Raw genomic sequence first — 72089 nt, forward strand, 5'->3', positions numbered from 1 at the left:
GTCACTCAAAAATTGCACCGTGTCACGGGAACGTTTCCCGTCTGACGGTGGGACTTCCCGTGTCACGGTACAGTTTGCCGTGTTGCGGGATACTTTTTTAGGATTTTTATCATTTTAGGGTTCTGTGTGTTCCCTCAGCACATTTTCTCTATAAATACCCCCTCATTTCTGATGTACGGGGCATCAATTAATTCTCTATTTTTCTCTCTTCTATGCTTTAGCCTAAACACTAGCCTACCCTTCTTATTTCAAAATTCCTTCTTCAAGTACTCCAAGGAGTCCATACTTTACTCGTGGTTCTATCCTTAAGCCAAGGCGTGAAAGGTAGAACTGTTTGAGGGTTTGGCCCCAAATCAACTCTAGTTCATTTAATTTAATTTAATTGTTGTTTTATTATTATTTCCTTGAAGTTACTAACTCGTTTATTATTTTGTAGTTGCAAACAAACAGAATCAAAGTAAGAATTATGTTCCTTTTATTCCTATTATTTTTCTAATGATTTTATATTGTTGGAATTATTGTTAAATTGTTTCCAATATTAATGTTTATTATTTTATTGATCACCATATTGCATGTTTAAAGGGAATATGTAATTGAAAATCACGCCTAATAAGATAATTTGGACAACCGGTTTAGGTTCCTTTTTAACCTTATTGTTTAATCAAGCGGTCACAAATATTTTAGAATAATATGTTGCATTAATATTCAACCAATTTAGCCTAATAATAGTTTGGAGCGAATTGAATATTTTGTTTGTATGCCTTTGAGATCGCAGGAATGTTTTTCACTATAAGAATCGAGTAGAGGCCAATACGGGCGAATGTGACTCCATGACTCATTTCGTACCATCATCCCCGATCCTCCTTTCGTGGTTCCGAACCATATGGAGTTAGTAATCTCATGGATTATGAATGGGGTGTAACCTTCACGGGTCAATCGTTGTTGCCTATCGTTGTCCCTTATCATGGTTGCCTTTTTATGATCCGTGAACGGTTTACAAGTTCCTTAAAAACTTGTTGGCGGCTCCCTACTTTCCTTGTCCCTAATCGTATATGTCAATTCTCACTTCCTATGAGTGCCAAGCATATTCACACATGCTTTTAACGTAGGCGCACTTCAAAGGACGCCTACAGTTTGGTGACTCCACTGGGGAGGATTCTTGGTTATTTATCGATTTGAGTGATCGGTATTTAATTAAGATGAGTGGATGAGACTTGAAAGATTCTTGAAAAAATATTCCTGTGATTAATTTGGCGATTTTGCATATGCATAGACGTTTTAACGTCGCATTTAGGTCTGTCCCGTAGGAAAAATTGAATAACTTGATTGCGTACGAAGGAAAACAAGGCACCAGTCAGATTTTCTGACTGCCGTGTCACGGTACAGTGCACCGTCTGACGGTGCGCAGTACCGTGGCACGGGAATTTTTGTCGTGTCACGGCAATCCTAAAATCAGTCTGGTGGCTTATTTTCTCTTCTCACAGTCAACTTCCTTCGATTTTTCTGAAAAAAAAACGTATGTGTTCTACATGCGTCTTAGCCCCGGGGGATTTAGGCTCTATCAACCCAAAAACGCTCATGGCAATAAGGGTTCATCCGAGTTATTAAATCCACCCAAACCATGGAGTCGAGTTCGATTTCATCACGAACTCGCGGAGCCGCCCGTTGTCATACATCCTCAAGGGAGGCTGCCTTGCTAACGCGTCCAAACTCTCAACCATGGTACCTTTTTTACACCCAAAGCCTGACCAATAGTTGAACATAGATCTTGACTCTAGGTTGCGAACTGTTTTTTTTTTTTACATCATCGTGCTTAAATGCTACATGGTTGTTTGGTGCTAACCTTCATGTGTTTATTCTTTTGTTTAACCCATGACCGAGGGTTTTTATTTTCACATAGTAATTAGTACGGACCTAAAATCGATTAAAATCTGGAAAAATCACAAAACAGACCTGGAACTGTGCACCGTGTCACGGCATGTTCTGCCGCGCCACGGTGAACAATGCCGTGACACGGGGCTTTCTACCGTCTGACAGTAGACTGCACCGTGTCACGACAGTCAGCACCGTGACACGGTGCCCAGGAAAAGTGTCCCGTCAGTCTTTTTTCGATTTTTGTGCGTATGTATGTGGTTTATGTGTCCAGTTTGGTGTCATAACCTCACTTAATCACATATCGTGTTCACACACTTTTTTCCTTAGTCGTGCACCACTTTTTGACCGTATTTTAGGGTAGTCTTGTTTTTGTGTCGTTTTTTTTTTCGGAGTAAGTCGGATAGTATCCTCCCATTTTTTTTAAAAAAAAATAAATAAAAATAAATAAATAAATAGGATTTCAAAATTATAGATTTTTAAAAAATTCAATTATATTTTTAAAAGTTTCTGCCTCTGAGTACCTTTGAAGCTGTATACGATATTGGGATCAATATCGAGGATGAACAGATGAAGACTACTGGTAGCAACAATAATAACAACACTTGGAAAAACAAGAAGAGCGACACTCCTTCTTCTTCGTCTTCCAAGCCCAATAACGCTACCAACAATATCAATATCAACGATGTGATGACCCTTAATGCTCCTCCTCAAAGATTCCAAAGGAAAAGGAGGGTTTACACGCCTTTGGGAATTACTTATGATGCTGCTTTTGACCGTTTGCATGGTCAAGGATTGATTATGCCAATTGGACAATTTCCAGAACCTCGATCAGAGAGTAGGATCGCTAGCTATGATCCCAATGCTTATTGCAAGTTTCATCAAGGCAAGGGTCATAACACTGAGAAGTGTTGGAGGTTGAAGGATGCGATCCAAGACCTAATTGATGCTAATCAACTTCCTGTCCCTCCAGGGGGCAAGAAGCCTAACATTCAAACAGATCCTCTTTCCGATGCCTTGGCTATCATGGGAGATGAAGTCTCATTTGATCCGTCAATACTCATTCAACCTGTGAATGAACCTCTGCCAGAAGTTGTATTTGTCTCGAGTTATGAAGAAGTGAATGGAATTTGGGATAGCGACGATGAAGACGTCTATCTCTAGGATATATCCTGTTCATCCCTTAGCACAAGTGAAGATGTTTGGGGAGACCTTGAGGTCAAGGTTCTCACCAGAAGTGGACGGTTGCAACAACCTAGTCCACCTCCACCACAATCACATCCGATAGTTGATCCCATCGACCCTGTGAACAACGATGTGGTCAAACAATTGCAAAAGACCAAGGTGGAAATGAATGTATGGAAGCTTTTGGCCACCTCCCACGAGCATCGAAAGGCTGTGATGAATGCTCTGGTGAAAATAGGAGTTGATGATGACATGACTCCTCAAGGACTGGTCAACTTTCTCACTACTGAATTGCCAAGTACTAGCAATCTGATTTCGTTTTCAGACAAGGATCTGCCCCCGGAAGGGGACCAACATAATAAGGCCTTACACCTTACTATGGTGTGTAGGCAGATGAATGTTCCTATGAGCCTGGTTGATAACGACTCTGCAATCAATGTATGCCCACTCCGCACTGCAAAGAAGTTGGGCATAAAGAATGAAGAATTGACTCCCTCGAACCAGGGGATTCGTGCTTATGATAATACTCGCCGTCAAGCCGTGGGTACTATCACACTAAACATAACTACTGGGGCCATTGAACGTCGCACCAAGTTTCAGGTGGTAGATATTAAGGCCTCTTTTAATCTGTTGTTAGGACGCCCTTGGCTTCATGAGCTAAAGGCGATTCCATCATCGCTGCACCAGAAAGTGAAAGCCATAGTTGGAGGGGTTCCAACTACCATTGATGCCTCTCCTATGCGCATTCAAGTTATCGACACTCCTATCGTCCATGTCGAACATGACGAAGAAGACGAAGATCTTTGGGGGTTTTCACTCGATGATGTTGTTGTGATTGAAGAGGAGGAAAAGTGCCATCTCGACTTCGATCCCTATTCAAACACCAATATTAATGCCATTCTAAAGAAGCAAGGGCATTTCCCTGGAATGACCCTCGGACTCAAAAAGAAAATGGCTAAACTTTGGGGCCATCCTGGTGCACTCAAGAAGGATACTTTTGGCTTAGGATTCAAGCCGACAAAAGAAGATGTGAGACAAGCCCTCTTGAAGATGAAGGCTCGCAATAATGCTCGAATCACGAAGACGAAAATGGCCATGGATCCATATCCATTCACCCTCAATGGCCAGTACATCAAAGAGGGGGAAGACTTCCCATGTTATGAATTCCCTGAGCCATTCGTCCACTATGGAAAGCGTGAACCAAGATTCGAGATGTTCCTCGATTGTGACTTTGTTGATGAAGACGAAGAGCTCTTCGCAACTGAGAAACCAGCTAGCCCAAATTCTGATGATCTAGGCATCAACCTGCTTTTTGGAATGGAGAAGAATGAGTCTAAGCCCGTCTGCAATGATAACTCCGAGCTCGTTCAAGCTGTTATAGCAAACAAGGATTTTGACCCTTCCGAGTTAATCGTCCGAGCTGATAATATTTCAAAGGGGTAGCGCAAGACATTGAGGATTACTACACCAAGCGGAGAGAAGTTGGAAATAACCGCTGGCGAGGGTCCTATGTTTGATGAATCTGAGTCGTCTGGGTCCGAGTCCGAGTCTGAGTCTAAGTCTGTAGACGAGTCCTTAGAGTCTGAGGCCGACCCTCTTTCTGCTATAGAGTCCAATCCTGAGTCTCTTGTTGAATTTTCTCCTTCCGGTAAGGTCGCAGTTGACCTTGCCCCTCTTGATGTATTAGTCGATGAATTCAATAAAATGAGTGCCTTTGCTTACGATGCGTGTCATTCCCCTTGCCCTGATCAATATAGCTTTGCTAATGATAAAAATGACAAAGAAATAATAAAAGCAATGGAAGAACACGAAAATAAAACAGCAGTTATCGAAGATACAGAAACAGTTAACATTTCCAATGATACAACTGTTAAAGAAGTAAAAATTGGATTAACACTAAGTCAAGATGAACGCAAAGAGCTAATTAACTTGCTTAGTGAATTTGTTGATGTATTTGCTTGGTCATACCAAGATATGCAAGGAATTGACAGGGATATAGCTCAGCATACGATACCACTCATTCCAGGTATGAAGCCTGTCAAACAAAAGCTGCGTCGTATGAAACCGGATGTGGCTCTCAAAATCAAAGAAGAAATCAAAAAGCAGTTGGCCGCAGGTTTCATCAAAGTATCCAAGTATCCAGAATGGATAGCAAATGTGGTTCCAGTTCCAAAGAAGGATGGAAGGGTCAGAATGTGTGTTGATTACAGGGACCTCAATAAAGCAAGCCCGAAAGATGGGTTCCCTCTACCTCACATTGACATTCTGGTCGATAACACAGCAAACCATGCACTCCTATCATTCATGGACGGCTACACCGGATATAATCAAGTATTGATGGCTGAAGAAGATATGGAGAAAACCACATTCATCACAGAATGGGGTACATATTGCTATACGGTAATGCCATTCGGGTTAAAAAACGCGGGTGCCACCTACCAAAGAGCAGCTACAGCATTGTTACATGACATGATGCACAAAGAGATGGAGGTCTATGTCGATGATATGATCGTTAAGTCTAAAGATCGCCCAGGCCACATCGTTGCACTTCGCAAGTTCTTTGAAAGACTCCGCAAGTACAACATGAGATTCAATCCAGCAAAGTGTGCATTCGGAGTCACGTCAGGCAAATTACTCGGATATGTTATCAGTTCTCGAGGGATTGAAATAGATCCCACAAAAGTAAAAGCGATCATGGCCATGCCACCGCCCAAGAATGAGAAGGAGATTCGAGGTTTCATTGGAAGGTTGCAATATATGAGTAGGTTCATATCAAAACTCACAGCGATATGTGAACCTATATTCAAGAAGCTTAAGAAAAATGTCCCAGCCACATGGGATGACGATTGCCAAAAAGCTTTCGACAAAATCAAAGAGTACCTGGCAAACCCACCCGTGCTAGCGCCAGCAATACCTGACTTTCCTCTTCGACTCTACCTTACGGTCACAAGAGAAACGATGGGGGTAATGCTAGCACAAGAGATTGAAAGCAAGGAGAATGCAATCTACTACTTGAGTAAGAAGATTCAAGGATATGAGACACGATACACACCATTTGAAAAATTGTGTCTCGCACTTGTGTGGGCCGCACAGAAACTAAGACATTACATGCTCACTCATACAGTGCATGTCGTGTCCAAAATGGATCCTCTCAAATACTTGTTCGAAAAGGCAACACTCAATGGCAAATTATCAAGGTGGATAGTCAATCTTGCTCATTTTGACTTGAAATTTGTACCACAAAAAGCCATCAAAGGTTCTGCAGTTTCTGACTTCTTAGCAGACTTTCCACTAGAAGAAGTTGAGAAAGAAGAAGATGAGTACGATTTCCCTGACGAAGATTTACTCATGACCAAAGATGATAGTTGGATGCTCTATTTCGACGGAGCTTCAAACCAAAAAGGATGTGGTGTAGGAGTCTTGCTTGTATCACCCAATTAAGAGCACATCCCAATTTCCATGAAGCTCGATTTTGATGTCACCAACAATGCAGCAGAATATGAAGCATGTATTTTGGGGTTAGAAACAGCTATCGCCTTGGGAATTAAGAAGCTCATAATCTACGGTGATTCTTCACTAATAATTAACCAAATCTCCAAGAGATGGAAGGTGAGAAGTGAAAGTCTCGCTACGTATCAAGCTCATTTAGAAACTCTAAGGAGCAACTAGATGAAGTGGAATATACGTATTTGCTAAGAGAAGAAAACCAATTCGCTGACGCACTAGCTAAATTAGCATCAATGGTGCGAATTCCAACGGATACAATCAGAATGTCGTTGACCATAGAAAGAAGATATGAACAGGCTTATGTTCACGCACTCAACGATGAACAAGAATCACAAGAAGAAGATGAAGAGCCATGGTATACATATATCCTTAATTATGTGACAAGAGGAGAATACCCTCCTAATACTGATAAAAGGGCACGTCGTGCTTTGAGGCTCCTGGCCTCACAGTATGTGTTCATCATGGGAGAACTCCACAAGAGAACCGCAATGGGGAGAAATCTCTTATGCATAGCCAGGAAAGAAGCACACAAAACTATGGAAAATCTTCATGCCGGTATATGTGGAACACACATGAATGCAAAGATGTTAGTCAAAAAGATTCAACGACAAGGTTATTATTGGACTACTATGGAGAGAGATTGTCATGAATACGTCAAGAAATGTATGAAGTGTCAAGTCTACGCAAATTTAAAGCATGTTCCACCTTCGCTTCTCTACACATATACTTCTCCATGGCCTTTCTCGACTTGGGGCATCGACATCATTGGAAAAATAACGCCACCAGGACAAGAGGGGCATGAATTCATCCTCGTAGCGATCGACTATTTCACCAAATGGGTCGAAGCTGCCTCATATGCTAAGCTAACGGCGAAACACGTAGCTCAATTCATTGAGAAAAATATCATATGCCGCTATGGGGTACCACATGAGATGATCAGCGATAATGGAACGCATTTCCAAGCCGAATGCGCGGAATTATTATAGAAATATCATATCAAGCATCACAGATCATCACCTTACAAACCACAAACAAATGGTGCGGTCGAATCGGCCAACAAAAATGTGAAAACTATCATCGAAAAGATGACAGAAAATTACAAGGATTAGCCAAGTAAGCTACATTTCGCCCTTTGGGGTTATCGAACCTCTGTTCGTACATCAACGGGGGCTACCTCTTTCTCTTTGGTCTATGGAGTTGAAGCTGTACGACCAATAGAACTCGAAATCCCTTCTCTCCGAATCGCATTGGAAAGCCAACTAGATGAAGTCGACTGGATTAGAGCAAGATATGATGAACTAGTCTTACTTGATGAAAAACGCTTGGCAGCTTTGCATCATGTCCAAACCTACCAACAGCGTATGGCGCGACATTTTAATAAAAAAGTCAAGACTAGGAACATCAAAGAGGGTGACCGGATGCTTAAGGCACTTCGTAAAAATGTGTTAGATCCAAGAGGAAAATTCAGACCAAATTGGTCAGGCCCGTACATTGTTAAAGCCATCTTGTCTGGCGGAGCGGCACAATTGGTAGACATGGACGGTAACGATTTCCACAATTTAACCAACTTGGATCAACTCAAGAAATTATATGCCTAATCGCATGGGTTCATGACCCAATAGAGCTACGTTCGGCTTGATTCCTTTTTAAGGATACGTAGGTAACCCCTCAAGGGGGCCCGACTACTTTAAAAAATAAAAATCCTCCCTCCGTCGATCAAGTATACGCGTCAGTTCAGCATTGCGTCATGACAAAAAAAAGGGGGGGGGGTTTGCCGCGACACGGGACATTCCACCGTGTCACGGCACAGTCCACCGTGGCACGGTGGACCTGAGCAAAAAAAAAAAAAGGTGTTTTTTCTGCGACACGGGACATTCCACCGTGGCACGGTGGACCTGAGGCAAAAAAAAAAAAAAAAATTTGTCGTGACATGGGAATTTCCAACGTGTCACGGAATTCTTCACCGTGGCACGGTGTAATTTCAAATTTCCGATTTTTTTAGTGACGCAGTCTTTGCGAATTCATTATTTTTTCGATGTTTTTTTTATTTTCATTCTTCCATTGCGTCCGACTCCTTGACTCGGATATTATTAAAAAAAAAAAAGTCATTGTAATTTTTTATTTAAGGCTAAAATAAATATGCTATTATTATTAAAATAAATGTGACTACAATTATTGGCATCATACGCCTTATTTTTTTAAAAAAATTATAGATCATAAAAGCAAAGCAATACTGATCTAATCCCTCTTCACTTTAGGAACCTCATTCTCTTTTTCAACTAGGTCGGCCTTCACCATTAATGTGTCTTTTGTAGCCCGAACCGTCACACCCCTAGTCGAACTTTCACCCCTTTCACCCTTCTTAAAATTCTTCGGTTGTTTCTCTCTATAGACCATCTTCTCTTTACCCTTCCCTTTCACATAATTCTTCCTTTTCGGCATTATAGGAGTCTTAAACTCAATTCCTTGTGTTCTTGGACCTAGACGATCTTTCGGAGGTGCTTTCTTATTTCCAAGACGACTCTTCACATCAGATTTGCGTGATCCGACTCGTTCCCTCCTACTTCTAGGATTCAACCATGCCTTGTATGCACTAGATAAAGGAGGAGGAGCTTGGTTACTTGCAGAAACGGTCCACAAAGGTCTTCCAATCCAATAAGCCTCGCATTTGTGAACGTTACTTTCATGCAACGATACTTCATGAGGACTATCGTTATAGCGTGTGTTTCGGGGGTTTTTGTCCCTTGGGAGAGTTACAACACTGAAACTGGATTCAATTGAGGATGCCTGTACCTGCAAAGCAAACGGACCGCCGGATGGTCGGTGGTCCACCTCCGAAGATTAAGTTAGTAAACGTTCGGTAATAAAATGTGCGGAAGTAAAGTTTATCTGCTCGGATTCCGAGCTCAGGTAAAGTGCTGTGTGTTCCTTGAAAACGACAACTCTATGGTAAGTGACGTGTTGTCTCGTATTGTGTGTATATTCTCTCTCTATCTTTGTCTCTTCATAAATGACAGAATGTCCCTATTTATAGGGTCTTTTTGAAAAGTGTGCCCTCCTAGGATCTGGTGACCTAGGAATTAGGTCACGCGATTTTGCGGTGCCTCGGGATTTGGGCCTTAGAAGGCCGCCATCCTAGGGCCAATACCTGAGTGACACGTGTTACTGTGCCCAAAAGGATTCTGAAGCACCTTTTGAGTGACACGTGTCGCCACCTGAGCTGGACCTTCAGTCCACATAGGACGGAGAAGAGTTCAGCCTCCATGTTTCATCATTCCATAGGTCCAATTGGCACCTATGTGGAGGACACGTGGCGCTATCTGATTGGGCCACCTGGCCGGGTAAAAAATACCCAAATCATTTGCCCCTCACAGGGGTCACGTGCATTGCACGTGACTCCTGTGACAGGTGTCAGTATCTGAGTGGTCAGATTCAAAAATTACTGGAGGGAAAAATTAGGGTTTTAACCCTATAAATAGTGAGGTTTGACCCCCCCTTAGATTCACACCTTTGCGAATCTCTGGAGAATCTTGGACATTTTTTAACTTAGAGAATCTCAAAATTCCCAAAGTGTTTTAACTTTTCAGGCATCCGACACTCGGCCAATTGTCCGACTGTTCTTCAGCACACCAAGCGTCTTTCACCCTTCTTCTAAAGGTAACGCCTGTTTTTTCATTTACTTTTCATTTTTTCTTGGTTTTCGAAAAATGGCTCCCCAATTGCATGCGGCACGGCGTAGGATAGTGATCAGCCGGTCACCGGGGACGGCTGAATCTAGAACTAGCAGTGCCGAATGCTTGGCCAACGACCCCGCTTTGCGAACTTCTCCAAATCCGACCGTTTCCGTGTCTGTGCAGGACACTATGGCCAAAACCAAAAGAACAGCAAGGCAGTGTAGCTCCGATAGAGTTTTCTACCATTCGGATGGGTCGACTGTTTATTCAGACGGCTCAATAAGAGTGCCTCGAAGTGAGCTGTCGGAAAATCCTGACAGCCCTCCTTATCTTCCTCCTACCCCCCCTATTACCATTCGCCCACATCTAGTAGAACTCCCAGTGATGGAATCCTGGGGGAGGCGGATGAAGAATATCAACCCGGGCCTTCTGGACAGGCGCCGGAAGAGAGTCTAGGGGAGGACCCCGCTGGCACCAGTCGGCGGTCCCCTAGCTCTTATGAGAGCTCTGGTGACGAGTCGGCCTCGTCATCTTCTTCAGAGAATGTCTCCGTAACTTTAGAGGAGGCTAGATCAAATATAGATTCTGCCAGAGAGTCTCTGGCAGTGGATAGGGGGGAAAACTGGGCCGAGCCGAGCGCTTCCAGGCGCTTGGAGAGAGCCCCCTACTATCAGCATGTTCCGCCAGGCAGGCGGAGCGCCATGGCATCCGGTCTTGCCAATTTTAGGCGCAAGGTCGTCCTAGGCTATGGCTACACTTTGTCGGTCCCTAACGAGGGCGACACCATAACCTGGCCGAGTCTGGCCAGCTATCAGGACAAAGCATTCGGCTGCTATGAAGCGGCCTTCCAGGCTGGCCTCCGCTTCCCTCTCCATCCGGCCGTGGAGAGGATCTTGGACGGATACCAACTGGGTATCTGGCAACTTGTACCCAACTCCTGGATCAATATTCTGGGGTACGTTGCCGCCTGTGAGATGCTGCAGGTGGAGGCGAGCTTTGAAGCGTTCGCCCACATGCACTATCTGAGCAGGGCGCCTGCTAGGGGCGGTGAGGGCTGATACACCTTGACCACTTGCAAGGGGTACATGATGGTTGTTGGCAAAGAGAACAAGTGGAAAGACTGGAGGACTAAGTTTTATATAGTCAAGTCTGCCGACAGCCGCCTGAACCAAAAGTATAACAGGTGGAATAAGGATCCACCTCTCCTAGCAGGCAGGAGCGCATTGCCGCCTATTCCCAGGCGAGCAAAGGAGGAGATCATGGACGCGGGGTTGTTTACCGTGTCCGTGTGGACGAATGATGAGGGGGACAAGGAGGTCACCCCTCAATGCTATCTCCCTTTGTACAAGTGGTTTGAAGAAGGAACATTCTTAGCCGCCTGTGGGCTAAGTTCTGAAATGCCGAGAGGTAGTCGGCCGTCTGTTTTATATGCAATTTACTTTTGCTTTTCAGTACTTGTTTAATGATGCTAATACTTGTTCATTTTTGCAGATAAAGCAATGGAGAAGCTCTCGGCCACAAGGAAGCCGGTTGTATCTGCTGCTCGATACAGGTCGAATGTCCTAAACAGGGCAGAAGCAACCACTCACACCAAAGTGGACGAGCAGAAAACTGGCGGCACCTCCAAGGTAGGAAATTGTTATACTTTCATTTCTGACCAATATTAAATTTGCCCGAATGATTTCTAACTTGCGTTTATCTTGCGTTGATGTAGGGTACGCCTTCCAAATCTCCTTCAAAACCATCTGACCCTAAGGTCCAAAAGACAAGGGCGGGTGATGTGAGCGCATCCGGCAAGGGCGGCCGGAAGCACATTGCTCATAAGCCCAAGAAGGGCCCAGACGCCTCTTCTCTCGAAGCTGAAAAGGAGATCAGCAAACCGGATGCCCAGAGGGCATCGAAGGGTGGCTTCAAGCAACCCACCGCTGCTGTCGGCTCAGCAGGAGAGAGGAGGAGTCTGGGGAGAGAGGAGGAACCGAAGGACGACGGTAAAAACCATTCGTCTTTATTGTTCTTCCAAATATACTTGTGTTATTTTTCTAACTTTCTTTCCTTCTCAGTTCCTATGCAGAGGCCGACTGTAATCCAGATGGCCAAGTCCATGCTTAGGGCGGTTGATCCTGACGACAAGGCATCTGTCAGAGGAGTCGGCACCCTGGACTTGGATGGCATCCTGGGGAACCTCTGCGAGGTATGAGTCTTAACTTAAGCAATTCTCTTTTTTTTTTTTTTTTTTTTTTTTTTTGCTCAAGTATTTATCCGCCTGGTTTTAACCATTCGGCTATTTTTGCAGGCCATGCTGCGCGTCCAAGGGCTCAGGCAACCCCTCAAGGAGAAATCCAAAGAGGTAACAGTCGCTAAAGCTCGGGCCGAGTCCGCCTTGGATCGAGCTCAATTTGATATTGCTCAGAATGAGTATCTGACGCTTGATATGATGTATTCGCAGGCGGAAGCCAACATGCAGGTGAAGAAGGACCTGGACTCGGCCCGCCTGCGCATCACTTCCCTTAAGAAAGAAATTTCAAATCTTAAGGAGAAGCTCGAGCCTCTTCAAGATGCCAAAGAAGAGGCCGAGAGAGCCAAGCACAAGGTGGGCCGCCTGGAGCAGCGCCTCAGCAACCAGGAGCACCAGCTGAAGTCCAAGTTTGAGTCCGTGGCTGAGCAAGAGAGAGAGGCTCTTGTTAAGCAAATGATGAGCGATTATGATGCCATCATGCGGGACACTTGGGCGGCTGTGCAGCCGGACTCAGACTATCAGACTTGGAAATCCAAGTTTGATGAAGCCAGCAAAGCATTCGACGCTCGTCTTATTGAAGAGGCTGAGAATGCTGCGACCGAGGAAAGCTCTGGGTCCGACTCTTCTGGGGAGTCGTCCTCTGGTGGTGAGGAGGAAGATCAGGCGGAGGAGCAAGAGAAAAATGATGAAGAGCAGCCGAAGGACAACAGGCCGGCTGCCAATGAAGAGGCTCTCCCCTGATCACTTAAGCTTTTTATTTTTTCTGTTTCTGCGGCCGAATGGCCAAGTACTTTGTTTTTCTAGCCTGCGTGCCGAGTATTTGTATCTTTACCGACCGAGGGGTCGGGTAATTTAACAATCTTTCTGGCTTTGCCAGATAACAATCTTAACCAATCGTCTGGTGACGATTGGTCTTTTTTAATTTGAATCATTCGGCCATTTGGCTGAAGTTATCCATATTCTGTCCTTTGAATTTTTCATTGCATGTTTTTTGGCTAAGTATTATAACCTGTATAGCATGCGAATGTTCTTGCCCCTGGACGGATGTCGAGTGGTTTCGGTTTATTGGATTGATTGACTTAGAAATTGTTGATACTTAGAAGAGTATTTATGGTTTCTAAGTCAATCAATCACTATGGTGATTGCCCCAAACCACGCGACAGACGTCCATCCAGAACTGGCAAACATAAGTGTTCACTCGGCCATTGGCTCGAACTAAACTCAAATTTCCAACTTAGCTAATTTGCTAAGGGAAAACCTCCGCCTGTTCTGCCCCATAAGCAAAAACAGGCGCCTCCGGCCATAGGCCTCTTTGAGATCAAATGCTAAGTTTGTAACTTAACCAATTTTCTTAAAAATAATTGTCCGCCTGATCCTTTCCCCATAGGCAAGGATCAGGCGTCATCCGGCCAATAGCCTCAATAAGTGCCAAGTAGTTAACTTAACTCGTATATTAATCAAATATTCCGCCTGTTTTGCCCCTGAGCAATAACAGGCGCATCCGGCTTCATGCCTCGCTTAGCCTCTACTTGTGAAACAGTGACCATTTCTGAACTGCGCTAGAACAGACAGAAAATTCGGGTCTTTTAGATTTCACTTTCGATTAAAACAAACGACTGCGAATGCTGCCTTAGCATTCGGTAGGGCCGCTTGATATATTCGTAGAGCAATGTGCCACCCAAATGGGAGATGCTTCTCCTCGACGAATTTGCCCGAATGGACGTCGCCGGTTATCTGACTCATGTTGGAGCAGACGGTCATACTCATGTTAGAGCAGACTGTGACCATTCGGTCTCTTTTTGTTTATTAACATCCGGCCATGGGCCTCATCATGATTTTATCTGGCCTTAGGCCTCTTAAATGATTAAGTAAATATTCGTCAAGTGTTGGTGTAAACTTGATGGATTTCGTAGGAACGACTGTTCTGAAACAATCGGCTCCTTCAGAGGGATTGGGGCGTCTGCTGTTGGGACAGACGCTTTCCAAACATATTGGCCGTCTGTTTTGTATACAGGCGACACTAAGAAACTTAAATAAAAAGACAAGTCGGGAAATGAAAGCATATTCTCATTAACAAAACTTGAGATTACCAAATTGAGGTCTTTACATTCGTACTTAAAAGTAGTACTTTTTCAAGTTGTCTACATTCCAAGTTCTGGGCAGCTGCCTGCCGTCTGGTTCTTCCAGGCGGTAGGTGCCGTCTCTTACTTCCTCATAGATTCGGTAGGGGCCTTCCCAATTTGGGGTTAGCTTCCCCTGTTCATTCGCCCTACCGACTGCCTCCATTTTCCGTAGCACAAAGTCCCCCACTTTGAGAGGACGCTTGTGTACTCTTTTGTTGTAAGCCCGAGTCATTCTCAGACGGTATATCTCATGGCGCAAGGCAGCATTGCCCCTGCGCTCTGGTAGTGAGTCCAATGCTAGGCGCATGGCCTCCCAGTTCGCCTCTTCATCATACAGCATGATTCGAAGAGTCGGCTCATAGTGCTCAATGGGCAGAACAGCTTCTGCTCCATACACCATAAGGAATGGGGTTTCTCCGGTTGCCCCTTTAGCAGTCGTTCTGATGGACCAGAGGATGTGTGGTAATTCATCCGCCCAAAGGCCACCAGCCCGCTCAATTTTCTTTTTAATCCCGTCTGAGATTAACTTGTTGAAGGCTTCGACCTGGCCGTTTGCTTGCGGTCGGCCGACTGATGCAAAGAAGCTTGAGACCCCCTGGTCTCCCAACCAAGTCTTGAGTTGAGGCGTCTCAAATTGAGGACCATTGTCAAAAACCATAGACATGGGCACCCCGAAACGAGTGATTATATTCCTCCAGATGAAGGAAATGACATCTTTAGTCTTGATATTTTTGACTGCCTCCGCCTCTACCCACTTGGTAAAGTAATCCACAGCCACCAATATATAGCGCTTGCCGCCTGGTGCAGTCGTATATGGCCCCAGAATGTCCATGCCCCATTTGGCAAAGGGTATTGGGCTATGGATGGCCGTCAGGTCTGTAGCCGGACGATGGATGAGCTTGCCAAACTTTTGGCACTTGTCAAATTTTTTCACCATTTCCATGGCATCCGACTCCAGGGTTGGCCAGAAGTAAAGCCGCCTGGCCTTGGCCGCGAGGGATCTGCCGCCTATATGGGAGGCGCAGAATCCCGAATGCAACTCTTCGAGGACTTCCTTCACAGTGCGGGGCGACTGCATGTCGATTACCGCCTGTATTTTTTCAGGGTTGGCCTCTATTCCCCTTTGGTCAATCAAAAATCCGAGAAACTTCCCAGACTCAACACCAAAGACACACTTTTTTGGGTTAAGCATGACCTTGTGCCGCCTGAGTGTGGCGAATGTTTCTCGGAGATCAGCAAGGTGATCCGCCTGTTGTTTGGATTTGACTATCATGTCATCGATGTACGCCTCTACATTCCTTCCGATTTGATTGATGAAGACCGTATTTATCATTCGTTGGAAGGTAGCAGGCGCATTCTTCAAACCAAACGGCATCACCGTATAACAGAACAACCCCTGATCAGTGACGAATGCCGTCTTTTCTTGATCTTTTTTCCACAGGGGGATCTGATGGAAACCTGAATAGGCGTCCATGAAACTCATCAGGGCATGTCCGGCTGTTGAGTCGACCAGACTGTCGATCTTAGGCAATGGATAGCTATCCTTTGGACATGCCTTGTTGAGGTCTGTGTAGTCAACACACATCCGCCAAGTTCCATTCGGCTTTTTTACTAACACAACGTTAGCTACCCACTCAGGGAAATTGCACGGCCGAATGAACTTGGCATCTAACAGCTTTTTTACCTCGGCAGCTGCCGCCTGACTTCTTTCTTCGCCGTGGTTTCTTTTCTTTTGCCAGATGGGCTTCTTTTTAGGATCCACGGCGAGCTTGTGGACAGCGAGATCCGGGCTGATGCCTGTCATCTCTTCCACTTCAAAGGCAAAGATGTCTTTGAATTCCCTCAGCAGCTGGTGAAGGCTTTCACCCAGCTTTGCAAAAGCAATCGTCCCCACCTTAACAGTCCGCTCTGGACGGCTGTCATCCAGAGGGATATCAATGTGTTCACCAGCAGGCTGGGGACGAAGATCATCCGACCGTTCCCCGGCCAGTGATTGCTATTGCTTTTCTTTTTTGACCACCACCAGCTGATCAGTCTTTCTTTTCTTTCCGGCTGGTGGGGCTGACTGTTCTTCCTCGACATCGTCGAGGTTGATTGTTTGCTTGCCCCGACCGGATGCTACGGCCGCAGGTTTGACGTCCGAGAGGTAACACTCTCGAGCCGTCTTTTGGTCCCCATTAAGGGAACCAACTGTTCCATCATCCTTCTCATACTTGAGTAGCACGAGAGCAGGGATGATGACGGCCTTACACTCATTAAGAGAAGGACGGCCAAAGATGAGGTTGTAAGCCGTGAGCTCCTCAACCACTAGGAAACGGATGGTCATGTGCCGACCGTCTCCCCTGCTTCCCAAGCGGACAGGTAGGTCAATTCGTCCGACTGGGTGCACTAGTCCTCCCCCAAACCCAACTAGGGTGTGGGTGCCCTCCATCATGCTATCCGGTTTGTACTTGAGATTGGATAAGCATTTGAGGCTGATGAGGTCAGAGGAGCTTCTTGTGTCAATCAGAATTCAGCCCACCAGCTGGTTGGCGACCTTGCACTCAATGACAACAGGGTCATCATGCGGCCGACGGACTTTGCCTCTGTCTTGCTCGGTGATGACAACTTTAGGGAAGGTGGATGCGCTTGATGCATCCGCCTCCTCAACAGAATTGACCATCTTTCTCAGATGGTCCTTGGTACCCCGAATGGTCGGGCCACCACCGGCAAATCCGCCTGCTATGGTGTACACCGGCTCTTCATCAGTTTCGGCACTCACAGCAGGCTGGGGAGTCTTCTTCGTGGACTGCCCCGGATTTGCTTTTGAAATCGCTTTGGACTTCACATAGGACTTCAGCTGTCCTTTGTCGGCCAGACGGTCGAGCTCTCGCTTGAGACTAAAGCAGTCGTTCGTGTCATGGCCAACATCCTCATGGAAATGGCAATGCTTGCTCTTGTTCCGATTTTCAGCGGAACCTTTCATAGGAGTCGGCTTTTCAAGAGTTAGCTGATCCTTAATTTCCAAGAGGATGGAGCAACAATCCTTGTGGAATTCGTACCTTGGGACGTATGGTTTCCACTCCTTTTTCTTCTTCTGGGCCGGTTGATCAGAGTTATCAATGGCCCAGACTTGCTTTTTCTTTTTGCTCTCTTCTGTCTTAGGGGCCGGCTGAGCAGGCCGACTCTCTTTCTGTCGGTCGGACTTCTTATGGTCCGACTGCTTATTGGAGGAGCAGAGTTCGGTCGCCTGTATATAGGCTTCCGCCTCTCGCAAGGCTCCTTGCAGAGTAAAGATTTGTTTGCGGACGAGTTCGTACTTAAAAGTAGACCCGTCCTTCAGACCCTTGAAGAAGTCTGTGAAGGCGACCTCATCAGACAGCCCATGAATCTGGATTCGGACCAGATTGAACCGCCTGACGTAGGAACGCAAACCTTCTCTATCTCCCTGCTGTACATTGCCCAAGTCAAGACTTGTCTTTTTGGCAGGGATGTTCATAGAGAAGTTTGATGCAAACAAGAACACAAGCGTCTTGAAGCTATTTATGCAACCAGCCGGCAGATTGCCAAACCACTGCTGGGCTATGCCCTTCAGGGTGGCTGGAAAGCAACGACACCATGCGGCATCATCCAATCCCTGTAAATACATGAGGTGGGTGTATGCTAGCAGGTGGTCTTCTGGGTTGGAGGTCCCGTCATAGGCTCCAACCAGAACGTTTTTAACTTTAGCCGGCTGTACGGCTTCAGTTATTTCCCTGGAGAAAGCAGAGGGTTGATCTCCAAGGTGTTGCAGCCTAAGCTGCCAGTCCATCGGCTGATAGCCGTATGCCGCCTGTCCTCCATAGAGGGTAGGTTGCATGTAAGGTAAAACTGGCGCCTGGTACAATGGATGTGCCATGTACTGGGCGGACTGAATCATATGAGGCCCAGACTGAACCCGTTGGCTTCTTGCTGGGGTCTCATGTACAGACTGGGAACACCGCACAGAGGTATTCCGAAAGCTATCATGATAAGTCGACGTTGAAGCCGACTCTGATTGCTGGGTTCTTATCTCCTCAATGTATTGCCGAGCGTTAGAGAACATTTTCTTGCTACCATCCGGCTGTATGTGCCGGATGGGTTTTCTTGCGCCCGTTTCTGGGAAACGGAGCCGATTAAGGTCAAATTGGGGCCTGGCCTTCTCCTTAGGAGCAGGATGAGGAGTCGGCTGACGGTCCCTGACCGACTTCTGTTTGCCAGCTTGGGCTGGCTTCTTGGCCGACTGCTCCTTTCTAGGAGCAGGCGACTTCTTCGAGGCGAGCTGCTTGATTTCACCCCTGAGGCTGCTCAGGAGTGACATTAGCTCATCTCGAGTGACGGGAGTTGATCCTGCCGCCTGGGAAGGATCAACCGGCCGCCCCGAGGGCTTCTTTGGCTGACCAGCATTTTTGCTTGGCCCTGCCTGGTCATGGTGGCTCTCCCGCCTCTCCTTACTGCGGATGCGCTTAGAGATGAGGGATCCATTTGGATCCACATAGGTTTCGACGTCAGCGTCGTCCCCTGAGTCATGGTCCGTTTGGACCAGTATATCATCTGGAGGCCGAATGGCCTCTAGGTTTGGTACAGGTTCTTGTGAAGCCATTTCAGAGGTACTCTCCCCACAGACGGCGCCAAATGTTTCGGGGGTTTTTGTCCCTTGGGAGAGTTACAACACTGAAACTGGATTCAACTGAGGATGCCTGTACCTGCAAAGCAAACGGACCGCCGGATGGTCGGTGGTCCACCTCCGAAGATTAAGTTAGTAAACGTTCGGTAATAAAACGTGCGGAAGTAAAGTTTATCTGCTCGGATTCCGAGCTCAGGTAAAGTGCTGTGTGTTCCTTGAAAACGACAGCTCTATGGTAAGTGACGTGTTGTCTCGTATTGTGTGTATATTGTCTCTCTGTCTCTGTCTCTTCATAAATGACAGAATGTCCCTATTTATAGGGTCTTTTTGAAAAGTGTGCCCTCCTAGGATCTGGTGACCTAGGAATTAGGTCACGCCGTTTTGCGGCGCCTTGGGATTTGGGCCTTAGAAGGCCACCATCCCAGGGCCAATACCTGAGTGACACGTGTTACTGTGCCCAAAAGGATTCTGAAGCACCTTTTGAGTGACACGTGTCGCCACCTGAATGGTCCCTGCTGGACCTTCAGTCCACATAGGACGGAGAAGAGTCCAGCCTCCATGTGTCATCATTCCATAGGTCCAATTGGCACCTATGTGGAGGACACGTGGCGCTATCTGATTGGGCCACCTGGCCGGGTAAAAAATACCCAAATCAGCGTGGAACCACTTGTTCAAGTCCATACTGCCGCATTAGTCGAAAAGGACAATAAAAAGTCAGTTTTGAGATACGAGGAACATGGCAATACGGAGTATCATTCGTACCAACCATCCTAGTAAGCCTCCACCAAGGCACCACCCAATGAATGGAAAATTCCCTCTTTGCAAAGAAATTTTTCCAGTCTTCATATGACATGTTCACAGAGTAATTCTTTTTCATGCGGACTAGATCGTTAGGGCCATATTTTTCAATATCGTCGGGGGCTTCAAATAGTTCTAAACGCTCCATCAACCAAATCTGCAGAAAAAAAAAAAGTCAGTCGAAAAAAAAATGCAAATTTCCCGTGACATGGCAGGCTTCACCGTGTCACGGCAGAGAGCCACCGTGACACGGTGCCTGTTTTGTGTCACGGGGGCTACTCGAAGCGTATTTTTACCTGCAACAGTACCAGAGAGCCCTTCCTTATGGCTTTCCGGTCAGCTTTTGCTTCGTCAAGGCCACGAAATGTTTCTCCAAGGCACGTAGGCATAGGAGACCTCTCAGATTCAACATGTTCAAGCACAGATACTAGACAAGCATGTCCTCGGAGGCTGCGAAACCCTACGACCGCCGAATAAAAGTCCACTAAACCAGCCGATTCCCATAAGGCATTCGTAGCAGGATCCCTTCGTGATAATCTGGTGAAGTCGAGGAATCAAATATCCGGCTCCAGAACCGTGGTGGCGAAGCGTGCCGTCAACTATGCCAGCAAGTGGGCGATGAGAAACGTGGTTCTCACGACAGAAAACCAACTGGTCTAGAGTCCACAGAGGTGGAACCCACCTACCTCTACCCGTAGAGGCTCAGACTCTAAGACATCGTCGTCCATACCCTCAGGAATCGTGGGAGTGTCCTCCCGAAAAGCCTGACGCCGGCCATGGGTAGAAAGATCGCGATCCCGTCGCCTAGGCATGCTATCATAAAAATAAAAATCTAAATGCTTAGCATCATTTCCTAAGACATTTAGTTCGAGTTGCATTTTAATAAAAAATCTAAATGCTTAGCATCACTTCCTAAGTTATTTATCGCATTATACGCTAAATTTTTACCTCAAGGCTAAAAATTGGCAAAATAATGGAATTTATATTATTTAGTTTCTCCATGACGAACTAATACTATGTTCTCCTAATTGCATGATACTATGTTCTCCATAACAATGTAGTACATACCCAATACAAAACATGTCTCAAAGTTGCACAAAAACAATAGATCGACGCATCATAGCATATTTTACAAGATCTACAACCAACATGTCATCATTCCAAGTGCAAAAGAACAACATGAACAACAAGGAACACCATTTACCACAAGTAGTATAAAAAATAGTGATTTTGCTCAATTCTTCACCAAATCATGCAATTTTTGTCTCAAATCGCTCACAAACACGCATACATACATGTGTAAGAAAATTCATAGCAAGAATTTCAACATAAACCTCAAAATCAAAAAATCCCCAAATTGATTTTTAAGGGTTTTTCATGAAATTACTCATTTGAAGCAAATTCGAGGCAAAATCAAGGAAAACTTACATAGATCCTTGTAGAGAATCGAAAATGAGGAAAGTAGCAAAAAATTAGAGTAGAATTGATGAAGATCTGAGCTCCAAAAGCTCGAAAAACCATGAAGATCAGAGCAGCCGTTGCGACACGGTCACACTACGCCGCAACTCGGTGAACAAATGACGTGTCACGGGGATAAAATCCCGCATCACGGTGAGTCCAAGGGTTGCCAAAGCTCCGGTACACAGCAACAGCAACGCGGCAGTAATAGCAGCGAGCAGCAACAAAATCTCAGCGAAAAAAAAAGAAATGAAAATACGAACCAGCAGCACCACTGCGCCACGGAGGAGAACTCCGTCTGACGGGAACAAACTCCGAGCGCCGGTGAGTCGCCGCCGAGACACGAGAATCCGAGCAGTTTAAAAAAAAATTTAAGTGAAAACAGGACAAGAAAGAGAAATGGTGAGTGAGCAAAATAGGAGAAATGGTTGATATTTAAAGCCAAAAGTAACCATTGCATGGCCCCGTTACCGTTCCACATTTTCCGTTATCAAGCAACGCTGTTCAGGCGCGTGGAACGAAACGCGTGGAATTTTTTTGTGCCAAAAAATTCCCGCAACACGGGAATTACTCCCGTCTGACGGCAAAACACCACCGTGTCGCGGGATGTGTCCACGTGGCACGGGGTTTAGGCTGTTGTCTTGCACATTTTTCGAAGCTGGCAGCGAATATTCCTGGTATTTTTGACCAAAGCTGCAAGATTTTCCGCGCAAATTGGACAGTTAATTTTTCGGTAAAATTACGTGGAAAATTCTAACTGGCGGTTGAAAGGTATCAAAATTACCTTTTTACCCCTAAGAAGCGTCAAAATCAATTTTGTCGATATTTCAGGCACCTAACATGGTCGGATAATCGACTTGAAGGTGTCAATCATCTGTGGCCCACGTTCGGGGATAATCGAACCATCATACACTTGCAAATTTCAGCAATTACAGTAGTCGTCGGCTTTCCTCAAGCTTGGAAAGCGTTATCGGTGGATTTTTCTTCACGTATAGAAAACCGCCAAGTCGGCTTTCCTCAAGCTTGGAAAGCGTAATCGGTGGATTTTTCTTCAAGTATAGAAAACCGCCAAGTCGGCTTTCCTCAAGCTTGGAAAGCGTTATCGGTAGATTTTTCTTCAAGTATAGAAAACCGCCAAGTCGGCTTTCCTCAAGCTTGGAAAGCGTTATCGGTGGATTTTTCTTCAAGTACAGAAAACCGCCAAGTCGGCTTTCCTCAAGCTTGGAAAGCGTTATCGGTGGATTTTTCTTCAAGTATAGAAAACCGCCAAGTCGGCTTTCCTCAAGCATGGAAAGCGTTATCGGTGGATTTTTCTTCAAGCATAGAAAACCGCCAAATTCCTTTGTCGGCTTTCCTTAAGCATGGAAAGCATCATCGATGGATTTCTTCAAGCATAGAATGACACCAAATTCATACGTCGACTTTCCTCAGGCATGGAAAGTATCATCCGGTAGGTTTCTTCAGGCTTAGAAAACTACCAAACTCCTCAGTCGGCTTTCCTCAGGCATGGAAAGCGTTTCAACGAACGTTATCCGGTGGATTCCTTCAAGCATAGGAAGCTGCCAAACTCATTTGTCACCGATACACTAGTGCTAGATACATATTCTATCCTTTTACTCTTTTATCTGTGGAATTAACATTTTTCTGCAGGTATCGGCGTATACAGAGTGATTTAGGATCGCAGAACGTCTTAAATCATTCTCCGTCCCTATCGACTACTTTGACTATCGTTTTCGAAACTGACGTTTCTACAAACCCAGTCAAAGTGGGGGCTTCTGTAGACACCTAAAAATGTCTCCCCAAAACCAAACCCGATGCTGAACAACCTTTCACCGCCACTATTGGTCGGGTTCAGTATTTAATCCCGAGAGTGCTTAAAAAATCGTATTTGATTAAATTTGTATTTTTGAACAGTCCATGGATTAGTCTTGATGTTTGGTAAAAGCATAGTTTTAATTTCAGCCCAAACTTATTATTTAATTTCAGCCCAAACCTTTTTTATTTTATTGTTTTATCATATATTTTTGGCCCAAACCTTTTATTTATTTTATATGCTTATTTTCTTATTTTAGCCCAAATAATAATAAATCAGAAAAGGCCCGAAATTATCAATCGACACTTAAAATGCTGAACGAAATTAGGTTTAAAAATGTATTTAGACGGAAAAGCGGACTGAAAATTCCCGCGTCACGGGAATCATTCCCGTCTGACGGTGGGATTTCCCTTGACACGGGAAACCTGCTGTGACACGGGAATTTCCGTGTCCTTTCCGCGTAAACCCTTAACGCGTTTTCTTCCCCGTTTACTAAAAATTTCCCGCGTCACTCAAAAATTGCACCGTGTCATGGGAACGTTTCCCGTCTGACGGTGGGACTTCCCGTGTCACGATACAGTTTGCCGTGTCGCGGGATACTTTTTTATGGTTTTTATCATTTTAGGGTTCCGTGTGTTCCCTCAGCACATTTTCTCTATAAATACCCCCTCATTTCTGATGTACGGGGCATCAATTAATTCTCTATTTTTCTCTCTTCTATGCTTTAGCCTAAACACTAGCCTACCCTTCATATTTCAAAATTCCTTCTTCAAGTACTCCAAGGAGTCCATACTTTACTCATGGTTCTGTCCTTAAGCCAAGGCGTGAAAGGTAGAACTGTTTGAGGGTTTGGCCCCAAATCAACTCTACTTCATTTAATTTAATTTAATTGTTGTTTTATTATTATTTCCTTGAAGTTACTAACTCGTTTATTATTTTGTAGTTGCAAACAAACATAATCAAAGTAAGAATTATGTTCCTTTTATTTCTATTATTTTTCTAACGATTTTATATTGTTGAAATTATTGTTAAATTGTTTCCAATATTAATGTTTATTATTTTTATTGATCACCATATTGCATGTTTAAAGGGAATATGTAATTGAAAATCACGCCTAATAAGATAATTTGGACAACCGGTTTAGGTTCCTTTTTAATCTTATTGTTTAATCAAGTGGTCACAAATATTTTAGAATAATATGTTGCATTAATATTCAACCAATTTAGCCTAATAATAGTTTGGAGCGAATTGAATATTTTGTTTGTATGCCTTTGAGATCGCAGGAATGTTTTTCACTATAAGAATCGAGTAGAGGCCAATACGGGCGAATGTGACTCCATGACTCACTTCGTACCATCATCCCCGATCCTCCTTCCGTGGTTCCGAACCATATGGAGTTAGTAATCTCATGGATTATGAATGGGGTGTAGCCTTCACGGGTCAATCGTTGTTGCCTATCGTTGTCCCTTATCATGGTTGCCTTTTTATGATCCGTGAATGGTTTACAAGTTCCTTAAAAACTTGTTGGCGGCTCCCTACTTTCCTTGTCCCTAATCGTATATGTCAATTCCCACTTTCTATGAGTGCCAAGCATATTCACACATGTTACCCTAAAACGACGCCTACAACAGGCAAAAAGTTACCCTAAAATTAGCTAAAAGTTACCCTTATACTGCTCGATATACACTAATATTAGTGTAAACCGGATGTATATAAAAGGTTTTGAATTTTTTGAACCCAACGTTCCACAAAAATCCACAAACACCACAATTCTTTGTCTAATCAAACAATAATAATATCATTGAGTACATCCCCGGTTGCATAAGCTTTGACTCTAACGATTCCTTGATCACCAATAATTACACCTAACTATTCACACAATCTTAAACCACCCACTTTCACAATCTAATCAAGCGGTCACAAAACGCCCGGAAAAGCACCATAAACTAACGACTAGTCTTTCCCCACAATCCAAAACTGTGCCGTTTTAGGTTCAAACTTTTTTCTCCCCTTTTTTTTTTTTTTTTTTTTTTCCTTTTTCCTTTTTTATTTTATTAAACATAATTTGAAAACCGTCAACGTTAACGCCCATTAAATTATAGGGTTTCCGAAAACTTAAATACAACTCACAAATCTCTTTCTAACGGCACCAAACGGCAACGTCGGTGATCTTATATTCGTTACATTTCTCTCATTTGCTTCTTTTCTATTTTTTTGATTTTGATTAAATTGTTTTTTTTTCGTCTTTCTGAAAAAGCCCTTCTCTTTCTCTCTCTACATTCAACGGGCAAACCGCTCTCTTTCTCTCTCTAGAATCTGCTGTTGTTTCCAACGGCAACCTAAAATTTCCTTTTTTGCAATGATTCCCGCCAGTTTTTAAGGTTTGTTTTTATTAATTTGATTTTGAATTATATGCTTTTTTGTATTACAATTTTGATGATTTTTTTTCCCCCTTGAATTTGATTTTTTGATTGGAATTTAACAAGTTGTGTAATTGATTTTTTTTTTTTTTTCGTTTTGTTTTGATGAATTTGTGAATTTCTTGTTAATTTTTGCTTGGTTTGTTGTATTGATCTGATAATTGAAGTTAAGATCCGTGTTTTGTTTATGCTGATTATGTATAGTTAGTTGAGATTCATAGGAATAATTTGATTTTAGGGTTTATGATTTTTATTTGGTGATTTATTTTTTGATGTTTGCCGATTTCATGTGTATTTAATGAGCGTATGTGATTTCATGGCAATTAGGTTGTGATAGTGATTAGGATGTGTGATATAGTGAATTGTATTACAAGTATTCGAGTTGGAGATGGCAGAAGGTGATTTGAAAGCGGAGGAGTGTTGTTTGGAGAACAAACAATCAGCTGCTGCTTCGAGTTCGTCAGTTTCCGAGGAAGAGGGTAGTGCCAGTGTTAGTCTCAAGTCTTCGGGCGTTAGTAGCCCGGTTGCCACTTCGCCTTCTCATAGGTATCGGAAGCTCAACTCTCTCCACTTTTGTGTTTCGTTGACATAACCTCTATGAATTAACTTATATTTGTGTGGTGCCCTATATGCCTAGAGCAATCTGATTCTTTTCAATTTTTTTAATTCTAAAATATTAATACCCAATGTATTAGAGTGAAATTGTGGTGCTTTTTGGTAATCTTGTTCCGAGACACAACTTTGCAGAAGGTGGAACTTAGTAAATTACAATGTACAATGTTAAGATGTATGCTATCGTGGAGTGGTGGGATGGATGATGCTGAGCTTTATGCTTACTAGTGTATGCAACGGATTGCGCTCTCACACAAGTGATTCAAGATAACAAGAAGAAGAAGATAATGGCAGAAGACGATTGATTGGATTGATATAGCCGAAAGGCTTGAGAGTACACTACAACTATGGCTACACTTAACTAACATAACTTTATGAATGAATCCTCTATTTTCCCCCCTCTAGCTATTTAACTATTTCCTTACATAACACATGTGACTAGCCTTAATTACTAACAACTACTACTTTGTCTTCTTGCCTTGGTGCCAAAATAAAGCTCCTGATCATTTGTGTCTCCTGCTGTCAATTGTTGTTGTTCTTGTCTGGTGGTTTGCTCGAGTCTTTTTGTTGTTGCTGCAAGTGTGCACAATAGGTGGCCTTGATTGGTTCATTACATTACTCCCCCCCCCCAAGAACCACCTTGTCCTCAAGGTGGAAGTCGGGAAAACGATCAAGGATCGAAGTAGCATCCTCCCATGTGGCCTCAAGTAAGCCCTGCCACTTCACTAGCACTTCTTGCACAATGAACTTTCCTTGCACCAGCCTGGGTTCGACCACCAATTCTAGCTCCGGGGTGATTTGGTCAGGGATGGTAGGGGAACTCGGGTTGCTGCCAATCGCTCTCTTGAGTTGAGATACGTGGAACACTGGATGGATGCGGCAATGGTCAGGTAAACTCAACTTATACGCCACTTTGCCCACACATTGAATAACCTCGAACGGCCCATAGAAACGAGCCGCAAGTTTCTCAAATGGTCTCTTGGCCAAAGAGCGCTGCCTATACGGTTGGAGCTTGAGATACACCAAATCTCCCACATCAAATTGCTCCTCCCGTTTTAAGTCTGCGTTCTTCTTCATGATGTGCTGGGCACGCACCAAGTTCAACTTCAATTCATCCAACATAATGTCTCTCTCGTGCAATAATTCATCCAATGACTCGACTTGAGTAAACCCCGTACCCACCTTAATTAATTTGGGAGGATCCCTGCCATATAAAACTCGAAAAGGTGACATTTAAGTGGAAGAGTGGACCGATGTGTTATATGAGAACTCAGCCCACGACAGCCATTTCGCCCATGCTTTAGGCTGCTCACCGGCGAAGCATCTAAGGTATGATTCCAATCCCTTGTTGACCACCTCCGCTTAATCGTCACTTTGAGGATGATCTGAGGTGCTCCTCCGCAAATCAGTCCCCTGTAATCGAAACAACTCCTTCCAAAAGCTACTAAAAAAGACTATCCGTATCCGAGACAATGCTTCCCGGAAAACCGTGTAAGCGCACCACCTCCTTAACAAAGGCTTCCGCCCCTGTTACAGCCGAGAACGGGTGCCTTAACCCCACAAGTGTGCGTATTTCGACAACCGATCAACCACCACCAATATGGTGTCGATTCCTTTAGACCGTGGGTGACACTCAATAAAGTCCATTGTGATATCGTCCCACACCTTCTCCGGGATGGGTAACGGTTGAAGCAACCCCGCCGGACTCCGCTGCGAGTGTTTGTTTCGCTGGCAAACATCACAGGCTCGAATGTACTCGGCAACATCTCTCCGCATCCCTTGCCAAAACCACTCCCCTGCTACCCGCAAATAAGTCCTCGTTTCTTCACCATGCCCCACGCTGAATCGTGGTAAGCCGCCAACAAGGTGGGCTTGACGCTCGAATTTCGAGGTATGACCACTCGCCCCTTATACATCAGGCGCTCCCCTTCCAAAGTGAAACCAAATGGCGCTCTCCCTTCTCGAACGACCTCCCTAATCAATTGCAAATCGGCATCCCCTTCACTCTCTTTTTTGAGAAATTCCCAATCAACTCCTTGGGTGGTGACTATGGCTGCCAACTCTGACTCATCTTCCCCTCTCCTTCATAGTGCATCCGCTACCCGGTTTGCCGATCCGGGTTTGTATTGTAATTCAAAATCGAAGCCGATCAATTTGCGAATCCATTTTTGATACTCCATGGCTACCTCATGCTGCTGTGTAATGTGTCTCAGTGGCGCCACTTTTGCACCGCCAAACAAACCGCCATCAATTCCTTCTCAGCCACTGATTTTGCTCAGCCACTCGAACCCAACACCTTGCTAAAAAACGCAATTGGCCGGTTGTCTTGCATTAACACTGCCCTAGTCCATATCCTGACGCGTCCGTTTCGACCACAAAGTCTTTGTGAAAATCGGGCATGGCCAAAACAGGAGCCACTGCCATTGCCGATTTGAGCTTCTCAAATGCCTCAAGACCACTTAAAGTTGTCTTTCTTCAACTGATGTGTTAAGGGGTGGGCTATGTGTGCATAATGGGCTATGAATTTCCTATATTACCCTGTTAGGCCCAAAAAAACCCCTAAGTTCTCTCAAAGTTTTTGGAATGGGCCAACTGATCATGGATCTCACTTTCTCTTGATCGACCGCCACTCCATTTTTTGAGATGATATGGCCTAAATTGGCCACTTCCTCCTTACCAAACTCACATTTTTTCTTGGTTGCAAATAAAACATGCTCTTTCAACTTAGCCAACACTAGGTGTAAATGCTTAACATGATCATCCTCACTAGAACTATAAACAAGAATATCATCAAAAAACACAAGGACAAATTTTCTCAAGAATGGACGGAATACCTCATTCATTAATGATTGGAAGGTCGCCGGCGCATTTGTGAGTCCGAATGGCATCACTAAAGATTCATAGTGACCCTCCCGGGTACGAAACACCGTCTTGTGTGTATCTTCGGGCTTCACCAAAATTTGGTGATAACCGGCTTTGAGGTTAAGCTTGGAAAACACACATGCCCCATGTAATTCATCAAGTAGCTCATCTATCACCGGAATGGGATATTTATCCGGTACGGTTTCTTTGTTGAGGGCCCTATAATCTACACAAAACCTCCAAGAGCCGTCTTTCTTCTTTACCGAGAGGACCGAGCTTGAAAAAGGGCTAGTTGAGGGTTTGATAATTCCGGCCATCAACATCTCACCGATTAGCTTCTCTATTTCATCTTTTTGAAATTGCGAGTATCGATACAGCCTCACACTAACCGGATCACTCCCCTCTTTAAGGACAATGGCATGCTCTCGGCCCCTACTTGGAGGTAGCCCCTTAGGACTCTCAAACACCCCCGCAAACTCTTCAATTTCACCCTTCAAGAATTCCGGAATGGCTTCTCCTTTCTCCTCCTCCATCCCCTCCATTCGGCCAAACTCAACTAGGATGCCCCTCTTTTCCTTACGCAAGCTTCTAATCATTGCCTTTAAGGTGATTCCGGTTCGAGCAAGTGACGGATCACCCTTGATGTGTGCCCTCTTTCCATTCACCGTGAAATTCATCTCTTGAGTTTTCCAATTAGTGAGCACCTCCCCTAGCTTCTCGAGCCATTGAACCCCAAGAATCAAATCGAAATTGCCTAGTTGTAGAGGAAGGAAGTCCTCAACAACTACTACTCCTTCTTCCAACTCAAGTCGCACTCCTACACAAGACCCTCGGCCCTTCACGGTTTCACCATTTCCAAGAGATACTCCAACAGTTCCACTTCCTACTACCGGTATGCCCAAGTGTTCGGCCATGTGCAAGGATATGAAGTTGTGAGTTGCCCCGGATCGATCATCACAACCACCTTTTCACCCTTAATCCTTCCGTTCAATTTCATGGTTCTAGGATTAGTTATCCCGGCTAACGAGTTCAAGGATACCGCTGCTGGAGTTTCCTCTGTTCCCATTGTTGGGGGAGCTTCTAAGGACGCGAACTCGCGATCATTCTCTTCCTCCTCACTCCCCTCCTCATCCACCAACAACACACTAAACTCTTTGGCCCGACACACATGGTTGAAATCCCACTTCCCATCACATTTGAAACATAAACCTCTTGCTTTCTTGTCTTGTATTCACGCTCCGTCAACCTTCGAACTCCTCCATTGAAGCGTGAATAGCTGGGTGTTACTCTGTTTTGGAAACAGAGTTAGTTTACTGATCCACTTGAACTTTGGGCCCCTTTGCTTGATTGTACACTAGGCTGCAAAACCGACGATTGGGCCGGCCCACTTCCCCTAAAAAGAGTGTTTGCAGGACTCTTGTTGAAGTAAGAATACGGGTTGGGTTTTGTGAAGGCCCCACCCGATTTCTTAAGCCCATGGACCCGGTTCCTTTCTTCAATTCGGGTTGCAAGATCCATGGCCTGTTCCAGCATGAACGGGTTCAACATTCTCAGCTCCGCCCTTATATCCTCCTTCAACCTATTAACAAACTGCCCTTTCATCAGACTTTCAGGTACATCGGAAAGCGGTGCGACCTTCTCGATAAACTCCCTCCGATATTCCGCCACCGTGGTGGTGAGTTCAACGGCCAACCATTACTCATGGAGCGACCCCGCGTTCGTTGGCCGAAACTGAGTGAGGAGGCGCTGCTTCAGATCCTCCCACCCTCGCAGCGGCCACCGGCGATTCTCCCACTAGTACCACCTCAAGCCGTCACCCTCCATAGACACCATCGCCGCTTGATGTTGTTCCTGCTTTGTTAACTGATAGAACTGGAAATACTGTTCTGCCCTCATTAACCAACCATCATGGTCGTCGCCGGAGAAGATAGGCATATCTAACTTTCGGAACTTCCAATTCCCCTGACCTCCGAAATTCTCACCACTCTCGAACCCCCTGGACGGCTGGAGTGGTGGCTCCCTGATATGACCTCCACCGTTCTCCACCTTAAACGGCCGCCGTGGAATGCCTCCTCCGCACCGGAAGCCTCCGCCTAATCCTCAAACGCCACCGGTGCCTTTTGCTTGTCACGGATGGTCTCCACCGCTCCGCGGATCTCCTAGAAAAACTTGTCCTGGTCGCGTCTCACCAAGGCTACTTGTTGGGTGTTGTCTTCCCTGAGTCGGTTGAACCGCCCTTCAAGCCGCTGTGCCTCAGCGTCCTGCTGTTTGGAAAACTGCTCTACTAGGGTCTTTTGGAGATTCTCCATGCTTTCCGTGATTTGGTCAGGATGGCTTGAATGGAGCCTTCTCCTCCACCCACCTTTGACACCACGTCCATCATGTGCCCCTCCAAGGCTTCAATACGCTTCATACGCTGGGTGTTGGTTACCGACGCCGGAGCCATACCTGCTCTGATACCAAATGCAACGGACTGTGCTCTCACACAAGTGATTCAAGATAACAAGAAGAAGAAGATAATGGCAGAAGACGATTGATTGGATTGATTTAGCCGAAAGGCTTGAGAGTACACTACAACTATGGCTACACTTAATTAATACAACTTTCTGAATGAATCCTCTATTTTCCCCCCTCTAGCTATTTAACTATCTCCTTACATAACACATGTGACTAACCTTAATTACTAACAACTACTACTTTGTCTTCTAGCGATTTCTCTTCTGATTATTTGTCTCCTGCTGTCAATTGTTGTTGTTGTTGTCTAGTGGTTTGCTCGAGTCTTTTTGTTGTTGCTGCTTCCTTCTGTAGTAAGTGTGCACAATAGTGTAGAACTTATAAAAGTTGATATTTTGAATATTCATATTTTGAGATGAGTTTAAAAAGTTTCTAAATGACTATAATTTTCCTCCGTATGAATTCAAGATAGTTAAAGTGAACTTGTTAATGGTGCCAAATTTCAAACTGTATCTATTTTATTGAAACACAGAGAGTATTTTCACAATAATTGTTTTTTGGAAAAATTGCAAAAAACCACCTTTTTTGCGAAAAAACACCTTATAAAAAATTTCTTGTAAAAACAAACCTAAAACCACTCTTTTTTTGCGAAGTGACACCTTAACCCGGTTTCCGGTATTTGACTTGGTTTTCCGACGTTAGACTTTTCACGTGTGGGTCACGTGATCTTCTTCCTTTATTTTTTTCTCTTTTCCCTCATCGCCACCACACTGTCACCCCCACCAACACCACCTCACCACCACCACTCTCACCAACACCATCTCACCCAACATGCTCCCATGAAAATTGCACCCCGTTTATTCAGCCCATCCACCCAAAAACCCCACTTCACCTCTTCATCCCCTTCCTTCATTAAAGCCCAATAGAGCAAGCACGATTGGTGTACATTGGCCTCTCGAAATTACTCCTAATTTCATCATTTGTGGGCAAAAACGAAGAACCCTAATTTTCAATTACAACTAATTTATGAAAATTCAAAAACCCAACATAATTTACAAGAAATTTCAGTCATTACAACAACTTACCCTACTTGACATTATGTTAATTGCAACAATTCATGCTTTAAAATGCAGATTTCTTCATCAATGGTGAATAATTGAGATTTTGTTGGAGAAGAAGGGAGGAGAGAAAAAGTTAAATTGGAGAAATAATGGAGGGTGAATTGGAAAAAAAAAAGGAAAAGGGAGAACTCACCGGAACACGTGCTTTTCACGTGCAAGTCAATGTCCGAAAACAAAGTCAAAAGATGGAAACCAGACTAAGGTGTGATATCGCAAAAAAAAAAAAAAAAAAAAAGCGGTTTTAGGTGTTCTTTTACAAAAAAATTTTTATATGGTGTTTTTTTACAAAAAAGTTGTTATAAAAGGTGGTTTTTTGCAATTTTTCCTTGTTTTTTCATTTTTGAAGGCTAAGGTCTTCTTGGTAACACTTTTTATAGTGGACAATATATAGAGAATATTGTTTGAGTGTAACATTCTCTTTTATCATTTCACATTTTAATGTTCAGTTAAAGAATTGTCTTCAAATCATACTTCTATGAATCAAGGGATTAAATTTCATAGTCTAGTGTGTGTAAGCAGTATGCTTTGTGTATGTTCCCTTTCTAATGCTTCTTATCATTTTTACCCTTGTGGCACTATCTCTATTTACATGTACAAGTGACTTTTGACTGATTGCATTTATTTATTTATTTAGTTTTATGTAGTCTGATTTGTCAGCAAATTTTTCTTTGTAGGAGGACTACAGGACCAATTAGGCGAGCAAAGGGTGGTTGGACACCAGAAGAGGTTAGTATTAAAGATAATTTCTCTACCGAAACTTGGATTGTTATTATTTTTTCTTTTTTGAAGGGAAAATTTGCTAATTGCACCCATTTATAGTTAATATTTTGCAAATTGTAGCCATTTAAAAAAATTACAAATTGCAGCCCAAAAGTTCTTTTAGATTGTAAATTGCAGTCCGATTCAACTTTTCTTTGATTTACAAGTCGAAAAATATTCGGTTAATGTTTTAGGGGTCATTTAAGCTCTTAAGGGTCCGAATTGAGTTCTGAATTAGCAAGAAAATAACTTAAGTGCCTTATTTTTACAGCAAAATATAGTTGCCCACATATCGATACATTTTTATTACGCCAAACGAGGTACTTATGTTATAATTTTGCTAATTCGGAGCTCAATTCGGATCCTTAAGGTCTAAAATAGCCCCTAAAACCTTAACTGAATATTTTTCGGCACGTAAACCAATGAAAAAGTTTAATCGGGCTACGGTTTACAATTACAAGAGCTTTTGGGTTGTAATTTGCATTTTTATTCATAAATGGCTACAATTTACAAAATAATAACTTTAAATGGCTACAATTTGCAATTTTTCCTTTTTTAAGCTTAAAAATGTGGGTATATTCACTTTGACTACTCTTCAATTCCCACCACCCTTTTTAAGGATTTCTGTATTGTCATTGTGTCTATTTCTTGCACTCTATTTGTTGGCTAATAAAGGAAAGTGCTATAATGTAGGACGAAACATTACGAAATGCAGTTTCAACTTTCAAAGGAAAGAGTTGGAAAAAAATAGGTTTGTTTTCTTACATGTTTTGTAGTTTGATAATTTACTCCATTTTGCATATGATTTCCTCCTTCACTACTTTACTGAAACTGGAGCTCTTTCTTTGGAAATATAAATGGTATGAGTTCAAATTATAGGAAATCTACATAATGTTTGGTTGGATCTTTGCAAAACTGACTTATGCAGTCCATGCCAAAAAAAAAAAAAAAAAACCTGAGTTGACATTGGGTTGCCATATTATAGTGCTCATTTCCTGTCATATGATATGAGGAATAAAAAAACTCAGTGGGAGAGAATCTATTGTATGCCTCGTGTGATACTAACTGAAGGGGTAGTATAGGTATTCTAGTAATATTAGTTCATTAGAGTTAATAATCCTTAGTATAAATAGGGAGGTAAGGGAAAGAAATGGGTAGGCAAATATTGGATGAAACCTCAAGTCACTTTCGAAGAGTTGTGAGCTAAACTCATTTTTGAAGATTGATAGCCTTAAGCTATTATCCTATCCTTTGTAACCTTTCAACCATTATCAATCAAAATCCAAGCTTTAATCTTTACTCCCTCTGTCCAGTTTACTTGCAACATTTTGACTGAACACGCTTGCCGATGCACATGTTTGACCGTTGATATCTTTTATTATATATTTATTTAAGTTATAAAAAGTTTATATTAAGTAACTATACATTAAAATAGACTCAACAATATCTTACATGATTACATTGACTTTCATATAACAGTTAAAAAAGATGGTCAAAGGGAGATGTGCGAATAGTGCAAAAAGTCAAACCGTTGCAAGTAATTTAGGACGGAGGGAGTATTTACTTACATTATTAAATCAGATTATAATCCTAGAAAGTCAATCCATTACATTCGCATACATTTCCAGCAAGAGAGAGCGTGGAATTTCAAATCTGGATGACGAACAAAGAGTCCGATGTGAGCTTGAACTTTCTAAGTTTAGTGGAAAGAATCTGGATACTTTCCAATTTTTCCAGTTAGATGAGGAGGTGAAATTGAAGGCTGCCATTATAAGGCTTAAAAGCGAAGCATTGGAGTGGTTTGAATGTGAGCACAGGTGGGTACCGATACGTGAGTGGCTGAAGGAAAAAAAAATGGTGCTTGTTATTGCTGGAAGAAGGACATCACAGCTTATGGAAAATTGGATTCCGGAGGGATTTGCATACATTTCCAGCAATAGAGAGCGTGGAATTTCAAATCTGGATGACGAAGGAAGAGTCCGATGTGAGCTTCAACTTTCTGAGTTTAGTGGAAAGAATTTGGATAATTGGGTACTTCAACTAGAGAATGCTTTCCAATTTTTCCAGTTAGATGAGAAGGTGAAATTGAAGGCTGCCATTATAGGGCTTAGTGGCGAAGCATTGGAGTGGTTTGAATTTGAGCACAGGTGGTTAACGATACGTGAGTGCAGGATCTGGAGAGAGTGTTGGCGAATCGTTTTGGCCCGTCATCTATAACGTCCTGTCATGAGCAACAAATTCCCATTTCGACACAATCGATCGAAGAAGGAACGAAGGTGCCATCTCAGATATTTTCAAAGGAAGTAGAGGAAATCACGAAGAGAATCAACATAAATGTTCAACGAGAATTGGACAAAATCACTACCAAAGTCCATTCTCCCATGAAGATGAAGAGAGAAGATTGTCAAGCATTGTCAAGCAAAATCATGCTATAGAGGAGGAGCAGGTACACACCAAGTTAGAAGATGAAAATGGGATTTTTGTTGGGGGCGTAACTCGTGGTGGCTCCAAAAACTTTAACGGCGAGTTGGGTTGTGAAGTTGGAGGTGTCTCTGGTGGAAGGTTGGGTGATTATGGAGCGGGATTTACCTGTTGAGGTAAAGGCGGCTTCCTCAGCGAATCGGGTGGTGGTGGAACTCATGAAATTGGGGGTGTTTTCGATAGTGCTAGACTGAGTGAGGCTAGTATTTTTTGTGGTGGTTGGTCTCAAGGATTATTTGGGAAGGGCAGTGGCGCTGCTAGTGGATTGCCAGAGAAGGATTTAGTGTAGCAAGCAAGGCCAATGACTGCATTAGCTGTTGTGGTGGGTTCACGAGTAAGTTGTCTAGTGTTGGTTTCGGTGGGGGGTAACAAAACATTTCGACCGGTAACTTCTAAACTGTTGGAGGAATTTTTTAGAGAGGTGGCGCCGGAGGAAGTGGATCAGGTGGTGATCTGGGTTGTTTGCGTTTGGTGAGTGAACAACCGGGAACTCTGACTTGCAAAGTAGAGTTAAAGTGAAGGTGGTTTTACAGGTGGTGGTAGCTTGTTCGAAAGTGGGCTGGCTCCCTGTGCGGAACAGAAGGTGGAGAATTCCAAGGGTGGTGGTTATTTGGTAAGTTCCAAAAATCTGACGAAGGAAAGGTGTTGGGTAATTTGGGTGAGTCATGCTTTGGCTTGGAGAGGAAGCCAATAGTGGAAGGTACTACTAGTAAGGGTAGACTTGTAAATGTGGGAGCTGATTACAAGTGTTGACCCCTTAGTTTTAAAAGGCGCAAGGCGCATGAAGGCGCAAATGGTCCTTGCATCCTAGGAGCGAGGCGCAAGGCGAAGGCGCACGCCTTTTGTATCCAAGACGCATGTATTTACATATTTATTTCAAATTATTTTTTACTTTGATTGTACTAAATACCAATTAAAAAGATTCATAATAAATTAAATAATAATATATGTAAAGCTAAGGTAGTGTAAATTTAAAAAAGTGTCCGTCATTCTTCAATTTATAACTTATATCTTAGTTATTTTTCTTGAGGCGCAAAGGCGCACATTACCAAAGGCGCTTTGAGGCGCACGAGGCGCGCGCCTTCCATAGGTGACCTCGCCTAGCTAAAGCCCATTTCTTCGCTTTTTAAAACCAAGGTTGACCCTATAGGAGTAGTTGGACCACATGATATCTTCTGGAAGATGAATTCAGATTATGTTGTTAAGGGTATTATTGTTATTTGTGTATTAGAAGACAAAACAAATACAAGTGTCAGAGATAAGCTCAAGGGCAACGTGTCTACAATCTTCTTCCTATACCCTTAATGAGTCTAGCAGCCATTTCTTTTATGAAGACAAACCCTTAATTGGGCTCATACAACAAGGCCCATTACCCTATTCCATGCTCCAAAGCCCAACATCTCTACCCCAAAATCATTTTTATTATCCAACACCCTTTATAAACTAAACCCATCTTTAAAGCCAATCATTTCTTATTTCCTAATCTTACTTCAGGCACAAAAGTTTGGGCCCAAGATTTATGACTATATTTCTAAGTCCAATCTTGCCATATACTTTAACCTAGATTATCCCACCCTCCAACTCCCAGCTTCTCCCATTCACACTTCCTGTTTCACCACTGACTTCATCCTAATTCCTATTACTTCCCTTGACAAGCTGCTGCGTTTTTCTGCCATGTTTAGGCTCCTAGAGGGAGTACTAACTCCCAACAAGGAACAACATTCCTCAATGCAGTCCACCCTTTATTTTCGCCTACTCAAGAGCTGGAACAGTGATAAAAGTTGCCGAGGCCAGAACTCGCATGCCGTCTATTATCCACCTTTGAGGACAAGGTGAAAGTTTAGGGGGCCGGTATTGTAATACATTAACCATAAAGAATGGTAATATTGGTAGTCTAGTATTATTAGGTTAGAGTCTTTAGCTTCAGTATAAATAGATAAGACGAGAGACACTAGAGGGTAGGCAGAAATTTGGTGTAGTCCTTAAGAGTTGTGACCTAAAGTCACTAATGGAGCTTCTACTACTATCGTTTGTACGAAACCGTTAAGTGTAATGAACTAATATTACTTGATATAATAACGGAGAAAACACAGTAATTTGATTAAACAAATTAATGGTTTCGTACTGTAAACACAAATTTTAAATCTGTAAAATATAGATTCAAAATAAATGAAACAAAACGTTGATTTTATTAATTTGATAATTTTGGGTACAATCTCTAATTTGCTCCTCTGATTCGATCTCCAGTTTGACTTAGACGTAATTCACAAATTGACTTGATTTTCGAACGAGGGCCGCGAGGCTGATCTCGATCGAAGATTTGATGCAGAACTTTGACTTATGTTGATGTATGTAGACCTTTGACTTGAACTCTTGATTGAGGGCCGACGAGGCTTGATCTCGATCAATGACTATTTGATGTAGAGGTTGAACTGGTGTTCTTGATGATTTGAATTCCTTCTTTCCTTCGTGTTAAGGGCCGTTGAGGCTTGATCTCTTCCACGGATGATCTTCTAGAGTAGAACGACACGTCGAATGCTTGTTGTTCTTCTAGGTTTGAGAGGTTTGTCCGGAGAGGTTTAGAGTATTTGATGAGAGGTTTTCTTTGGAGAAGTTTAGAGTATTTGAGAGGCTTTCTCTGTATTTTGATCTCCTTGTTTACTCTAGATTTTTTCCTCTCTAGGTTTCTCTCTAAGTTTTTCTCTTCCTCCCATGAAGTAGAGAAAAAAGCTCTATTTATAGAGTAAGACACCCCTAGGGTTAGGGTTTGATGATGTGCAATGAAGTTGGGCTTTTGACTTGGTAATCTTCACTCATTTATATAGCTTAACCCATTTAATTAATTGTCAAAATCCGAGTCAATATTTTGACTTTTGACCATTTCAATATCCCATGTGGCACTTATATACATTTTTCATGCCTACACGTACAAACGATAGTAGTAGGTTTAGCCTACAAAGCTCCATTAGTGACTTAAGGTCACAACCCTCCTAAGGACTACACCAAATTTCTGCGTTTCCTCTACTGTCTCTCCTCTTATCTATTTATATTAAAGCTAAAGATTCTAACCTTATAATACTAGACTACCAATATTACCCTTCCTTATGTTAGTAGTGTAATGGACTGACTTTCTAGGATTATAATCTGATTTAATAATGCATGTAAATAAAGATTAAAGCTTGGATTTTGATTGATAATGGTTGAAAGGTTACAAAGGATAGGATAATAGCTTAAGGCTATCAATCTTCAATTGTAAGTTTAGCTCAACTCTCCAAAAGTGACTTAAGGTCACAACTCTCAACAAGTTTCATTCAATATTTGCCTACCCATTTCTTTCCCTTACCTCCCTATTTTATACTAAGGACTACTAACCCTAATAAACTAATATTACTAGAATACCTATACTACCCCTCCAAGTTAGTTTATTACAATACCGGCCCCCTAAACTTCCACCTTGTCCTCAAGGTGGATAGTATTTTGCACTGAATTTCTGGCCTCGGCAACATTAATGCTTGTTCCAACTCTTGAAAAAGCCAACAGTGAGAATGAGTTGCTGTGAGAGTTGTTGTTCATTGTTGAAGGTTAGTACTCTTAACATGGCATAAGGAATTGAAAAATGCTGTAGCTTGTCAGGTAGGATAATTGAATTATGAGAAGAGCAAGTGGTGTCTACATAGAAGCAAGAAGTGTAGAAATAAGGATTACTGGCAATGCTGATTTTAGGAAATAGAAGGTAAAGGGGTTTTAACAAAGGATGGTGGTTGGAAGTAAGGATTGCTGGGTAATGTTGGGCTTGAGGCCATGAATCAGGAAATTGGGCCATGTTGCAATGGGCCAAATAAAAACCTGACTTAAAAAAATGATAGATTCATTTCCAACGCACAGTAAGCAATCTACCCTTACTAGTACCTTCTATGTTTGGCTTCCTCCACAAGCCAAAGAAAATTTCAGTCAAACTTCTCCAGAGAAGTCACCACCCCTTTTTGCAAGCCAATGGTGGCGGTGAATTTGTTCCGTGACAGACCCCAATTAGTATTATATACTCCTGGAGTACAATGGATCATGGTACTCCTTACAAATATGTTTGAGTTATTTTGCGTACACTTTTTGTTATTTTGCTTAAATGTTGTGTTGTTTACTTATTTTGTTACAACAATATGTTATTTACTTATTTACTTCAACCTCCATTCATGCTATTTTTAATTTACAAAATAACAAGTACTTATTTATAAATAACATGTATATAAATTGAAATAATAATAAGTTTTACATCAAAATAACATTAGCAGCTTTGAGTTTAAAGAGAATCGAACACTTCAAGAGGTACTAAATTTCTTGACATGAACACATTTGAACCCTTAAATGGCTTCAAATCAATTAATTTCTAAGAAACCCAGAAAATTGGAAGAAGAAAAGAGGAGAGAGAAAGTGTCTTTGATTTAGAATTGGAGTAGTGAGAGGAAGAGAGAGAGTGAGAGGTTGATTTTTGGGAAACCCAGAAAATTGGATGAAGAAGGGAAGAGAATGTGTGTGATTTTGAGTTGGAGTAGCTGAGAGAGGAAGAGAGAGTATGGGAGGAAGATGACTGAGAAAAAAGGTAAAATAACATACATTTATTTAAAAATAACATATATATAAGTTGAAATAATAAGAAGTTAATATCAAAATAACATGAATTTATAAAATCTGGAGTACCATGTGCACGGTACTCCAGGAGTAAGATAGAAATTGCGGACAGACCCACCTTGACTTGCGTCGCTTCTCCCACCACCTTGCCGGCACACTTCACCATCTTCTCCGGCGGACGGCGAACCTTCCTGGACCACTGCCGGATCCGCTTCTGTCGACACCGCCATTTTCCAAAACCTTCTGTCCTACCTCCGTCGAACACCCCAGCCTTTCCTCTCCGTTCGATAAAAGGAACACCTTCAAATTCACTTGTCCCACTTCCAAAATCGCAGGCAAAGTTGTCTTGACCTCCCTTCACGAAAATTCTCCCACCACTTTAGAGGTTGTCTGCTGGCTTTCCTGGCCCACCAAAACCCCCCTGTAAAACCACTTTCAAAAGTGGTCACTTTTCCACCCAAATTATTGGGGAAGCCACTTTAAGAAATTATTGCTCCACCAGCAACACAGTTAGCTTAGCACCGGCAGGGCATACCCACCAACACCTCCACCCGATACACTGGTGAAGCCACCTCGACCTCCACCGGTAAAACCCGCTCCGTAATCACCAAGCCTTCCATCAGGTTTAATTTTTCTTGCGACACCTCTAACTCCACAACCCAACTCGCCGTTTATGTTATCAAAGCCACCACGAGTTACACCCCCAACAAAAAACTCCATTTTCATCTTCTGACATGGAGTGTACCTTCTCCTCCTCTTCCTTATCTGCAATCTCCTCTTCTGATTTTGCTTGATAGTCTTCTTCCTTCATCTTCATTGGAGAAGAGGCTTTGTTAGTGATTTTGCCCAAATCCTTTAGAACATTTCCGATGATTCTCTTTTTGATTTCCTCTACCTCCTTTGAAAATATCTGAGATGGCACCTTTGTTTCCTCTTCGATTGATTGTTTCAAAATTGGAGTTGGTTGCTCCTGCCAGGACATTATAAATGATGAGCCGAAACGACTCACCAACACTCCCTTCAGAACCCGTCACTCAAGTATTGGTAGCCACCTGTGTTCACCTTCAAACCACTGCAACGTTTTGCCATTAAGACCTATTATGGCAGCCTTAAGTTTCACCTCTTCACTTAAGTGAAAAAAATGAAAGAAATCTTCCATTTAAAGGATCCAATCATCCAAGTTTCTTCCATTGAACTCATGAATCTGAAGCTCTAGACGAATGTTTTGCTCTTCCTCAGAATCTGAAATTCCATGTTTTCTCTTGCTGTAAATGTATGCATACTCTTCACAGATCCATCTATGCATCCGTTGTGCTATACTTTTTTCGGCAGACTCAAAGATCATTGCTGACTTTTTTTTTGTTTAATGAAACGAAAATCCGCAGACTTCCCAGCACTGCTCTGATACCAAGTGTAATGGATTGACTTTCTAGGATTATAATCTGATTTAATAATGCAAGTAAATAAAGATTAAAGCTTGGATTTTGATTGATAATGGTTGAAAGGTTACAAAGGATAGGATAATAGCTTAAGGCTATCAATCTTCAAAAGTGAGTTTAGCTCACAACTCTCCAAAAGTGACTTGAGGTTTCATCCAATATATTCCTACTCATTTCTTTCCCTTACCACCCTATTTAATACTAAGGACTATTAACCCTATTACTAGAATACCTATACTACCCCTCCAGGTTAGTCTATTACACAAACCACCACCTCCACCCTAATTTTTATGTCCACAACCCCACCTTAGACCGTAAAAAGAAGTTTCATAGTTTAATTGAACTACACAATATAGTGGAAATTTTCCAATTCATAGTTCACATCATGATGTTTGCAGAGTGCAATAGAAATAGAAAATCTGCCAAGGTGCCATAGTATGCGACATATTTACCGGTATGAGGTTTAGAATTTTTTTATATGCCAAGGTGCTTCTTTGAGGTGGATGAAGGGGGGGGGGGGTGTTCTTATTTACTTGTGTCACACATCATCATTTTCTTGTTTATACAAAAAATGAGCAAATGTATGTCATTGTGGAGAATTTACAAGGTTAAACAAAATATTGTTGTTCATTTTAATCAACTCCAAATTGCATTTGAACTGTAAAATTCAACTCTCATGGCCAATTAAGAGTCTTTTTAAGCATCAAGAAATTTGCAATGTTGATAATTTCTCTATTGTCAATTTTTAATTGCATAAAACTATAGAATTGCTTTATCCATTCTTAGTGTTAGTCTTCAGTTTTGACGTGTATAGGTTAATAGATGAAATTAGTCAGATAATGGAAGTTTATGTGGAATTAATGCATTTCATTGATATATGCTACAATGTTCAAATATGCAGCCGAGTTCTTCCCAGATAGATCAGAAGTACAATGTCTGCACAGATGGCAGAAAGTTCTTAATCCTGAGCTTGTTAAAGGACCATGGACTCAAGAGGTCAGATGTCACCTTATCATTTATAATGCTTGTTAGGGTTCTTATAAGTATTGTATTGCTCTTTTTAAATTGTACGAGGATAAAATAATTTTTTAATGTTTGTTGGGATTCTTATAAGTATTGCTGTACCCTTTTTTAATTGCAGGAGGATGAAATAATTATTAAGTTAGTGGCAAGATATGGCCCTACAAAGTGGTCTGTGATTGCCAAGTCTTTACCTGGGCGTATTGGAAAGCAATGCCGAGAACGGTAAGCTTACAAACAAACTATACAAAGTGATCCATTTATGAATTGTTGTGATGTTGGAGGCAGAAAAATGTATAACTGAATTCATATTCAGCAACACCTCCTTCATCCAACATAAACTTGGGTGATACTTGTGACCATTGGATCAACCGTTAATGCTCATTTGCTGGGCTTCCCAAAACTTTCGAAATGCTAAAAGAATAAACAAACATGGTGATTTACAAAGTTTGCTGTAGGACAAACTCTAGGTTTAGCATCTCAAGGATTATTTCACCGTTAGATACTCATTTCTTTTATCAATTACTAGAATGTATTCGTAAATGCAAGGGATATACTTTATGGAAAAATACAACATAGAAAGACGGTTACTTCTTTGTTAATTTGGAAAGTTTAGAATAGTTAGTTATTGGTAGAAAAAAAAACTAAATCATAAATTATATTGCATAGAAATTGAGGATTGCTTTTGAAGGTTGTGGTTGAAAGTTGACAAAAGACATATTTTTTTACATAATGTAAATTACCTATGTATTTCTCCCACTATCTAGCAAATAGGTTAGACGGTTAGTTATAATTCCTTTTATTTTATTAATTTATTAAGTAAGTTGCATTTGAAAAGTTATTTAGGCAGGAATGAATGGTCCTTCCCAGAGATTTTAATTAGAGCATAGAATAGATAGATGTGTAAACATTCCTCTTACTTTTTTTCTTCTTTTTTGAATAAAGGTCAACCTTAAAAATAGGCCAAAATAATGTAAAATTGTATTTATATCTCAAAAGCAATTCAAATTTTTTGTGGCCAAACTAAAATGTTTCTTTAAAACCGTATAAGCTAGCTTAAAGAGTAGAGGAGCCTATAAATATATATTGGTCCTACGCCCATAGCCTGAAATTTGAATCTCGTGTGAAGATTATAACAATTTACAACTTTCTAGATTTCATAGCTAATACCATAGGATGTTAGCTTTAGAAGTTTATTCCCTTTATTGTGCCCAATTAGTAGGACTTATAATTTTAGATGGATTGAAGTGTGGTTGTCAATTGCTATTTTAATATAAAAGTAGATGTGATGAGAGGTAGTAGTATTATTTTTAATTAAATGAAACTGTGACCTTAAGTTCTAGGGGTGGGAAGTGAGTTAGTGGCACCGAAATGTTCTCATGGGGCCTTAAATAGACAGATGTTTCTACAACGGTCGTTTAAAATATGACTACCTTATTATTTTTACGATAAACAATATGAGCGATCCATTTTTTCACGCTATAAATTGGACACAATTAGTTTTCTAATTTCCATAGTACAAATATAATTTTTGAAAATTTTAATCTAACATAAAATAAGTATTTATCGAGAAACTATAAAAATAAGAGTAAAAATTACATAAATAAAACTAAAAATTTGATAAATTAAAAAAATGTTGATAATAATATTTTATAGCAAAAATAGAGTAATATAATTAATTAGTTGGATAAAAATATGTTAATTATGAACTATATAATCATTAAAATATTATGATAGTCATATTTCAAACGACCACTATAGAATTTTCATAAATAGACGTATATTAAGTTATATTTGACTCGTTGGAATTAAAGTCTCTTGTGGTGGATGGTAATTTCGCAACATCAAACATAGATAGGAGCCTGGCCTTGGACTTAGGAAGTCAATATATGAGTCACATGTTAATTTGAGGTTGTTAGACCGATGTAATCTCTTTCATCCTTGAAGTTGGGTTTAGGGCATTGGTTTTCTCAAGAGTCATATATCACTTTTCTGTTGTTGTCCTTTCCCTTTTCGTGGTCGGTGAATTGGTGTTTTATTTATTCGTAGGTGGCACAATCATTTGAATCCAGATATAAAGAAGGATGCTTGGACATTGGATGAAGAACTAGCTCTTATGAATGCACATCGTATATATGGGAACAAATGGGCTGAAATAGCCAAGTATTTACCTGGAAGGTGAGTAAAGATTTTTGCTTGATTTAAAGGTGACTTTTATATACATAAACTTTGAGTGTTTATTGAGTAATTGGAATGGTTCTTTATCTGAACTTCTGAGGTACTTAATTTGCAATAAGTGTCATTTTCGTCTTTTGATGTCATTTTTTACTTTTATTCATTCTATTTCTGACAAAAATTGGAGGTCATATTCCAATTCCAAAAGCAGATACAACACTTAGGCCTGAAGCTAATTTTGATTTATTTTTGCTAAAATTATTATTATTATTATTATTATTGTTATTGTTATCATTATTAATTATTATCATTATTATTATTATTATTATTATTATTATTATCATTATCATTTTTTACTGGTTAAAACCGAGTTTTACAGAAATTAACTTATTATTGTTGAACTTTACTTATTTTACTGTACTTGGTCTTATTTTACTGAACTTATCTTATTTTTGGTTAACTTAACTTGTTTTTACTAAGTATTACTTCCTCCATTCCCCTACTATTGCAACAATTACCAATTTAAGATGTTTAACAAATATTGCAACATTACCATATTTGTACATGCTCTCTCTTCATCACATGAGTCCCTATCCAGAAATAGGTGGATTCCTTGAAAAAGATTGTACAATTTTGTTTGGTCGACTGAATTGGAATTTTATAAACTGTATTTTCATTTTGACATTTTGAGTTGCCTGTAACATCATATTTCTGCTGTTTCTTTGTATAGGACCGATAATGCAATAAAAAATCACTGGAACAGTTCCTTGAAGAAGAAGCTAGATTTTTATTTGGCCACTGGTAAACTCCCACCTGTTGCAAAGAATAATCTCCAAAATAATGCAAGGGATGTAGAAATACCCACTTCCAATGAGAAATTGATGGTTGGTTCAAATAAGGAATCCGATTCATCTGCTCAGACTTCTTCAGGTGCTACAGACCATGTACCAGAAGACACAAATATTAAGTTGAATATGGCTAGTAATCTTCAAGAAATGGGTCCATCCAGCTGTCCTGCTGATGAGACTGCTGACTCTGATGTTGTGGAGCGATCATCTTATATAGACTTCAGTTGTAAAAATATACACTCTTTACCATTACCATCACTTGATAAATGCAGGAGTGTTGATGTGCTTGGTCAAAACGAAGATGCTGCTACTCCTCTTCACCCAGTAAATCCAACTTATGGGTCACTGTACTATAAACCACCACAGTGTGAAACTTGTAGTCCATCAGAATCAAACTTGACCAACAGTTGCACACAATCTGATCGCAGCCCAGCACCACTCACATCTCGCACAGGCTTCTTCACTCCACCTAGTGTGAAGAGCAATGGTGTTTCTGCTCATAGCCCAGAATCTATATTGAAAATTGCAGCTATGACATTTCCTAATACTCCTTCCATAATGAGAAAGAGAAAGGTACAATATCAAACCCCTCAAACCCTAAAGAATGGAAAATGTGAAGAAGCTTCCTGCAAAGATAGGTGCTCATCTTCAATTGAGCAGCAAAGTGCAATACATCAATCTATGAATCAGGATGGAAGCTTGGTTCCCACTCCTCCATCTCATTCCTCTGTTGTGAATGAATTTTGCAATGGAAAGCCTTTTAATGCATCTCCGCCTTATCGGTTAAGAACAAAACGCACAGCTATAATCAAGTCTGTGGAGAAACAGCTGGAATTCACATTGGACAAAGAGAAAGAAGGTGACACGAAATCGTTAGAATTGCAGTTCAGGGGCAACTCTCCTCTCAGGGAAGGAATGTCGTATACAAAGATGGGGATAACCTAGTGTTTGGTAAGTGTTCTTTACCAAAGTTTAATTACCACACAAATTAATGTAAAAAGTCTTTAGCACATTCTTTTATTTCCATCCTTTGGGCTATATTTCATGCTTCGTACTCAATATATGGTGGAAAATCATGATTTTGTGGTCTTACCTGATCAAAGCTCAAATTTATGACAAGCTTGAAGTGTTAATATTCGACAGTGTTGGTTGTGCAGCTTTTTGAACCCTTAAATATTTTTCTTACATTTTCTTTTTATTTTTTAATTTTTTATTTAATTTTTTTTTATTGATTAAATATTTTTTATTTCTTGAATTGAACTAAGCTATTTCAAAGGAAGTTAGCTTTTAGTGGTTTTTCGATAGAAATAGCAGAAAAGGCAAGATGCAACAGGGGGATGGAGGGGAAGATTATAATAGTGGCCATGTGGCATCACTTGAGAAGATATAATGGTTATAATTTTCACCTCTTGATAAACCAAATAGAAAATAATTGGGAGATTTATAGATGGTGTGGGTGGTTATCATACATTAAGCATTGTTCAATACTGTATATGATTTGATTGTCCCCAAGTCTTTTGGTGTGGGATAAGTGTGATCAAAATGCAAATTATTGCATTGATCTTCTGGTGGTCAATTTTTCTGTTATTTGTCTGTTACTGGCTACTGTATATATTGTGGTGTAATGGACGTATAACTTCCCTGAAAATACTGTTTGCCTACATTTCAGGTATAGAAATCGAAGAGAGCATCATAGCTGGATGAGCCTTCTCTTAGAAATTTAGGAGATGGTATTTTGTTAATCAAGGGTCGAAGAACAGAGAGGATCAGGCATATTTGAGGGAACCACGCTTTGTAAACAAGATGATTTGCACAGGAGTTGTGTACATTAAAGCCGATATATCAGCTAACAACAATGGCTCAATTTTTTTTATACCAATAGGCGTTTCCAAAGCTAAAAGTGACTGTCCATGGAATTTGTTGTTGGTTTGTACCTCATTATTTTGTTGGTGATTATCGTCGAAAACATTGATCCAAGATGATAAATGCTTTCAACAACTTAGGCTGTATTCGTACTCACTAATAGGCACTTAATACTAACATTTAGGTCAAAAATTTAGATTGGATACCAAAGTACTATAGAAATAATTGAAAAGCCTAACTTATCATTTTTCTTTTAGAACATTTAATAAATTGAACGTCAATGTAATTGGTCCATAACTACGCTTATTTGCTCTTTTTATAAATAAAATTAAATAGAAAAAAATTGTCATTTATTAACCTTTTTTACATTGCACTTGCACTTTTTTTTTTTATTTTTTTTATTTTTTATTTCCTTTTGGTGATGATGTGGGGCTAGGTCCCTTTTGCACTTCCTAACCTTAAATTAAAATTTGGTAATGCTAATTTAGGTCTACCTTGTAATAGTTTTTAGGCATGATGGCCCGAGATACTACATTATTTTCATGATCGAAATTCTTATTAATCTAATTTGGATATAATGTCAAGTAATAAGCTAATAGCTAAGTGATTAATATGTTAGAGTTTAAGGTCATGATTATGAGTTCAAAAAGATTTACTTCCTCCATTTTTATTTTATTGCACCATTATGACTTTTACACTATTCACTTAATGTTCTTTGACCATTATTTGTGATTTATCCATTAGAAAAAATATAGTCATGAGAGATCTAGTTAGATTCGTCTTGAAATCTTCTATTTAAATATCAAATTTTTATAATTTTTACAAAAGTATAATTGAAGATATTAACGGCTAAAGTAATACATTGACAAGCGTGAAATCCCTTATGGTGCAATAAATAAAGAACGGAGGAAGTATATTTTTGAACATATAGAATGAAAAACTTAATTAAATGAGGTGAGAGCCACGTGACACCTAAACTTGTTTAGTAACACCTTTTAATAAAATTTAATGTTTACTTGAAGGGGTGTAAATAAATTCTAATAAACGTTGATGTTATGTTAGTGATTATGTAAAAAAAATTCTTTTCCAAAAAAAAAAAAAAAAAAAAAAAAAAAAAAAAAAAAATAAAAATAAATAAATCTCTTTTCATAAATTTGTCTTGTTAAATCTCATGTAATGCACTGATGTCAAATAATAACATTTTGGTCATGTGTTTTAATTTTTTGGTAATTTTTGTAATAAAATACATATACATGGTCCCATTTTTCACCATTTCTTTGATTTCATACCTACAAAAAGTGAGTAAGACTTTTAAAAATGGAGGTAGTAATTAATCACCAAAAATTATTTACATCAAATATACAAGATGTCAACTGCCAAAAGAACAACAAAATCCAAAACAAATCAGCCTATATTGTTTCTAAGCATTGCCAACTAGCTTAAGCCCTCCAACTTCCACTTGCAATTCTTCACATGAGATAATCACCAACAAATTTCTTTCTTAAGACTTTTACATATATACTCTTTGGACCATACCGCCTGTTGCCAAAGAGTCTTGTTTCCGAGCATACCACCTGGTGCCAAAGAGCCTTGTTTCCGAGCATACTGCCTTGTGCCAAAGAACAGCCGAAGGCCCTAAGCCATCTGTTTCCAAGCATCTCTTTTATGCTTTCTGTACCAAGTCTTCCAGCAACCAATAGAAACATTTCCTGAATTATGAATGCCTATCTAATAACAAATATTAACAATCCGGACAAGAAAAGAAAATGTGCAAGCAACACTCTCACTTATGCTAAACATGTGAAGTCTTTCTTGAGTCTTCAGTTTGCCTAAAAATAGCAAGCCATGATATAAACGACTGCTTAGGTGTAGTATATATTCCATTTAACTTTCTCACCACCTTCAACCATTTGTAGCAGACACACCACTTGTTTTGAACAAAGCCTGTTTGCAGCCCATCTTTCATTTTACACACATTTTTCCGCCTCCAGGCAGTATCTTTGGGAGGGTGGTGGCTTCACCAATCAGCATCACGGAGATAGACACTATGCACCCAAAGAGTCAGCCTTCATTGCAACCTGCCAGAACATTTTACAGGGTCTTGAGCTAGTTTGTGCATTTCAAACTGTTACAGTTCGTTGATTCCAAACCTTTCTTTGTCCCAATCCCAAGACCATTTTCCAGGAATCTAGGAATGAACCATTTGACTATCAAAAAAAAAAAAAAAAAAGGAATGACCCATTTGGAGCTACATGCTAGAACGTCTTTCCAATCCAAGCAATACTACAACTACTATGTGTACCATGAAGCTGTGAAACAAAAACACAACAAAAAACCTTTCTTTTAGTAATGGATTAGAATATAAAAAATACAACTTAACGTACACGAGTCATAGTACTTGTAACAACAAACATTTATTTGCTCTTTACTAGACATGATAAATATTACAAGTATTTAGAAACAGGAAGGTTATTATGATTATAAATTAGGAAATTTTGTCAGATATCACCTTTTAAAACCAAATTGTTGTGAAAAAACACCTTATAAAATTTTTCTTGTTAAAACACACCTAATATCAGATTTTTTTTGCGAAAACACACCTTAGGGCAGTTTTAGGGGAATTGACTCGGTTTTCCGAGGTTGACCATCACGTGAAGGTCACGTGCCGACACCCTCCCTTTCTTTTCCCCCCTTTTTACTCCAATTACTTTCTCTCTCCTCAAGACTACCAAACCACAACCTAGCCAACCCAGCCGCCGACATCGTCACCACCGCCTAGCCAACCCAACCGCCGACACCACCACCCACCAACCTAGCCGCCATCACCAGCTACCCAAATCATTATAAACCCACCACGTACACCATACATCACCTTCCAAAACCACTAGACCCACCATGAAAACTACCCAAAAAAACCCTAAGCATTCCCATAAAACACCCCTAACCACCTCATAAACAACCTCAAACATTCAAGAAGAGACACTTCTTGATAGGAAGCAAATACAATAGTTAGTGAGCTTACTAGCTTACCGGACAGTTAGGGTGTCGTCCACCCCCTGTATAAAGAGCAACGAGACGATGTCACACCTATGTAGTCACGTGCCCCTAGTCCCGAGACACGTGTACTCATCTTGTGGACAAAACTACTGAGAGAGTTGCCGATTTTCTTCTCTCTCACTTGATTTGGATATATGCCTCTACTCCTAAGATATGTATTTCTATCTTGTGGACACCGAGTATTTTTGTTTTGATATGAAAATTTTCGAGAACTTTATTTAGGCTGCGAAAGCCTAAACATTCAGGCTGCGAAAGCCGAAACACTTTTTATCATCTTTTCAAATTGTTAAAATTACGCTAAAGTTTCAATGACATATCGGCGGACTTTAGACCAAGATGACATGATTTGGAGGACATCATCCCCTTTTAATCCTTTTTAAACCGATCTCTTCTAATGACATGACATCACCTAGAACATCTTTACTTGTAAAAGCGATCTACAATTGCAAAGGATCAATCTATATTCTTTAGCGCGTTAATACATAGAAAATACTTTTTCTAGCCTTAATAGCTACTTGTTTCAAACACTTAGCGAATCAAGGATCGTTTCGACATCCATAACATTTCTTAAAGATTCTCTATTCTTCGAGAACTTTGCAGAATGAGTCTTGGATTTATTTCCTTGACTACTTTGATCATTGTCTATTCTAGACTCGATCAAAGTGGGGGCTAACTGTAGAAACCTAATTTTGGCCTCTTGTCCCGAAAGGAAGTGCGATGATTTTACAAAAAATATGATCTTCACGCTGGATCAAAGTTGAAGTGTTTATGAACTACGAAATGCATTATGAAGTAAGTAAAAACTCATATTTGAGACCAAGTAATCTTAGAGCCATTCCTATTACTAATTATGCCTAAAACGTGCTTATACATGTTTAAACTTGATTAATAATGGACCCAAATGCGGCAAATACAATGAATCGATCCAATGGATCTTACATTGTTGAAAACCGAGCCAAACAGATAAACCAACAATTAAATTGCCATAAAAAGCCTATACAGATGGATAGCCCTTTCAAAGAGCTTTCCAACGGTATATTATAAGCCCAATTCTGAGTTAAACAAAGAAGTTATGATCAAAACACTAAACATATCATTTGATCCAACGGCCATATCTTTTGATCCATAACATATTTTAACCTAATTCTAACGGAATTGGAAAGTAGACATTCAGAGCTTTCTAATGATATCTCACACGCCTAAATTCGACTTTGTAATCAAAAGTTATGGAAGTTTTAAAAACGCGTTTTCGTATAAGGCAAACTGCATCCCAACACAACTTAGTAAGTTGCGCGCGCATGGCGCGCGCGACTCTTTGAGATGCGTGCGGCACCCAGCGCGACTCAAAGAGTTGCACGCGCCACCTTGAGGCGCGACTCTAAAACCCTGAAACTAGATCCCTACGCCTATAAATAGGGGTCTTCGTTCAACATTACGAGGACAGATTAATTAGAATTCTAAACCCCTAATTCTGAAAGGCCTTATTACTCTCAAACCCTCTTACTAGTTGTAGACGCCCATTTGTGTCTCCCCAAAACCAAGCCCAGTGATGAATACCTTCCGCGTCGAATCATTAATGAATGAAGTGAAAGTGTTGAAAGTTTAATGTTGTGGTAAATTTTTACTAAAAATCCTTCGTTATGTTTTCGAAAGTCTGCATTATTTTATGAAAATAGCCAATTCTATTTAGTTTGGTCCATAAAAAGGGTCTAATAATGGTGTAGTTAGATTGGGCTCGAAAAGAGCTTTCCAACGATATATTTTAAGACCAATTCCGAAGAATAATGAGGAAGTTATGGCCAAAATACTAAACTAGGCCCGATTTGATTCTTATATGCGGCCCAATGATCTAGAGGAGGGCATATTATTAATTATCATTCCTAAAGCTATTATGATTGATTATAGTTTTCTAGAATCTTCTAAAAGGTTCTCTTAAATACTAATAGGATTAGGATTGATAATTATGTATGTGAGTTTTATTTGGAATAAAAGAAGTGTTTTATATGAAAATACGATTTTACCCTTAACACGGATTTTACGACTTAATTTTATCAAGAAGTGGATTCCGCGTTGAAAACCTCTTGCACTGCCAGACGATAGGTTCATCGCCTGGCAATGCAGTTCAACGCCTTGAGACGAGTTCGTCGCCTGGCGACGAGCACTATCGTTGGCGACAGGAGGATGTTTTATTCCTTTTCGAAGTCTGATTCTTTTCTATCGATTTCAGACTATTTTCTTATAAATAGGGTCGTTGGACCTCCGCTTTCAATAACCATATTTCTCTAATTCTTCTCTCTCTCTCTAAGCTAAAGATTATTCCCTCTCTCCTTCTCTCTTTCTAGCCTAACCTTTTACAAACGCAATTCCTCATACATTAGCACTAGACACACCTAGCCAAGTTCGAAGTTGCCTTCGCCCTAGACGTGAAAGGTTTGATATTTCTGAGGGTTTGGTCCCAAATCTCTATTTCAATTATTTAATTTAATTGATTTGATTTTATTATTTTCCTTGAAGTTACTAACGTGTGTATTTTGTTATTAGAAAGAGGTAAGAGGAATCAAAGTAAGTACTTTAATTGTTTTATTGATCTTTTGATATAGAAATCATTTTTAAATTGTTATTTTGATTCCTAGTATCATGTTAGGATGTTTTATTGCTTCATAGTATCATGTTTAGGGTAATAATTAAGTTTCTAATATCAAGTGTGATTGTTATGATGCTTCCTAATTCTTTCCTAGTAGCATGTTAGTATCATGTTAGGGCTAAAGTTTTGATCTTTGATGTTTAGTTACATGCTAGGGTTTGTTATTAATCTTGTTAGTATCATGCCTAGGATCTTGCTATTATATTATGCTTTAGCGTTGATATGATTATTATTATGATTGTTATTATGTTGCTTGATATTATTTATTGTTATTGCTATTTCTTAATCATACCTTTTATGCATGTATAAAGGGAATTTGTACTTGTAATCACACTTAATAAGATAATTAATAATCTTGTTTAAGGTTAATATGATTATAATTCAAGTGATTGCCAATAATAGTTTTATTTGTGCATTAATATTCAACCAACATAGATAAACATGTTTAGGGCAAATCTATTGATTGCATGTTATTCAGAAAGCGCACATGAATACAAGAAGAATAAAGTAGAGGCCTATTATTAGGACGAGTTCTTTCTCTTTTAGATTGGATTCATACCCTCATCCCCGAACACCAGTCTCGGTTCCAGGCCTATTGGAGTTAACGATCTCCTAGATTGCTAAGGGGTGTAACCTTCACCCTGTGAAAGGTTTACAAGTTCCTAAAACTTGTTGGCAACTCGTTTGCTCTAGCTTCCTTCCCTTTGGACGCCACCATGCTTAAGTGTATGATCACAGTGGGGTTCAAGTTTGGGGTAATGCTTGAAATATTCCCTACACTATCATACTACTTTTTCCTCTTTCTTCCCAACTACTCTTCAACCCTAATTGAATCCATTGAAGACCTTAGAGGTATAAAGAAGAAAGAAGGTCCTTAAACATCCAAGACGGAGATTTAAGCATACAAAGAAGAACGGTCAGTTTCTTGAGCACTTAGATAAATCACTTTTCTTTTATTGTTTAAATAACTTTAATTGAATAATTAGTGTTGTTTGAACACTTTAAAAGGATATTTAATTAATCAATTCCACATAGTATCTTGTGTTAAATAAGATTATAATTGAATAATTAACAGATTGATTGATCACCTAAGCCAAGGCGAATCTTTTTTATTTTTGCTCCTTTCACAAATTTGAATTAAATAAAGAATAACGACTTTGCAATGTAATTCCTACGTAACTAAGGCTTGTAAATAAAATCAACTAACTTAGTTTTATGTATCGCGTTGCATATATTGTTTGGTGATGAAATTTTAAAAAAGGAAGAGCCAATAGAGGCTGCACTTGGGCTAGAATAACGATTCTCCTTTAAAGGGAACGTTATTTTAGTACCCTCGCTCCCGAACTCATTTCTGGTTTATGTAGACCAATTTGGGTATGGGTAAACTTATGATTTGTGCTAAATATCCCATGAACACAACATGGGAGAAAGGCATGAACGAGGTTTATGGAATTTCCCAAAACTCATTGGCGACTCCTACTTGTATCTTACAAAAAAGCGTGATGATAGAATCAATTCTAATTCAAGGTCCCCCAAAACGGCAGGTTTTAAAATCGTAATACACCCTAACAAGTGTAAAGTCCTAGGCTTTTAAATGGCCATAGGCATCAAAGGAAGGATCCTCTTACGATGGGAACACTCTCCTTACAGGAGCCGCCAACAAGTTTTTAAGGAACCTATAAATTGTTCATGGATCATAAAAGGCAACCATGATAAAGGGACAATAAAAGGCAACAATGATTGAACTGTGAAGGTTACACACCATCCATAATCCAACTAACTTCATATGGTTCGGAACCATGAATGGAGAATTGGTGATGATGGTACAAAGTGAGTCATGGAGTCACATTCCCCCATATTGGCCTCTACTAGATTCTTATTGTGAAAAGTATTTCCTGCGATCTCAAAGGCATGCAAACAACGATTCAATTTGATCCAAACTATTTTTATGCTAAATTGGTTGAATATTAACGCAACTCTAATTCTAAAATATTGTGATCACTTAATTTAATAACAAGATTAAAAAGGAACCTAAACCGATCATCCCAATTATCTTATTAGGCGTGATTTTCAATTACATATTCCCTTTAAACATGCAATAAGGTGATCAATAAATATAATAGAATAAATATTAATATTGGAAGCAATTTAGCAATAAATCCGACAATATAAAATCGTTAGAAAAATAATAGAAATAAAAGGAACATGGTTCCTTACTTTGATTTTGTTTTCTTGCAACTATAAAACAATAAACGAGTTAGTAACTTCAAGGAAGTAAATAAAAAATAATTAAAATTAAATTAAATAGAGTTGACTTGGGGCCAAACCCTCAAACAATTCTACCTTTCACGTCTTGGTTTAAGGATAAAACCTCGGGTAAAGTACAGACTCCTTGGAGTGTTTATGGAAAGTATTTCGAGAGAATAAGGCTAGTGTTTAGGCTAGAGCATAGAAGAGAGAAGAGAGTGTTAATTGATGCCCCCAACAACAGAAATTAGGGGGTATTTATAGGGAAAATAAGCAGAGGGAACACACGGAACCCTAAAAAGATAAAAACCATAAAAAATAATACCGCGAGACGTCAGCAACATGCCGCGACACGGCAAGGAATCCCGTGACACGGGGAAATTTAGAGTGACGTGGGACAATTTGGTGTGACGTGGGACAGAAAACAGACTACAGAGGATAAAACACATTTAGGGATTACGTGTAGAAAACATAGAACAATTCCGTGTCACATCATATGCACCGTGGCACGGTAAAATATCCTGTGGCGCGACAACATTTCTCGTGGCGCGGCACAGTTTTCCGTGACGCGGTGGGCCCTGCTTCAATTTTTACGTCCAAATACATTTTAAAACCAATTACCCTCAGCATTTTTAAGTGTCGTTTCATATTTTCGAGCCATTAGGTTTATTTTTTATTAATTAGGCTAAATAATATGAAATGAATAAAAAGGTTTGGACCAAAATATAAATCGGACTATGCTTTGACTAAACATTAGGACTGATTTTATGAAATGAGTTTGATCGAATATGAATTTTAAGCACTCCCGGGATTAAATACTCAACCCGACCAATAATGACGGTGAAAGGTTGTTCATCATTGGATTTGGTTTTAGAGAGACATTTTTAGGTGTCTACAAAAGCCCCCACTTTGACTGAGTTTGTAGAAATGTCAGTTTTAAAAACGATAGTCAAAGTAGTCGATAGGGACGGAGAATGATTTAAGATGTTCTGCAATCCTAAATAACTCTGTATACGCCAATACCTGCAGAAAATGTTATTTCCATAAATAAAAGAGTAAAGGGATAAAATGCGTATCTGACACCAATGTATCGGTGACAAATATGTTCGATAGTATCTAACACCAGTGTATCGGTGGCAAATAAACTTGGTTGTTTTCTATGCTTAACGAAATCCACCGGATGATATTTGGTTGAGATACTTTCCATGCCTGAGGAAAGTCGACTGATGAGCTTGAAGAAATCTACCGGATGATACTTTCCATGCTTGAGGAAAGTTGACAATTGAATTTGGCGATTTTCTATTCTTGAAGAAATCCACCGAATACTACATTCCATGCTTGAGGAGAGTCGACAGATGATTTTGGCAGTTGTCTATGCTTGAAGAAACCCACCGGTTGAGATGCTTTCCATGCTTGAGGAAAGTCTATAGACTATATATATAATCGTTGACTTCTCCGCCTTCAGAAGTGGCGACGACCACAATTTTGCATGCTTGAGGAAAAACTTGTCTAATGAGAGATTGCAAGTCTCTATGTATCGAGAACCTTGCACCGTGAGATGATGGTGGATCGATGGTCCCCGAACATGGGATGTAGTTGTTTCTCTTGTCCCCAAACGTGGCCTGTAGATTATTTACACCTTCAAGTCGACTATCCGACCATTTTAGGTGCTTAGAATACCGAAGATGCGATATGGATGTTTGCTAGGGGAAAAATGGTAATTTAGGTACCATTTAATTATCAGTTAGAAATTTTTGCGTATTTTCGGTGAGAAAATAATTGTCCAAAAACTGTAAAAAATCGCTCAAACTTGGTCCAAGATAACTAGCATAATGTAGGAATATTCGTTGGAAAAAGGTGAAGACACACATACACATCGTGCCTAGTGGAAGTTTGTCGTGACATGACGTGTTTTACCGTCAGACGACAATTTTTTCTTTTTTTTTTTTATATTCATGCTGCTGAATTGGTCAAAGCCGCTGCTGACAGATTCCAGGCGGTGCTTATCTCTCTCGTTTTTTTATTTTCGCTCAAATTACCGCGTCGCGGTGGTCTGCACCGTGACACGACGTGTTAAACCGTGTCGCGGCGTCAAGATACCGTGTTATGGTGCATTTTGAGTGCTTTTAAAATCCAAAATTGTAACTTCTTCTTCCCTATTTCATTTCGCTGCTGCTGCTGGAGCTCACTACTACTGCCGCCGCAGTTTTCAAGCGTGTTCTCACTCGTTTTTTCACCGTTTTTGCTCAAATTTCTTGCTAAGTTCCTCATTTTCAAATTCCCACAAGGATCTATGTAAGTCTTCTGGTCTCTTGTCTCCAATTTTGCTGAAATGAGCAATTTTTATGTAAAAAACCCTTGAAAAATTAAATTGGTTTTTTTTTTTTTTTATTGAGCTTTTATGTCAAAATTCTTGCCGTGAATTAGCTTGTATATGAATGGATGTTGGTTTGTGAGCAATTTGAGACTAAGTTTGCGTGATTTGGTGAAGAAATGAGCAAATCACCATTTTTGGTACTACTTTGTGCGTGAATGGTGTTTTTGTTGTTGTTGTTGTTGTTTCTTTGCAGTTGAAATGATGATATAATTGTTTTAGATCTTGTAAAACATGCTATAATGTGCCGATCTATTGTTTTTGTGCAATTTAGAAACATGCTTTGTTTTTGTGTATGTACTATATTATCATGGAGAACATGGTATCATGAAATTAGGAAAACTGTAGTATTAGTTTGTCATGGAGAAACTAAGTACTAGAAATAATTCTATTATTTTGCTAATTTCTAGCATTTAGATAAAAATTTAGCGCATAACAAAAAATGCAACTTGAGGTAGCAATTAAGCTGTTTTTAACTAATTAATTAACTAAATAATTTAGAAAATGATGCTAAGTATTTAGATTTTTATTTTTTTGTTTGAACATAATAGCATGCCTAGACAACGAGATTGAGATATTTCTACTCGTGGGCGGCGTCAGGATTTAAGAGAGGACAATCCCACAGTTCCTAAGGATATAGACGATACCAAGGAGACCAAGCCTCGCCCCTCTTCGAGTATGGGGAGGTGGACTCCACCTCCGTGGACACCAGATAAAATCTGTCGTGTGAACCATATTTCCCACCGTCTAATTACTAGCGTAGTCGATGGCGTGCTTCGTCATCATGGATCAGGAGCTGGAGACTTGATTCCCTGGCTATAAAGGATCATCACGGGGGATCCTACCACCAACGCCATGTGGGAGTCTGTTAGTTTGGGAGATTTCTATTCAATAGTTGTGCGATTTTGCAGCTCCCGAGGCTATGGTTCAACATTTGTTCGAGCGCAGTTAGAGTATTTTTGGGATACTACCAACACTTTCCACTTTGTTTGGGGGGAGATGACGGAGACTCATCTTGATTTAAGAATGATTAGCGACATGCATTTCACCGAGCGGCCTGTACAGCAAATTCCTTACCTCACTTGGGGGGCGGGTGAGGTAGCGGAGTTTTTAGGTCCTGTCATTCAGCATATCAGGACTCGACCGGTGCCTCGGGGTGGTCCCAGGAGTGGGCGATCAGAGTTGGCATCTATTCTTGCCCATGGTTTTGAGATGACACCTGAGCAGCGAGTACGGATCCTTATCTTGATCCTTATTTCCGAGACTCTTTCTCATGCGCTTGTTTGTTACCTGCCGTCTCTGGTAAGGATTAGTGAGATAGGATCCTTCAGTTGGGCTCGTACAGGATATGCTGATCTGCTCTCGTCGCTACGTCATGGCTACAGTCAGCTGAAAGATCAGGCCCCTGTTGCTGTATATGGTATGTGGAGAGTCATAGAGGTGACGATCTTTTCCTCTTCTTATTTTGTTTTTATCTGTTTAGCTCATGTGGCTTAGATATTATTCTTGTTGCAATTGTGGTTCTATGAGTACTTTCCGGGATTAGCCCCTCGACGGCGTCGTAGAGCGGTCAAGGATTTTCCTGTCGGTGCTAGCTGACATGATCGAGGCGAGTCACGAGTGAAGTCCGTATTGAGTCTATGCGGGCTGCTGCGTCGGGGCACCTCTAGTGTTGGTGTAAGGGTCAATTCACAGTGTATTATTTTTTTACTTTGATGTTATTTTTTGGCATTCGTTGCAATCTCTTATGGTTTTCAGGTTGTTGTCGAGATCCAGTATTGGCCACGGGCTTGCATGGGCAACCTTCCCAAGGCTTTAGAGCTTTTGGCGTGTCATACTGTCTTTTTTGGCACATCACGCTTTGTTTGGTACCTTGAAGAGCATGTTGTTCGTCAGCACAACGCTGATTGCTTTGTGGTGCACCGAGCATGTTGCAATCACGCTTGTTAGGGGAGCTGTTGGACTGAAGGAAGCACTACCATTTTCCTTGGCAGGAGTAGGTGCGTATGGACGACGATTATTCCCAAGACTTGCTTCCTTACATGGCTCCTCCGCCCCGTCTTCCTGAGGTTTTCTTTTCTTTTAGAACTTTTTTTTTATCCCTGTTTAAATCGTCAAATAATCTGATTATTCGATCATGTTTTCAGACGACTGTTCGTCGTAGGGGGAAGATCGAGGTCCCTCCTTAGTTCGTTTGTTACCCGAGGACGATTGACATGAATGAGGATCATATTGCTGATGCAGCGAAGGGTTTCAAATAGGCGCAAGAGCCCCTGCCTGATGAGTTCGAGTCGGTAAGCTTTCTGACACATCTTTCATTCTTCTTAATATTGCTTGTTACCGACTTTTTGGTTTCAAGTCACGCATTCGGATATGGTGGGCTTTATGAAGTTGATTGATACTTTGAAGTATTGTGTCATCAAGCTACAACGTGGGGTGAGTTGTCAGAGTCGCTTAGACGATCCTTATGAGGTATATCATCTGTTTTCTCATGTTTACATTTTCTTGTATCACTTATATATTTTTGTCCTTCAGGAGTGACAGAGACGGAGGTCTCGTTTACGGTCGAGGCATAGAGGCTGGGACGAGGGGGAGCCTAGTCACCGCACACGATCCCCTGAGGTTCATCGGTATTCTCAAACACAGAGGCAGCAGCCTTAGACTTCTCCGCCATTTCAGGGGCTTCAGATTCGGTGGCCATAGTCTAAGTTTTCTCATTCATTTCAGGAGATTCAGTGGTAGCAGCCTCGACCTTCTCAGCCATTCCATCCTTCGCAGCCTGAGCCTAGGCTGGTCATTGCTTCTACGGACCATGGTTTATTTTCAGTTCCATTATCTAAGACGATGTTGTTGGGGTTTGGTAAGTCCAACTTACAGCGAAAACAACCCCGACCCAAAGAACCACTCGCAATTAATAAAATCATAAAGCATAACAAATAAACATAAAAGGATAAAATCGGAATTTACCTTTGTAGCGTGCTTCGCCCTCAAAGTCGGGCTCTTACTTGAAAGCTTTAAGCTCCGAAAATACACAAGCCTCCAACGGAAGTCCACCCGCAAAAACTACTAGCGACTTTTAGGTCCGTTACCTTGAGGTTAGCGAGGACCGACCAAAACCCGAGTATTATGTGAGTTTAAGAGTTTTTGCTAATGCAATGCTCTATTGAACTCCTACTCAAGCACTCTTCCCAAAAACCCAAGATGGGTATTTATAGGCAAGAGGGAGAGTGGGAATTTCTATCCCATCAATGTGGGAGTCATGAAATTCCACAATTTATTTTAAAGCTAAATTAAAATAAATAAGTAAACAAATAATAAATCTACAAGTGGCACTATCATATGTAAAGGGTGGTGAGGACCACATGGACAGTAAGGGATCATACTTGCTCCCCACTCAATACTCTCCTTGTGCCACATGTCCCTCAACCCACTTGCTTCCATATACTCCCACTTACGCCCCTAGTACACGACCCTATGGCCCAGCCACAGCCCAGCCGAGAGCCCAGCTCCGTGCGTGCGCAGCTAGCACGCATGCTTGCGGATGCTAGCTATGGTGCGTGCTGGCCATGCATGGCTTGGCTTGGTGCGCTTGCTAGCCACCTATGCTAAGAAATTTTTGCCCCTAGAACTAGGATGCTCGGGGCACTCCGATGCTAGGTGTATTTTGGGAAATATTGGCGTATTATTATTTGCGCGTCTCGTCATTTATTATTTTTTACTCCACTTTCGACGCTCGGTTTCAACGCTCTAAGCTCGAATTTCCGATGTCTAAATATTTAATACTCGGGCGACGAATTAATTTCTTCCGAATTAATTCGTTGAGTCGGTTCGTTTACTGCTATGGGTGTGACCCGAAGGGTTCAGACAAGATTAAGCTGTAATATTAATTATGCATTAATATTACTGATCGGAAGCGGCCTCCACCTAGACATTCCGATCATTTGACCTTACTTAATATATTAGCTTTCTAATAATTCTGAACCCACTAACGGAATAGTACACTTTTCGAAGGACACCATTCCTTTTAATCTACCACTTGTCCTTCCGGACAAGTGCGCATTTAGTGTACAACCTTTTTCCTATGTTGCTTAATGTCTTTTCATGAACTATAAGGTAAGATTATTTTGTCATCCTTATTACGTCCAGAAGTGTTTCTCGATTTCAAGTCCGACTGTCAATAAACAGATGATTTCTAAAATCCATCCGAGCACGGCTATGCAATCTTACAGTCTCGCTCTACGAGAGGTGACAGGGTAAAGTCGTATCCCCTAATCAAAAATAAATACCTAAATCACTAACTAAGGTAGATAGGGAAGTAGGGTCGATCTCCACAGGGAAACAAGTCTTTTTACTTCCAATTAATTATTATAATCTAAATTATTTAAGTAACCGATATTTATAATTAAGTATGAGACTAAACTACAAAGAATAAGAGTAGGGAGAAAACAATATATAAAGGGATCTAGGGTATAGGTTCACCAATAAATAATACTCCAGGGTAAAACATAGTAATCAATCATTGACATTGCATAAATAACATGATTAACAGGCTCTCGCAATTTATTAATCAACATAGATCTAACAGGCTCTCGTAATTTACTAGATCTAAGTCCTCATTGAAAATAGCCTTTAATATCAAATTAACATATGCTCGATTCATCAATTTAATATTGCTATACTTTTACAAGCCGCAATTGTAAAACATTAAAACAATCCAATAAGAAATTATCATGCAATACCAATAATCAATAATAGTCAATCATCAATGCATCAATTAACCAGATTGTAAAGGGCTCTCGCTACTTATTACAATCACACAATTAATTTACCGGTATTAAATCTCATCTCTCGAATCTTGACTTAACCATTTATAAATTAACTTGCCTATTGAAACTAGACCTAAACATTAATTCTCATCTCTCGATTCTTGAATCAATATTGTCAAACTCATGCATAAAATATAGGCCTAATCTTTTCACAGAGCATTAAATCAATCAATAGGAAATTAATCTAGCATTGATAATTAACAACAATAATTTACCCCATCATATTATTTATTAGATCCCTATAAACCCTAGAAATTAAACTACTCACACATATTAAAAACTAAACTAATCAAAATAATAAAATAACTCATGATCAAAGGAATAAAATAATAACTAAGATTAAGGGAAGAGAAATCGTTACCAAAATAAATATGGAATTAAAAGAAAGAATTAAGAACAAAGGTTTAGAGAGAGTTTAAGAGAGAGAAAACTAAGTAGAGAGAGAAAGTCTAAGAGAGAGGAGATAAGGGAAGAAGAGAGATGATAAAAAACGTATTACGGAGGAGTATTTATATTCCGTACAAAAATCCTACGCTAAAACAAATTAAAACTATGTTAATCATCTAATAAGAAAACACGCGCCCGATCGGGCGAAGGGCCGCCCGATCGGGCCCGCCTTTTTCACAACGCCTATACTGATGTGCCGCGCCCGATCGAGCCTACGTTCACCCGATCGGGCCCGGTCTTCTTCTTCGAGGCTTGGACTTCGATTGGGCTAGATTTCTCGGCCCAATCCATATTTCCTCTCGGGTCTCGAATACATGGTCCAAATGCCTCGTGATCCCAATTACCGAGCCCTTAATCACCGACTCTCACCGATCTTGGGCTCCAAAAGTGGCCGTGTCCTTCTAGCTTCCGTAGTCGATCCAATAAAGCCCGGGAAAATGCTCCAAGAGTGCAATTTCCTGTAAAATACAACTAAAACTACGAAAACACTAGAACACACAAATTAGTAATAAAAGTGGCCCGAAGGAGCCAAAAACACTACTAATAACGACCAAGGGACGGGGGTAAAACACTATATAAAATGGACATATCAAGAGGCCTTGTATACAACAAAGACATATTCCCTAATTTAGTAGGTGGACATTCCCAGTCTTGTAATGTAGCTCCTCTTACTGAGAGGACCTAGCCGCCCGAGTGTTGCCGTTATGATCCACTATTACGGCAGACTTTTGACAACATCAAAGCGGACTAGTACTCAAACAAGAGAACTCACAATACTCATGGTCGAGGAAATAGGTTCCGATAGCCATAATGAGAAGTATACTTATGACATTTTTAATCTCTTAAAGTATTCTCATAGGTCGATCCAGTATGGTTCTAAACCAATACCTGTGCAAATGATTCATGACAATCATGTCCTTGTAGCACATGAAACGGTGCTATGAATCAAACTACACACTAATCTCAACTGGTCATTAATTGTCCATCATTTAAATGACCTCGATTAGGGATAATTTTCGATTATAATATTCAACATTCACTTAATAGGTGTTTCCTTACCAAGACTGGTCTTGATACCCTATTTTGAATATTCCATGAATCGAATGGACTCATTATTTAATTCTAAACCACAATTAAATAGCAAACGGAGTGATAAAATTGCATGAAATTTTAAATTACTCCAAAACCTGAATGTTTCATCTTATGATAAATGGTTTTTCCGAATGTTTTAAGAGTATCACTCTTTATAAAACATCTAAGAAATCACACCCATATCTAATATGCTTGATTTATTTCATACAATTGTGAATGTTGTCGTTCACTTATTGCATGCATAGGTTTAGTTATAACTACTTTGCTAATCTTAGCACCTTCATTACTGATCACTTTCATAATAAGATGATAAAATTTGAGAGTGTCATGTATTATATGTGATTTAGGATTTATTGTCCAAGTGATGGCTCCCACTCATTTTCATGATTGAAACCTTCAACTTGACAACCTACAGTCATTAGCGTTCAGCAACGAACTTTCCATAGAACATCTTCTTTATTATCGCCGTCAAGGCAATAATATTCTCAACATATATTTTAGTAGACTTCCTGATGATGCTTTGCTAAGGTTTCATTCCAAACGGCTCACAATGATTTGGGATACCCTAATCACTTTTGATCATGGAAATTTTCCTTAAATTCTTGCACATTACACATGGATCCACGTCCATGTTACCATTCTCAAGCCACGACTCATTTTAAGCTTGTGCTTGTAAACGACCTCCTTGTTAAGGATCTAATCCTTGTTAAGGCTTGTGCTTGCAGCATCAATTCTCAAATTGTATTTGTTTCCACAAGTCAAGAACTCATCATGTTACTTATCCAAGTACGGCCATAATCTAACGATCTAATACATAGATTCAAGTTTATTGGTGTTTCATACATACTTCACATGCTCTAAGAAAGTAAGTACTGCGACGATTCCATATAACAACGTACATGATGGATTAAATTGCAGTGTAATTCTCAATCTTATTCCATTAATTTGCCATTTTAGCTCATTCAATTTCACTAAGTCTTTGCTAAATTGTTTGCTATGTGATATGGTTGAAAGTCTCTATTAGAGTCTTTCATGTTTGAATTAGTATTTAGCCTAGCTTATACTTAGTTCAAACATTTACTTAGTTTTATACATACGGGTCGAAAGTCTTTCAAAGTCCTTCAATTCATTTTTAACACGGTAAACTACTTTACATGTTCAAACATTTTATTAAGTCTATACAATAGAACTTAATACCCAATACGTACTAAGAATCATCTTTTGCTTGGTCCATTGTCGAAAATACTTTTAAATCTAAGCATTTAGCATTTGATAGTTATTTCACAATAGATTTCGTAAACTTCGAGCCAGCCCCAGTGATCAGGCTGATCAACGAAATTTTGTCAATCAGGTAATTTTTGTGGGTCATGGTGTGACAGCAGAGATAATTTTATATTGTTATGTTAGTGTATGACATGGCACTTAAAACGGACGTTCTTTAGGCCGTTAGTAACGTCGTTGACAAACTGTTATTACCTCTAAAATTAAAAAAAAATGAAATTGTTTAATATCTCTCATTCTCTCATCTCCATCGTCACTTATCAAACCTCAATCTCCATCGTCATCTCTGGAACTCCATGGATACTCTTTCTATTCCATCGTGCTCCTTCAGCTAAGGACTACTGTTGTTTCTTGATTCTGATCACCTCGATCCTCATTGGAACACTGGTGTACTGCTTCAATCCCAGTTCGAGGGATGACAGAGTAGAAGTTCAATCTCCCATTGTTTACGGTAATTTGTTGTGAGCAGATCTGGTCAGTGACTGGATTAAATTCTTCTAATTAGAGTTTGATAACACACAGTGGACTAAAAACTTCATGGTCTACGTTAAATTCACTTTTTATCTTTCTCAACAAAAAAAAAAAAAAAATCAATTTTTAACATTGAATTGAGAAATTCATGTTCAACAATAAATTAAAATTTTCAACTAACAAATAAGTAATGGGTAACCCTGTACTCGAGCAATTCGACCACGTACCACAAATATCAATGAAGCTGATGAGTTAATTGGATTGCCGCAATACCTTGACTCAAATTCATCCTATTCAGCCACTACAATTTAAACTCAAAACCATTATCTTGGGATCGAATTAGTTGTTATCTATTGGAATTGCTCCGGGAAGTTGATTTTCAGTGGAGTTCAAATTACAGTTTCGAAAGGGAAAGGGAAAGTGAAGGAATTTTTTTCTTCTGTTCATCAAGTACAAACAACAGGGTTACGACCTTGACTAACCCAACGTTAGTCAATATTTGCCATGTCAATCTGCCATCCCAATTACATTCGGGTACACTTACATATTTACCCCTTACTAAATTATTAAAAAGACGAAATTACCCCTTGATTGACAAAGTTTGTAACTCAGCCTGATTAACTTGTATTTCCTCGTAAACTTCTCGTTGGACCTTTACTTTTGCTCCCACTAAACTTCTTATTCATGAGAATTTCTATATTTCTCCATAAGTCAATCCTCTTATTAACTATATCAGAAAACACGTTCCAATTCCTATATGCAATGCTTCCTTTAATCCCATGACAGATTCCTTAAGCTTGCCTTAAAATCTAGCATTATTTAGATTTTCAAAACCCTTAGACTATTCCATAGTCACTTCCAAAATCCTATTTTGGGAAGGCGGTTTTGGTATCTATTTTGCCACATTTCATATGACCAATTTTGCTAAAACAATCACAAAAAGACTTTAGCATTCCGATTGGTGAATAGGTTTTTATTAAAATCAACTCCGTGAATTTAATTGTATCCTTTTCATCCAATCTAGCTACGTATGTATATACATCTCCACATTTGTTAGTTTTCTACTTGAATATTTGCAATCGATGGGTCTTTCACCCTTTATGCAAATTAATCAAGTTTCGAACATGATTTTCAAACATGGGGTCTGTTTCGGATTTTAATGGCCTCTAACCATTATTCGGAATTTGGATTTGTCGTAGCTAAATTACAATACATTATTCCTTTACTATCTAATAGTAAATAGTATGCTTGTAAGTCTTAGGTTTATTTCTAACTTAATAGAAATTTATAGGATTCAATCCAAGCCTTTGGTGAATTCTATACCTATACGGGGCAATTGCATCAACCACTGAGTTTCAAGGCGCTTCCAAAGCCCTTTTATTATGTTGATCTTACTCCAACATTTCTGATGTTTTGTGAATTGTGAGTAATGAATTCTCTTTTAAGGCACTTGTAAAGTCCTTTTGAGTATTCTTGATCAAGCATTCTCACGAAGCCCTTTTAAGGTCTTCCGAGATTCTCAGTTCTAGTTTGTTGCTTAGCTCGATTGTCATCGAGTTCATTTTCTTCCCACTTGTCGTTTTGGAAACGTGTTACTTTCCAGAAAGACACCACTTAGAGAAACAAACACTATGTTCTCAATTAGGTTGTGGAGGTAATGCCCATGGTCTCACTTGAATGCTTACAAAGATACATGTATATTGTCTTTGGGTAAAAGTTCGTTGTGATGAAACAAACAATTAGCTCCCACTTGAGCTATCTTAGCCTTTAATGAGCCATTAAGCTCCCACTTAACCACCTAGATCTTGCTAAGCTGGTGAGCTCCCACTGAGTCACTTAGCTCCCACTGAGCCAATGAACTCCCACTGTGGCTAAGAGTTTTAGACTTATACTTGAAAAGACAATTAGAAGATAATTCTATCCATAATTGAATATGGCGTCCTTTCTTAGCTTCGACATTTTGTTTAGTGAAACATTAGTCCTTCGTGCAAATCTTAAGAACTTTTATAGGAAGGGATGTGATCCATCATTGTTCGAGTCATTTTTAAATGGCATCGAGGTCTCCGTGAAGTCACACTATGTTCTTTGTGGAGTTATTTATGAAAATTTCAATTTCATAACTTTGTGATGTTCACGCTTGGATCAAGCAAACATCTCTCGATCTAATCTAGACGTTTTGATATCGTGCCAAGTCGATTCTGTACTTCACTGAACTCTTAAACTATTAAATGTCAAGTTTGTTCATATTTGATGAATATAGCCATATTCTTTCAAATTCTTTGTGAAACGTTGAAGCAAATGAATCCTCTTTAGCTTTCAGAGTCAATTGTCAATACCAAGAAAAATAGCTCTTTACTTTAATTTGTCAGTTTCAACAAGTAAGACTTGCTTGTCTTAGAACGATTCCGAATCGATTTACTATCAAGAGCCTATCTAATAGAGCCTTGAGTACGTTCTTGTCAATGTGACATTGCTAAAGATGTTCGAAACGCAAATCATGTCCATGACTTTGAGCTTTTGCCAGTTTATCATATTAAGAAAATGTTTGTTTATAATCAAGCATTCTTGACTCATGGTTTAGAAAACCATGTCATTCAAATAAATTTGCAAATATTGCTCATTGCTTTGAATGTGAGTCTTTCCGTGTGTAAACGGATCAATTGCTGATTACGGAACACAATAACCATTTATTTGTTCCATTCTTAGCTTAAAGGTCTTTAAACAAAGCATACGACCTTACAACTGATGTAGCACCACTTGCTTCATTCTTAGCTTGTAAGTCGATAACTTAGCTTATCTTCAATAGTTTGAGGTCACTTTCAAAGTGGAACACTCAAGCAGTATCCGATACTTGTGAAGATAACAAATTGCTAAGTTAACATCAATAACATGAACTCATGGGTTGAAATGGAATCTTATTCCTTTTCTTCGTTCCTTGTTTCCTATATTTCTTATTGTACAATATCTTATAACCTTACTTTAAGAACTATTTCTGTAAGAGTCTTTGACTTTTATACTTTGTTAGGCATTATTAAGCATCTAATGCGCCGTAAAACAAAGTTCCATCTTTTCCTTTAATTCACTCTTGAATTACTACATCAATGAGTCTTACTCATCTTATGTATTAGGCGAAAAGATATGTTGGTTGTCCATATTGAAAATTTGAGTTTGCAACTCAATACTTCATGTTTTATCAAAACTACCTAGTATTTTGAATACATGATGTCCAACCGTCCTTTCGGACTTTATAAAAGTCATTTATAAGAATTGAATATTAGAAATGATTTACTTTTCTTTGAGAACCATTCTCAAAGATTTCCTCTACCAATCATGGAAAACAATATAGTTTGATTTGGAATTCTATAAATATAAGTGCAAAGTATAACCATTTATCATGTAAATAACATAATAAGTTTGAAAATTAAAAGGTATTCATGCAAATTTTCAATCTTATTAAACTTCTTATCCACGCATTAAAATTGTCCCCATTTGGCGAGAATAAGTCGATTCCAAGATCCAAAGAAACAAAGAGTGGTTAAGCATGCTTTGGCTTGTCTTAACACTCAATCTCCTAAGGTAAGCAACGCTTTGCTAATGGCTCCAAGCCACTCTTGGTTGAATAAATTGTCGCATCTAATGCTCTCTCAACAATTTATTTACTTTGCCACGACATGTTAGGACTCCATCACTCATATCGTTGAGTAGAACCAAAACCAACTTGCATACCCGATATGACTTACGCTCCTTGGGGAGGTAGTGATGCCTCGCTTTGGCGTAGCCCACCACTACCCTCGTTCGGTTGGTAAGTGCTGTTTTGGAATGGCAAGTTTTACTCAATATTTAGGGACCTAAGGTTTCTATATTGGTTGATTTAAGTGAACTTAATTAATCATCACAACATTCGAAATCCTAAACATGCATCTAACATATAATTCATATATATAAACATATATATTTATCGAACAACATAAATATAGATGCATTTGGCAACTAGCATGACCCCTTGAGATCTTCAAATCTTTAAAAGGTCTTCATTTGCAACTTCATGGCTACGTCTTCCAAGAGCCTCCATCTTCAAGACTTGACCATAATAATGCAATACTAGTATCTACGATTAGGATTAATCTAAATATTAAGGTACAAAAATACTCAACGGTACGCAGACCGTATTTAAATTTACAAAAATACATCACGGATCGCAATCCATATTTTCTATCCTAATCGGGCCCCACTAGTTGCCATTTCATAAAAGTTGTGAGAGAATATACATTACATTCATCCATTCACTATTTGTGAATGGCCCATGCATTTTACAACGATAAACAAGTAACAATGCATAAACACGCTAGAACTAGTAACTAATCTAGGTGGTTAATCCAATTAACACGCCTAATTAAAACTAGTCAAAGTTGTTTTAACCGATTATGTAAATAAGCGCAATTAAAATTTAAAGCTCCCACTAAATTTCGCAACCAACTCAATTAATCCAATTAATTAAGTCGGTAAAACCTAAAATTTGTTATAATAAATTTTGCCAATGCCGCTCAAAACCCTAGGCCTAGCCTCCAAAATTTTAATTAAAATAAATTAAAATAATTAAAATAAACAAAACGGCCAAAAAGCAAAATTAAAACGAGAGAAAAGTGCATCGACTACCCAAGGCTAGCACCCTTGAGCACTCACACGCACGCAAGTGCTGGGCGCTTGCCTAGCAGTCTTGGCCTTGCGTGCTGTGATGCTGCTATGCCTAGCATCTTCTAGCTGCAGTTGCCTAGCACTGCTGCTACGCTTAGCATCTTCTCGCACGCCCCTCACGCACTAAGTCAACACATAGCTCCTCGCACACACCTAGCACCACATCCACCAAGTGCAGCACCCATCATTCCTCGGCAGCCACATGCGGGCTGTGCGAGCAGCCCTGCTGGCCGAGGGATGCACATGGTTATTGTGCCTTGGTTTGCGTGCTTGTGCCTCGGGATTAATTCCCGATTTTGTGTGACATCTCTAATCAATTCTAAATTAATTTTAGAATTAATTCCTTGAGAAAAATGAAAATTTAAACAAGCTAACTTAAAATAAAATTTTCAAAGTGCATCTAACCAAAATAATTCCCAAGAACCATTCTTTAATTAAATTGGTTTAACTTGGTTCAACAAAAAATAAGAGGGCAATTACTCACTATTAATTTAATTAATTTAAATTAATCTTGAGTTTTTGACAAATAAAAGGGAATTGGAAAAATGAACATAAGTTCAATAAAGATTCCAACTTTAATACTTGTGAATCCTTGAAAAATTTATATCTTCCAATATGAAGATAAACAAATTTCTATCACAAAGTTTCAAACTTTATGATTCCAATCAACAAAAAAATGATTAAATCAACAAAGTTTAACAAAAATTCATGGAGTTTAGTAACATAAAGTTTCAATCACTTAACATAATTAAAGATTGAATCTTTAGTACTTGGAAGCCTCAAAGAACAACAATTTCACACTTAATGCAATTAGTTTGCAATTATGTGAAAAATAAAACCAAGCTTTCAAGCACAAATTACCACCAAGTAATCATGCCTAAAGAGGTTTAAAATTGCATATAAAATATGTATTGAATCAATTACATAACCACCATAAATATGCAATTAATTTTCGAGGTTAGAAAAACTTAAAATTTTTCGTCAA

The 72089-nt window shown here is 40.1% G+C and overlaps 1 protein-coding gene across 4 annotated transcripts; it reads left to right on the forward strand.

The window, feature by feature from the left end:
* The first annotated feature begins 25444 nt into the window (after positions 1–25444).
* On the forward strand, positions 25445–48321 carry LOC145598214 (transcription factor MYB3R-3-like). Of its 4 annotated transcripts, none has more exons than XM_081654557.1 (9): positions 25445–25671; positions 26055–26256; positions 33434–33485; positions 34212–34269; positions 42966–43060; positions 43206–43309; positions 45134–45262; positions 45990–47058; positions 47777–48321. In XM_081654557.1, the coding sequence occupies exons 2-8, from the start codon at positions 26099–26101 to the stop codon at positions 47050–47052; spliced, it is 1659 nt and encodes a 552-aa protein (XP_081510683.1). In that variant the 5' UTR covers positions 25445–25671; positions 26055–26098; the 3' UTR covers positions 47053–47058; positions 47777–48321. The 4 variants fall into 4 exon arrangements, with proteins under 4 accessions (XP_081510683.1, XP_081510690.1, XP_081510666.1 ...); XM_081654564.1 differs by having other exon boundaries at positions 26085–26256; XM_081654540.1 differs by having other exon boundaries at positions 25446–25671; positions 26038–26256.
* The last annotated feature ends 23768 nt before the right edge of the window (positions 48322–72089 follow it).

The sequence above is a fragment of the Chenopodium album genome, chromosome 2, assembly GCF_948465745.1.
Source record: "Chenopodium album chromosome 2, dcCheAlbu1.1, whole genome shotgun sequence".
NCBI classification, from domain to species: domain Eukaryota; kingdom Viridiplantae; phylum Streptophyta; class Magnoliopsida; order Caryophyllales; family Amaranthaceae; genus Chenopodium; species Chenopodium album.

Coding starts and splice junctions, on each gene's coding strand:
- LOC145598214 (XM_081654557.1), top strand. CDS start 26,099: ATGGCAGAAGGTGATTTGAAAGCGGAGGAGTGTTGTTTGGAGAACAAA. Junction 26,257..33,433: donor GCCACTTCGCCTTCTCATAG/GTATCGGAAGCT, acceptor TTTTCTTTGTAG/GAGGACTACAGGACCAATTA. Junction 45,263..45,989: donor GCCAAGTATTTACCTGGAAG/GTGAGTAAAGAT, acceptor TTCTTTGTATAG/GACCGATAATGCAATAAAAA.